At 35.1% G+C, this 67,118-nt stretch overlaps 4 protein-coding genes, 2 long non-coding RNA genes and 2 pseudogenes across 6 annotated transcripts; 4 read left to right on the top strand and 4 right to left on the bottom strand.

Annotated features, from left to right (window-relative positions):
* The first annotated feature begins 16,243 nt into the window (after nt 1-16,243).
* LOC144574316 (uncharacterized) lies at nt 16,244-16,667 on the top strand. The gene is made up of 3 exons (XR_013518184.1): nt 16,244-16,279; nt 16,361-16,490; nt 16,611-16,667. It is a non-coding gene; the product is annotated as an uncharacterized LOC144574316 (long non-coding RNA).
* A 9,108-nt stretch (nt 16,668-25,775) lies between these two features.
* LOC144573915 (pathogenesis-related protein 1 pseudogene) lies at nt 25,776-28,449 on the bottom strand (annotated as a pseudogene).
* A 3,462-nt stretch (nt 28,450-31,911) lies between these two features.
* On the top strand, nt 31,912-32,832 carry LOC144573914 (uncharacterized). Its single transcript, XM_078323694.1, has one exon. The coding sequence runs from the start codon at nt 31,912-31,914 to the stop codon at nt 32,830-32,832; it is 921 nt and encodes a 306-aa protein (XP_078179820.1).
* Nucleotides 32,833-32,925: 93 nt separating this feature from the next.
* Nucleotides 32,926-34,069, top strand: LOC144574427 (uncharacterized). The gene is made up of 3 exons (XM_078324396.1): nt 32,926-33,498; nt 33,578-33,968; nt 34,053-34,069. The coding sequence occupies exons 1-3, from the start codon at nt 33,073-33,075 to the stop codon at nt 34,067-34,069; spliced, it is 834 nt and encodes a 277-aa protein (XP_078180522.1). The 5' UTR covers nt 32,926-33,072.
* Nucleotides 34,070-34,687: 618 nt separating this feature from the next.
* On the bottom strand, nt 34,688-35,675 carry LOC144573822 (uncharacterized). Its single transcript, XM_078323577.1, has 4 exons — nt 35,557-35,675; nt 35,126-35,471; nt 34,909-35,062; nt 34,688-34,813 (listed from the first exon to the last, which is right to left on the bottom strand). The coding sequence occupies exons 1-3, from the start codon at nt 35,593-35,595 to the stop codon at nt 34,923-34,925; spliced, it is 525 nt and encodes a 174-aa protein (XP_078179703.1). The 5' UTR covers nt 35,596-35,675; the 3' UTR covers nt 34,688-34,813; nt 34,909-34,922.
* Nucleotides 35,614-37,281, bottom strand: LOC144573913 (serine/threonine-protein phosphatase 7 long form homolog). The gene is made up of 4 exons (XM_078323692.1): nt 37,207-37,281; nt 36,865-37,114; nt 36,165-36,773; nt 35,614-36,089 (listed from the first exon to the last, which is right to left on the bottom strand). Exons 1-4 carry the CDS (start codon nt 37,279-37,281, stop codon nt 35,614-35,616), a joined length of 1,410 nt encoding a protein of 469 aa, XP_078179818.1.
* A 4,173-nt stretch (nt 37,282-41,454) lies between these two features.
* Nucleotides 41,455-43,478, top strand: LOC144573781 (uncharacterized). The gene is made up of 2 exons (XR_013518083.1): nt 41,455-42,880; nt 43,049-43,478. It is a non-coding gene; the product is annotated as an uncharacterized LOC144573781 (long non-coding RNA).
* Nucleotides 43,479-46,131: 2,653 nt separating this feature from the next.
* LOC144573912 (pathogenesis-related protein 1 pseudogene) lies at nt 46,132-46,623 on the bottom strand (annotated as a pseudogene).
* Between the last annotated feature and the right edge of the window lie 20,495 nt (nt 46,624-67,118).

Raw genomic sequence — 67,118 nt, 5'->3', positions numbered from 1 at the left:
AATAGTGATTTGGAGAATTGAGTTAGTCTCGTCTTGTTGTCAGAGTATATATATAAGCTTATCCATGTCTTCTGGGTATTAGATGCTCTGTTTATTTGAAAAATTATATATATGATAGTTTTACTTTGAACAGATATTTATCCACGACTGAGTTCTATTAAGACTTGGTAATCGCTTGTATAGGTCAATACTTTGAACAGATATTTATCCACAAAATTTATTTAAAAATAAAAATGAAAATGAAAGTCAACCGTGCCGGCTAAATTGTGTGCGCCGCTGATTTGACATCACTCGGGTTAGAATTTGCAATCTCCATTAATAAAACTATTTTATTACTAGGAGGGTTCAAATGTCATTTTTTGAATATCCATCATATTTCTAATTTTTATACTTTAATAACTTAAAATTTAAAACTCAAAAATAAAAATAAAAACATTAATGTTAAGTTTGATCTATATCTTTTCCTCTATAAGCATAAAAGTTTACGACATTTCAACATTATTATTTTGATTTGTATCAAGAGCATGTAAAAATATATTAATATGGATAAATTTTAGACGTTTATTTTTCAACTTATATTTCATATAAAAACAAAATCAAAAAGTAATATAAAAAAAAAATTATGTACATATGGAGAAAATAATATATTTCACATCTAACGATTTTATTTTGACAAATAAGTTTTCAAAATATTATTATTTGAAAATTATATATATATATATATATATATATATATAGAGGTTGGCTAAGATCAAAGTGGTATATAGAGGTTGAAATTTTTGGAGTTATGCTCACCAAACTTTCTTGGTGAGCATGTCACACGCTAGCTTTACTCATATATATATATATATATATAGAGGTTGGCTAAGATCAAAGTGGTAGTTTCTGAGCTTTGGTGCTACCAATTCGTTTTTCAATTTTCAAAGTTCAAAACATTAATCTGAACCGTTCAAGTCAATCTCTATATTAAAATATGCTTGGAAACCAAATTTTATATTTTTTTTAAAAAATTTTACTATTTATTAAGCCACTTTGAAAATCGCTGATGTAACGGTGGCTTCTGATTTTACTATTTTGTTAAGTCACCGTTGGATCAGCGATTTTCAAAGTGGCTTAATAAATAGTAAAAAAATTCAGAAAAATGTAAAATTTGGTCTCCAAGCATATTTTAATATAGAGATTGACTTGAACGGTTCGGATCGACGTTTTGAACTTTGAAAATTGAAAAACGAATTGGTAGCACCAAAGCTCAGAAACTACCACTTTGATCTTAGCCAACCTCTATATATATGTATATATGTATATTTAATCCACAAACCATATTTTAATATTCCTCCGTTGTCAAATAACGAATCTTTTGAATTTGCGAAACAGATTAATTATATTATATTAAGTAAAAAGAATAAAATTAGAAAAGAGGAAAACATATTGGTTAATTATGTTAATACATCATACATATCTTTAACTTACTTCTCAAATAAGAATAAGAATGGAAAGTATTGAACGTAACACATTAATAAAATTGTTTTTCTTATTCCCCTAATTTCAATTTCAATTATGTATCAATCTTTCTTTATTTAAGTACTTTTAGCCTTCTAAATTAGCTTTGTCCTTGTGTAGCTATGCATTTAGATTTGCCAACTAATTGACAGTCTTAGCCCTCGGACCTCATTTAACAAAGCATCACGACACTATTGCTGGCCTCATGTAAATATCTTGAGCTGAGCGCATTTTATTTAATTAAAAAATTGAGAGTAGAAAGCACACGAGGTCTTCCCATTATTCGGGCGAATCTTGATTGGTTGATTTGATTTCGGATCGATCTCCTAAATTGACTCAAATTTTGAAAAAAAACAAAAAAAATTGGTGCCGTCTAATTTGCTCTGCCATGTATATTTTAATATACTTGGTACATTCCATCTTAACCGAATTAATCCCAATTATTATTGGAGGGGTAACTAGATCTGGAAGGCTAAACTAAAATCCTGTTTGGTTGATTTAGGATCACATATATATTGTTTGGGCATCTGGGAATTAGATAATGCATGTAATTCTTCTCCTCTTTTTTGGTGGTGCAAGTTCCTTGTATTTTTTTTTAGGGGATGCTATAAAAATTACGCTGATGACTTTTTAAGTTTTAAAAGTATTGAGGTCCTAATTAAGTTTGGTTTATGTTGGTCCGATGAAAAAAAAAGTTAATTAAATCCAATTAGAAATCCAGGAATAAAGCTAATTGAGAAAAGCAGACACTTTTCGGTATTCATATAATATATCGCATTTTTCTTTCTTTTTTTTAAAAAATTGCGTGGTAGGAGCTATGTATTTGCTTCTCAAATACTATAGAGTATTACCTTTACTTTACGGTTTGATATTAAATCTCAACTGGTTTGAGAATTAGGCTAGCGTTGGGGCAGTATTAATGAGTTTTGAGATTCATGCCAAGTTAAAAAAAACGGTCCAGATCTAATAATCGTAAAAGATTTTCTTATCAGGTAATGAAGAGGATGCGGCCATTTTTATTAATATCCTAAAAAAAAAACTTAATTTTAAAAATAACCTCGAATTTTTTTTTTTTTATTGATGCCCCAACCGCTCAAAGCCTGGGCGGGCCGAGCCCCAAGTGGAGCGCCAGAAATTTGGGCGGTTTGCTTTTTTTTTTTTTTTTTTTTTTGTTGTTGTAAACCGCTGCACTGTTGGGCGGTTTTTTTTTTTTTTTTATTTTTTATTTATTTTTTTTTATTTTTTAGAAATTTTAGTATTTTAATTTAAATAATTTTGTTAAGAAAAAATTATTTAGAGTGTATGCTAAAAAATAAAACATTTGACATATTTATGAAGTGATGTCGTAATTCTTTATAACTTTGATTTTTTTTTTGTGAACTTTGATTTTATTTGTCAATTAGATGTCACAAGTCTAAATATAACACTAAAAATATCAAATTTGACATTTGTTGGTAAATCAGCAAGTCTGGACTGATACAAGGACCAAACTACAAAAGTGATTGCACCAGCATGTAGAGCATTCAAAAATACACACGGTAGGCATTAAAAAACAGCAATTTTCAAACCATCTTAATAAATAGTAAAAAAATTCCAAAAAATGTAAAATTTGGTCTCCAAGTAGATTATAATATAGATTAAACATCTAACGGTTTGGATTTGTTGTTTTGACATCACACTGCTAAAAATAGCCCCGGCAGCACCTGGGCAGAACTGGTGCCAGCAGCAATTTAGCCACAGCCTACATATATAGAGTAAAGCTAGCGTGTGACATGCTCACCAAGAAAGTTTGGTGAGCATAACTCCAAAAGTATATCGGATCGACGTCAAATGTCAAATCCAAACCGTTGAAATTCATGTACTTCATGAGTGATGCACATACATGCAAATAGCTAATCCAAATAGCTAATCCAAATAGCTAATCCAAACTATTATATGTTTAATCTATATTAAAATGTGCTTGGAAACTAAATTTTACATTTTTTTGAATTTTTTTACTATTTATTAAGATGGTTTGAAAATTGTTGTTTTTTAATGCCTACCGTCGGACGAAAACTTAAATTGAATTTTTGAGGCTCCCAACGATATTTTTTTGAAATTCTAATGCTTCCGATACAATGATGCCCAGTGTACCACCTGGTCAAAACGGATCCGTCTCGTCCTTCCCTTTCCGAAAAGTGCTCATACGCGTAAATTCGAGTTTCTTAGCCAAAGTTATGGCTGTTTAAAGTTTTTTCGAAAATTAAACTTTGAAAATTCACAACTGGCTGTAGAAAAATCCAAATAAGTTGAAATTTATATCAATTCTGTGTATTTTTGAATGCTCTACATGTTGGTGCAATCACTTTTGTAGTTTGGTCCTTGTATCAGTCCAGACTTGCTGATTTACCAACAAAGGTCAAATTTGATATTTTTAGTGTTATATTTAGACTTGTGACATCTAATTGACAAATAAAATCAAAGTTCACAAAAAAAAAATCAAAGTTATAAAGAATTACGACATCACTTCATAAATATGTCAAATGTTTTATTTTTTAGCATACACTCTAAACAATTTTTTCTTAACAAAATTATTTAAATTAAAATACTAAAATTTCTATAAAAAAAAAAAAAAAAAAAAAAAAAAAAAAAAGCAAACCGCCCAAATTTCTGGCGCTCCACTTGGGGCTCGGCCCGCCCAGAATTTGGGCGCTCCACTTGGGGCTCGGCCCGCCCAGGCTTTGAGCGGTTGGGGCATCAATAAAAAAAAAAAATTCGAGGTTATTTTTAAAATTAAGTTTTTTTTTTAAGGATATTAATAAAAATGGCCGAAGAGGATGTGAATTCAGGAGCTACCAGCTATATTCATACAATTAAGCTCAGCATAATTTTTTGACACATAGTAGTAAAAGTCCACGGAAGCGGTTCATAAATCATAATCATTAATCAGTATCATTTATTTTTCTATTTCCTACATGACGTTCTTCCCTCAAAAATAAGTTGTCAATTGGCAACAATAATTTATCCAACTTAAATTAAAAGATGGAGACAACATGCATGTACAATGACAACATTTATTGTATCAAGCAACATCGTAGTTAATTGTAATTAATAATTTATCTTATCCAACTTAAATTAAAAGATGGACACAACATGCATATACAATTGCGGCCATTTTTATTAATACTCTAAAAAAAAGATTTTTTTTAAAACTGCCCTCATGTTTGACTTTTTTTTTTTAAATGCTCCGACCGTCAGGCCCATGGAGCCCACCCCTCCTAGCAGACCGCCCGGGCCAGGGGCAGTCCTCTTTTTTTTTCTTTCTTTTTTTATTAGAGAGAGATCTTAATATTTTGAATAAATAATTTTGTGAAGAAAATTGTTTAGAGTGTATACCAAAAAATAAAACATTTGATATATTTATGAAGTGATGTCGTAACTCTTTATAACTTTGACTTGGTTTGTCAGTTGGATATCACAAGTTTAAAGATAACACTAATTAAGGACTTGGCATCTGACAGCTTGTTGATCTTCTTCTCTTTATTTCTGATACTAAACAGTAGATTAGAGCTACTAAAATATATTAAAATCTCAAATTAGATCTCTGTACATGCACAATGCACCCTAGACTGACATCTGGTATGGTACCAAGTATAAACTCAGTAACTAAGCACTAAGCAAAGGCTATTGGTATAGTGCAATGCACTAAAAACATCAAATTTGACCTCTTCTGGTAAATCAGCAAGTCTGGACTAATACAGGGACCAAACTGCAAAATTGATTATACCAGCATATAGAGCATTCAAAAATACACAAAATTGATACAAATTTTAATTTATTTGGATTTTTCTACAATTAGTTATAAATTTCCAAAATTCGGATTTTGAAAAAACTTTAAACAGCCATAACTTTGGCTAGGATAGTCGGATTTGCGCGTATGACAACTTTTCGAAAAGGGGAGGACGAGACGAATCCGAATATCACTCGGGGGCCACCCCTGGGTATTCAAAACATCAAAATTTCAAAAAAACATCGTTTAGTGCCTCAAAAATTCAGTTTAAATTTTCCTTCAACGGTAGGCTACAACGATCGGTATTTTGTTTAGTCAATAGCCTAAGGGATTATTCAAGAATGATCCATATAATTATTTTTAAATGCATTTACTATTTATTGTATTCGTTTGACTATCTCCGAGCAAATGGTATATGTTGACAATAATCAAATAATCCAATTATTCTCTAAAAAATGGTATATTTTGACAATAAGCAAATGATATATGTTGACAAGAATCAAGTCCAAGTCCTTAGTGTTATCGTTAAACTTGTGATATCCAACTAACAAATCAAATAAGTTATAAAGAGTTACGACATCACTTCATAAATATATCAAATATCTTATTTTTTTGGCATACACTCTAAACAAGAAAAATTTTTCTTCACAAAATTATTTAAATCAAAATATTAAGATATATCTATAAAAAAAAAAAGGACCGCCCGGATCCCAGGCGGTCTGGTCCCTAGTGGATCGCCCCTGGTCCGGGCAGTCTCCTAGGAGGGGTGGGCCGCCTGTGGGCCTGGCGGTCGGGGCATTTTAAAAAAAAAAAAATATGATAACAGTTTTAAAAAATCCTTTTTTAAAGGTATTAATAAAAATGACCGGTACAATTGGCAATAATAATTTATCCAATTTCAGAAAGAAAAAAACAAATAAAAAAACGGAGACAATTGGAAACATTTATTGTATCAAGCAACATCGTAGTTAATTGTAATTAAATAGTAAATACATTTCATTAATACAACCATCAAATTATATATTTTGGTTTTATTAAATACTGAATAGGATTTGCACAACATGCATTGTATATATTGATTATTTACCGCTGGTCAATGCTCACCGTTAGGGATACAATACAAGTGATGCATAAAGATCAGTTTAATCTCGTATTTTATTTATTCTTCTTTCTTTTTATATTCTTCATTTCATCAATAAAAGCTAAGTTTTATTAACAATACAACAATGCAGCACGACACTATCCTTATTCCTTACATCATGTGATGAGGAATTTCATCATTTAATTGGTTGATTAAGTGATTGGATATGGTGGGCCTCATATGAAGCTTTTCTCTCTTTTTTCAGATGGGCCTATTGGACTTTCCAGTCCATTTGGAAAATGGAAAATGCTACGAGACCCACACTCATAGTTTTAATTGCATTAAGGTCCTAAATTTAGTTTTGACTAGTCCGAAGAAAATAATGAGAAAAGCAGAGACATTTCTGTGAAGAGAATTACTGTAAGATCGTTTTTACTTCTTAAAAGAAAAAAAATGAGAATTAGTTTTTGATTTAGTGACAAAAACAATGTCTCCGTGTAGAAGATCATAGGTGCAAAACCCAAAAAGAGAAATCTCTTTTAATATTAAGTAGTTGGATGACTTGACATCTAACCTTTACTAAATAAAAAGAAAAAAAATAAAGACCGGAAAACATAAAACACAAATCTCTCATCTTATAACAAAAATGTTTTAGGTATAGGTTGTATTTAATTTTAAGCACAAGTATTTTAATAAAAATTTGATTTGTGAGAGAATTAAGTTTTAGTGTAGTGCAGTGTTATCAGAACCGGATTAGATCGGTTGGTTGGACAAGAAAAAACCGGACCCGGACAACTGTCCGGTCTGATTCATTTGATGGACCGTTTATGCTAGTAAACCGGTCAAATCCGGTTCAACCGACCAGTTTTAATAAAACCGCTGAACCATTTAAGTTAAAAAAATTGAGTTTTTTGTAAATTGGATTTGTTCTTTCTTCCTATACGCTCTTTCCTTTTCTCTCGTGATTCCAATTCTTGCAATTTTTTACATCGGTGAAAATGCAAATCAAGCAAAATCATGTTGGGGTTTCGGGGTGCTGTAACCAAAACCCCTTATGCTTAAGGTGCGGAATGACCGTAGAACAAAAATTTCTACAGCCAACTTAAGCTCAGGATTAAACGGGGTATGTCAGGAAACTTTCCAAGGCGGTCCACCTTCAGTATTCCTTTGGCATCAAAACCCAATTTAATCATTTTACAGATCTACTCCATGATTGATTTCTAAAACTTTAATCTACTTACAAATTAAATAGATTAATATAACATATTTATACCTTGTTTCCAAATCACAGTTGGAATGCAGACTGAGCGAGTAGAGCCTCACCAGGGAAGGAATCGACTCGGAGCGGAGCATCAGACGTCTGATGCCTCTATCGGTTATCCACCAGGACTAACCAGAGAGCGGTTTGTTTCTTCTGCCAGAAATACCGTAAACCGCGGAATTCTGCAAAAACACTATTCACAGGGAAAAAGACGAAAACCCGTAAACACGAATTTTCGGTTGCTCAGTTTCATCAATATGCAAAACTGACATACCGCTAAATTCGGTAAAACACTATTCATCGATCCCGTAAATATACTCCACAACAACCCGCAAGATTATACGTCAAGTACGTATAACTTTCTTTTCTCAACCGAAACACTATTTGGGAGAGAAACCGAGAAAGAGAGAAAATACCGATCCGTTTCGACACGAAACCGGTATGAATGAATTAGTTAATTTCTCTCTACCCCTCCACCCCTATTTATAGTGTTTAGGGTCGGTTGCAAAAGACCAAAATGCCCTCCAAGTTCGGCCTATTTACAAGGTATGCCATTGACACCTCATCCTTTTATATGTGAAATGACCAAAATACCCCTTCCACACCCTTCCACACTCTTCTCCATGTTTCTACACATGCAAGGTGGCATAGGTGTGAAATGACCATTTTGTCCTTGTGGATAGGATTGATGACATGTCATCTGGATAGGATCAATGACATGTCATGCGGATAAGGACGAATCTGAAAAGACCCGAATGCCCTCGGCCCGAACACAAATAATATTCGTATAATTATTCTGAATAATTATATATATATTTTTCTTGCGGTTTGTTGTTTCGGTAATTTATACAACGTGTCCTGCACATTTATAAATTAACCGGTTAACTTTTATACAACGTGTCACACACGTTTATAAATTAACCAATGTTTTTGCTTGTTATTTTTACATAACATTTATAATTTAATTATAACACGTATAATTAATTATAACCATCTTACTATTGATCATAACCAATTTATAATCAATAACAATAAGATTCTCCGATTAACTCCTATATGGTGTGACCCAATAGGATCTGTGTTATGTTGGTAAATATAGTTAAAACTGTTTTAACTTCTATAATCATGGGTGGCATCTGGCAACACATCATGACCATCCAATTACACAGATGATGCTGTACTGTACAATATCACGATCCAGTAAACAATTTACTTGTGTCTGTTCTTCTGTCTCATAGCTATCAGATCAGTTTCAAGGTAGATGTGTGTCATCCTTGCTAACTGAATCTTTTCTTGATCAAATATAATTACTCTTGTAATTATACCGCTAGCAGATAATCTAACTCTATCAAGGGGCCCAGTGATGCTATAGCTCGTATAGAGATACGAGGGACAAATAGTATTCTTGGTAAACTATCACTTCCTCAGCTAAGCTATACATATGGAAAAGCTACCGTTATGACTGCTTTTTACGGACAGCGGTGGATAACAATCACACATACATATTTCTCAGTGGGAACGATAAATACCTCATACTGTAGAACGTGACACTGAATGAAAACATAAATGACACGAACACAATTCTATTTAATGTTTCATTCGGGGTCTGTCAAATACCATGTTCCTAGAACATGTATCTATGTGATTAAAATGACATCTCGTGTCAGGTGGTTTGTAAAACTTAACCATCTTTTAATCCACATACTAACCTTATCGCGGTAATTAGTGTTCCTGCTAATTATCTTGGTCAGTGACTTTTTAAGAGTATATATCATCTATATTATGGAGTTTCACAATTTCAGTCATGAACTCGAAATGATCCATAAATTCAATAATACTCAAGGCAACAAAATGATATATAAATAAACATTCAATTCATGAACAAAGCTTTATGATAATTTATCGTATTATTGACTTCTAGATTATTACAAACTAACAAATCAAAGTATTAAGGGATAGAATCACAAAATTACAGGAACTTCCCTTTAATGAGTACACTGTTTCTTTGTGGATTCCCCCCTTTGTCTTTGCCATCAAAGAGATTTCTGTTTCATCAGACTAGGAATGGCGGGATCGATTACTGCCTGGGTCACCTGAGCTCAGTTGATTGATAAGAAAATGTAAGTAGTTTCTATGAAGTATGGTTGTTACTCGTTTGAAATTGGCACTATTCTGAGGATCTAGCTATAAGCGAAGTACCTCCGGTTTAGTTTTCATTGTTTCAAGGTGTAAGTAATCTCACCAATCATTGATTTAAGTTTGTAAGTAATATATATATGGAACTCGAAATGTTAATATTAGACATGATATTATTGGATAAGTGAACTCTCTTAAAGTGTTCGATGAAATGTTCCAAGGTAAGATTTGAACTAAAAATGACACTATTGAACTCAACACATTATCTAGTTCTTGCACGAAACAGTTTTATATTATTGGATAGTATTAGAGTAGTAAAATCAAAATGAGGACAATGACAATGACCCTCGAATTTGAAATGAATTTAAAACTAGTGTGTAAAATCAAAATGGAATATATATGATTCACTTGTATCGAATTAATTAGTATGCTCGAAATTTCATAGATATCCAATAAGAAATATGATTATTTTTATATATAGTTCTAATATCTCGTAAATAAATACAAGTATTAATTTGAAAAACCGACAGTTAAACCAGTTGACCTATCGGTCCAATCAGTGAACCATTGATCCGAAGCTTTTCTAGATCAATGTCTGATCCGGTTTTGATAACATTGGTTTAGTACGGCTCTATACAGAGACTTGCTAGACTTTTAGTTGACCTTCAGTTGACTTACCTAGTTACCTTCATAGTCTCATAGAGGAATGAAATGCAAAAGAAGAAGAAAATAAACTCTTATAATCACCTCGCTAGAAAATGATCGATTATAGTCACTGTATGCGTCTTAATATTCAAAAAAATGTCCAAAAATATTTTGAATGCAATTTACTTATAGAAATATTTAAATTTAAAATTAGTGTTTTTCCGACCTATATTTTTTTCACGAAGAAGCATTCAATATTGCCTTTGTCACTATATCAAAGACTAATTCTCAAAATATAGATGACTTGTAGTTTTTATTTTCAGTTGCAGGAAGAGTATATATTTTGAACGCTATTATTGAAGAATTTAAACATGTGATTCACTTAAATTTGAATATATTTTATTCTTCATTTAACAAACTTATAGTCGTTAATTGTAAATTCAGCTTCTAATATAATTTTTAGAATATCTATAAATTTATTAAAAAAATTATTAAAATGATGGAATCTTTATGCTATGATATTTGTTAATATTATCAAGAGAAAGAATTTAATAGATAGTAGTACCGCTTGTCGCTACATAACTAGCATATGAAATAAAAAGTCTTCGAAGAATAAGCTCAATTTTCTTCTCTTCTAAGTTCTAACAATGTTAAATATTGAAATTGGTATGTGATTCAAGAGAAATTGGTTTTGATATTTTTGGACAAATTAAGTTTCTTTGGTGTTGGGTTATATAAAGTAGGCTCAAATTCACATCTGACGTCGTACAGCTTTATTATTTTGTATGGAAATAAATACATGAATAAAGAATAAATTTAAAGGCGGTAGGGTATTAATAAAGACTTTAAGTGGGCAGCTTCGTAATTCTTTGTGGCCTGCTGAAGCCACTTCTTTGTGCATTTTGGGCTTTCAGTAGATAATTCAATTATGGGTACCATTAACCATCCATAGCAACTAAACGGGCTTTAGAAAAATAATTTAAACAATTAAATTTTGACAAGAAAGCAACAGCCATACATTTTGTTTTGAAGCGTTGGATATTCATATTGGTTTCACCTTCTAGAATCTAGATTAGATGCCAGTTCTATACCAGTATATATCAAGGTTCTAAATAGCGATTATAGCGGCATAGTGGGGAGACAAAAAAAAAAAAACTATTGCGAATAGCGTAGCTATAGCGGAAGCTATCACATATAGCGATTTTCCCTTTTCAAACTTTATATTCTATATTTCTACTAATTATCAACATAATCAATATTAGAGAATTGATGTATCAACTAAATGACAACTAATCTAAGTCTATACTTTTTATTAATTACGCAAATAAGAAGGAAAAAAAATCTAAAAAGTAACAGTATTTAATAGTTTATACTTCATGGTATTACATATTATAATAGACAAAGAGCAATTAATTTTATAAGGTAAATGAAGTCAATATACATATTTAAACATTTTATAATTATAATAATAATCAAAATCAGCTTTCAATTGAAACGAACAATAATAATTTTACAAATGAATACTATAAAAAGAGTAATCAAAATGAAGAATTAGTATTTGAATATTTCTCGATATAAAATGATAGAATAAATCACAAATAAAAATAGAAGCATATAGTTTGGTTTAGTATACTTATCATAGAAGACCATGTAGCATTAGAAATAAGAATATAAGTACAGAAGTCCATATAAATTGCAAAAAAAAAAAAAAACATGTAGCATAGCGGTAGCTATAGCGGGTCTCATATAGCGGTAATAGCGGTCAGCTATTATAGCTATAGCGGTCGTAGCTGAGTTAGCGCAATTTTATGTCATAACTTAGCGTTTATGGTCCGAAAAAGCTATAACGTAGCTATTTAGAACCCTGGTATATATATACTCTGTTTTAATAAAGGTTATAAAAAAACTTCACAGGAACTTGCAAGATATCGATAAGCACCTCAGTGGATTTGTTTTATCAATCAATAAATTCCATCTATAATCTATTGTTGTCAGACTTTTTTCATAAACCATAATTAATAAAACGTTTTTTAGGGAACCAATATGATTGATTTTTTTTTTCAAAAACCATAAGGACCATGGGGTTACCACGGTCTCAAATATATATATATATATATTTTTTTTTTCAGACCGTGGGGTTTCCATGGTCTCAATTTTTTTTTTTATAAAACATAATTTTTTTTTAATTTTTTAATTTTTGTATTAAAATATTAGAAACCTTAAATATATTTCTTTGAAAATAGATGAAATACAATATAATTTGATTTATTAGAAATACTGCAATAAATAACCCGGATCAATATTTTTCAGGTCGGGTTTTTCGTGGCTGTAAGAAAAATTAATATATTTCTTTATGTGTTATTAGAAAAAAATAAAAATGCTTAGATTCTGAGTTATTGATCCCGGTTCAAAAGTCACTTCTAGGTAATCCAGAAAATATTATGATCTTTCTAGTAAATTTAATTTATGAAAAGTTGTATCTATTTTTGAAAAAAACAATAACTTTTAAGTTATTTAATAATTGTTATTCAAAAAGAATTCTCAAAATAGATATAACTTTTTATAAATTAAATGTCCTAGAAGGATCACAATATTTTCTGGATTACCTAGAAGTGACTTTTGAACCGGGATCAATAACTCAGAATCTAAGCATTTTTATTTTTTTCTAATAACACATAAAGAAATATATTAATTTTTCTTACAGCCGCGAAAAACCCGACCTGAAAAATATTGATCCGGGTTATTTATTGCAGTATTTCTAATAAATCAAATTATATTGTATTTCATCTATTTTCAAAGAAATATATTCAACATTTCTAATATTTTAATACAAAAATTAAAAAATTAAACAAATTTATGTTTTATAAAAAAAAAAAAAAAGAGATCGTGGGAACTTCACGGTCTGAAAAAAAATATGTTTTTAAAAAAAAAAAAAAAAACAATTTGAGACCGTGGGTTCCCACAGTCCTTATGGTTTTTGAAAAAAAAATCAATCATATTGGTTCCTAAAAAACGTTTTATTAATAATAGTTTATGAAAAAAATTCATTGTTGCATGTGTTGCACAATTTCCCGTGCCACTCACGCTGAATTATATATATAATTCCCTTTCCCTGAATGCAGATAATTAATAAATGGCCTTTGTGGTGTTGTCATACATGTAGCGGGTCGTTCTATTAGGGGCGATAGAACGACGAAGTGTTATTTTATATTTACTACATGGAAGAGTAGAACTTAATTGAGCGCCAAACACAAGAATTCTATTTGAGGTTCAAACATCGCATCGGGACCCAGCATTGTCGCACTTATTGGATCATTAATCCTTTGATTATGTGGTAATTAGTACGAATAAGGATCAGAGTATATTTGGTCTTTTGCCCCTTTAATATATCAGAATATATTTCAAAAGTTTCTTCATTCTCTTTTTTACCATACTTTTTTGTTAAAAGCACCTCCTAGACGCTAAAGTTTATTAGTTTATTACATAATTAATGTAGAAATAGAAAGTCAAATCCACAAAACTACATGTCAAATTAAGATAGTTTAGGTGATCTCAATATAAATTTTTCTGCTGCCAACTAATTATTGAAAGCAGCAAATGAACTTTATTTATGTTTTTTTTTAGTAAAAATGAGTGTCGTGCCCACATTTATATTGAACAAAAGGTTCTGTTACACAAGGGTGGTAACCACAAGAACTTTATTTATGTTAATTTGTTTTGAGTGCTAACTATGACTGCATAATGATTGTAAATATAATTTTTATGTAGTACATGATTTAGTAACTGAGTACGTAGACCTCTTGTCAGCAACTAAATTAACTGAAATTTGTGGCATTCACAGTAGTAAGACTGATTAAAAAAATAATTTTACAAAAAATGTTGGGATGATCTAGCAAAACTTTTCATATAATCATCAAGCAATAACATTAATTTCACTAATCCAGCTAGCTATATAACCATCATGCATCATGCAATACATTTTTTTCTTTTGTTTTTTCAAAAAGACAAGTGGGCCCATATCCTCTGATGGCTATATCATAAAGATTCTAATACAAGAAAGACAAGAGAAAGAGACCTAAATCAATTCTCACAAACCATATTTTAATATCCATCTTTCACCTTTTGAAACCAATAATACACCCTCTTGATGCCCCTTTTATCTCTTAATCTCCCCTAATTAAGCCTCCATTAACATCAGCTCAGACTTCTCCACCTCAAGAGCTACAATAGAAAGGAGCACAACAATCTAAACATAGGAACAGATCATGGGTAGAGCGCCTTGCTGTGACAAAGCTAATGTCAAGAAGGGACCCTGGTCACCTGAAGAGGACACAAAGCTCAAGTCGTACATAGAGCAACACGGTACAGCACTACAGCAGAAATACCCTTCTGCGACCGGCCAAATGGGTCGCAGATGGGTGAAGTGCCGGTCGCAGAAGGGGGGCGTCGGTCCCAGATGACTAAAATGGGTCGCAGATGACCCGGTCGCAGTTGCTCCGTCACTGATGACAACCCTGCTGACGTCATCGGTCTCTGAAGGGTATGGCGCCGGTCGCAGATGACCCCTTCAGCGACCGACTAGATCCGTCACGGATGCGACACGCTGACGTGGCTAAAGACCTATCAGAGACCGACTGAACAGTCACAGAAGTGTTCCAAATCGGTCGCAAAAGGTTATTTTTTTTTGTTATTTTTTTTCTTTTCCCAATTGATACGAAATGTACCAAACAAATTTAATATTAAACTCATTCTGCTCATATATTTTTTTTTAGCCCCCAATTAGTACAAAACGTAATTCACAAGCATTTAACATCAAATAACAATTCTCACAGAACATGAAACCTTTATAGTCACTGGAATAAATGGAACTAAAACCAACACATCAAATTTCAATTTGTTTTATTATGATTATTCCAACAAATGACATATTAAATAGCACTGGAATAAACATATTTTGAAGCATAACATTATATTATACAAACACAAATAAAATAAGGTGCCCAAAATTTTTTGTTTTCCCAAATTTCCCCTTTAAATTTGGAGAGCATACTAGAAGGCAATGTCGTAAAATGCAGTCTGCAAACTGCTTAAGAAGTATTACATAGAAGCATTCTGACAAGGTTTCAGTCAAAGGTAGAGGGATCAAACTTTTCTGACATAGGGGCTCCGGTTTCCAGTCAAATCTAGAAGGGAAGGTATGAAGGATAGTAATTGAGTCATCAAGTCTTCTTGGGAAAATCGACATATAATCTGAAAAATCATATAAAATTTTTTAATGAACAATGATGGCAGAGCATAGAAGTAAGAGCACTAACAATAACAGCTACTAGTTTGCCAGCAATTTGATCAAACTGTTATATTGTATTTTTGTTGGCCCTTATTTTTTTCATATTTTCCTTTGTTTTCATTTCATGACCAATTGAAGTAAGGTAAGCTAATTTAAGTTAAAAACAAGGTGTTTTAACATAAGAGAAATAAATACATCCAAGACATTAACAGCTTCTAAAATTGCTGTGGTTTATACAATATTGCATGAAATATCATGGAATGAAATAGAAATTTCTTATTTATAACATGTAGAGGTTACCTTAGCCAAGCTATTTGTGCAGACAATAAGAAGCTTCACATCCTCACATACCAATAATGGCCTTATAGCCTACAGTAATATAAAAGAAAATATAAAAAAATATATTAGAGATATTGAAAGATCTAAAAAACTAGAAAATAAAATAAAAAACTTGTCAAATTTTCATACCGCAAGACATCTCAATGGTTTTTTTAGAGGTTTTCTGCGACCGGCGACTGGATCGGTCCCAAAAAACGGTCACAGATAACTAGTTTTGCTGTAGTGCAGGTGGCAACTGGATCGCCTTGCCACAAAAGATAGGTACATGGCATTCTTTAATCTTACATCTTTCAAACTAAGATATAAGGTTCATGTTACATGATGAGTTGAATTAATTTGTAGGTCTTAAGAGATGTGGAAAGAGCTGCAGACTGAGGTGGTTGAATTACCTTAGGCCTAATATAAAGCATGGTGGTTTCTCAGAAGAAGAAGATCGTATCATATTAAGCTTATATGTTAGCATAGGAAGCAGGTACTATATATATATATAATCATCAAAACCGATCAAATTTAAGACCAATCACAAATTTTTCATTTCATTTAATAATTTAGATGAGTAAAGAATTATTGCATTATATATATATATATCTAGGTGGTCTATCATAGCAGCATAGTTGCCCGGAAGAACAGACAATGATATTAAGAACTGTTGGAATGACAAGTTGACACGTGTAGTTGGTGCCACATTTAATCTAGAGGACGAAATCAAGAAGGTGGATCCAGCCAAGGATTTCTTGAAGATAATTCAAGATATTATGCTGCCTTACAAGGATTTACCAAATATAGCTAGCTGAAGATTTATTTCCTAATTATATGCATATGATTTCTTTCCTGTATGCATGTGATCTCTTTCCTGATTATATGCGTGTGTGAGTGTATATAGGTTCAGCTATCTAATTTGAAATAATTCATTCAATTGTGTGAGTTGTAATAAGAAATTATGAAATAAAAAGAGTGTGTGTGTGTCTTGATCCGTGGAGTGCGCTATAGGCGATACCACGTTAAAATCTCTGTGTTCGCTTGAATCAATTGTCTGTGATGTTATAATTTTGTCATGGTATCAGAGCAACGATTCTAGGCCCAAACCTGTTATCTACCTTTGCTCCCTTTGCCGAAACCTCTAGCAGCATATTACATCCTTTGCTAAAACCTCTAGCAGTACACTAAATCCTTGTCATTGAGAATAATGGCAGAGACACCTCCTGAAAATTTTGGAAAACCTTCCAAGACCTCTGAAGTAGGAGAGGCTTCTAATACTGCTCTTCTCCTCGAAAAAATAACCCAACTCCTCCTCCAACAACAATCATCTCCTAGCACCACACCATCAACTGAAGGATCTGCACCATCGATTTCCGTGAAACTAGATGGTTCCAATTATGGGTTGTGGTCCCAGGTGGTCGAAATGCACCTCAAAGGAAGGGATAAATTGAGGCACATCACAGGGACCCCTGGTCAACCATTGCCGGCAGATCCCCTGTTCCGGAAATGGAGTATTGATGACTCAATTGTGAAGGGATGGCTAATTAACTCACTTGATTCGAGGCTAATAGGCAACTTCATCTGCTTTCCGACTGCAAAAGATGTGTGGGACGCCATAGCCACGACATTTTTCGACGGCAATGATGCATCTCTAGTGTATGACTTAAACAAGAGGGTTGCACGGCTCAAGCAAGAGGGTAGGCCGGTTGAAGAATATTACAGCAAGTTGCAAACTCTTTGGCGAGAAATTGACTTTCGACGCCCGAATCCAATGGAGCACACCAGCGACATAGAAAGGTTTAACTCTTATATCCAAGAAAATAGAGTATACATCTTTTTAGACGGCTTGATGATCGCCTCGACAACGTGCGAGCAGATGTGCTTCAGATGAATCCATTCCCTACTGTTGAGCAAGCCTTTGCACGGGTTCGAAGGGAGGAAATGCGCCAAGTAGTGATGATGAAGGGAGATGAAGTGGGAAACAATCCAATGGCCTTAGTGTCTCGTGGGTATAAGCCGTCTGAGGTAAATTTAACTTTTACTAAACCTAGACCAAACCAAGAAAGAACTCAAACAAAGTATGGTTGTACTCATTGTGGGGGTTCAAAACATACCAAAGAAAATTGTTTTAAGCTGATTGGTTACCCTAACTGGTGGAAAGACCAAAAAAATCGAAAACATGATAGTAGAAAGGGGCGTGCAACTGTAGTAAAGACAGGACCAGCAGAACCGAACCAGAAGGGGAGCAATCTCGGGTCTGATCAGCTGACCAAACTGACCCAAATCAGCTCGGGTCTGGCCAATGACTCGGGTCAAATCAATGGAGCAGCACATGCCACAACTACGGTGCCTTCGGACTGGTTAGTCTTGAGTTCTAATTCTAGGACAGCAGGTAAACAAGTTTCTCAAGGTAATATTTCAATTTTTGAAAATAACTGTGATGTCCAAAAGTTACAAAATTGGGTGATTGACTCGGGAGCAACCGATCACATGACCTTCTCAGAAAAAAACCTTGTAAACACTACTGAACCAAAGAAGAATGGAATTATGAATGCAAATGGTATATCTTACCCGGTGAAAGGAATGGGCGATGCACCTATTTCTTCATCATTAACTCTTAAAAATACCCTCCTTGTTCCATGTTTATCTACTAGACTGATATCGGTTGGTCAAATTACAGAAGAATTGAACTGTGTAGTCCTAATGTTTCCTGATTTTTGTATCTTTCAGGATATCCTGACGATGGAGACTATTGGGCGTGGTACTAAGCGGGAAAGATTGTATTACTTAGATAACTTGAAGATTGGTCATACATGCCTTGCAAGGAGTGAATCTGAGAGGTTGAAGGAAAAAGTGTGGTTATGGCTGTTGGGTTTTGTGGAACGGTTCAAACCCATTTAATTAGCTTAAGCTGCGGAAAGAGTAAAACAAAAATTTTTACATCTAACTTAAGCTACGGATTAAATGAATCAAGAAGATTCGTTTAATCCTATTTACAGATCTACTCCATAATTAATTTCCTAAAGCATTAAATCTATTTACAAATTAAATAGATTAATATAACAATTTATACCTTGATTCCAAATCTCAGTTGGAATGCAGACCGAGCGAGTAGAGCCTCACCAGGGATGGAATCGACTCGCAGTATCACACGTGTGATACCTCTATTGGTTATCCACCAGGACTAACCGGAGAGCGATTTACTTCTTCTGCCAGAAATACCGTAAACCGCGGAATTCTGCAGAAACACTATTCACCGAGAAAATAATGAAATAATTATATTTGTGTCCCGAAGTAACTCGGTTTTGCTTAAAAGCTAAACCGCAGGATTACACAAAATATATTATTTCCTAATCTCGAAATAACCGAAATCAAGGAAGAGAGAAAAACCGATTAACAAAGTAATCAGATTAACATGTGAATTAGCAAATTTTCTCTCTACCCTCACCCCTCTATTTATAGTGTTTTGAGGAGGTTCTCAAAAGACCAAAATACCCCTCAAAACAAATCTATTTACCAAAAGCCCTTGACACCTCATCCTTTAATATGTGAAAAGACCAAAATACCCCTTCCACACCCTTCCACACTCTTCTCCATGTTTCTACACCCCTAAGGTGTCATGCAAGGTGGCATAGGTGTGAAATGACCATTTTGCCCTTGGCCCATTAAGGCATGAATAGTAAAAGGCTTTGATTATTTTGGGCTTTTAAACCCATAATTCAAATCCATAATTAACAATTAAAATTCCAAATCATATATATATAATTGTCATGTACAATTATATTTCTTTTCGGTTATTGTTCGGTAACTTTTATACAACGTAACGTGTACGTTTATAAATTAACCGTTGTTTCTGCTTGTCATTCTAAATGACATTTATAATTTAATTATATCACGTATAATTAATTATAACCATCTTAATATTAATTATAATCAATTTATAATTAATCAGTAAGATTCTCCGAGTAGCTCCTATATGGTGTGACCCAATAGGATCTGTGTTATGTTGGTAAACAGAGTTAAAACTGTTTTAACTTCTGTTAGTCATGGGTGGCATCTGGCAACACATCATGACCATCCAATTACACAGATGATGCTGTACTATACAATATCACGATCCAGTAAACAATTTACTTGTGTCAGTTCTTCTGTCTCATAGCTATCAGATCAGTTTTAAGGTAGATATGTGTCATCCTTGTTAACTGTATCTTTTCTTGATCTTGAGTAGATTATCAAATATAATTACTCTTGTAATTATACCGCATGCAGATAATCTAACTCTATCAAGGGGCCCAGTGATGCTATAGCTCGTATAGAGATACGAGGGACAAATAGTATTCTTGGCAGACTATCACTTCCTCAGCTAAGTTATATATATGGAAATGCTACCGTTATGGCTGCTTTTTACGGACAGCGTTAGATAACACTCACTCATATATATTTCTTAGTGGGAACGATAAATACCTCATACTGTAGAACTTTGACACTGAATGAAAACATTAATGACACGAACACAATTCTATTTAATGTTTCATTCGGGGTCTGTCAAATACCATGTTCCTAGAACATGTATCTATGTGATTAAAATGACATCTCGTGTCAGGTGGTTTGTAAAACTTAACCATCTTTTAATCCACATACTAACCTTATAGCGGTAATTAGTGTTCCTGCTAATTACCTTGGTCAGTGACCTTTTAAGAGTATATATCATCTATATTATGGAGTTTCACAATTTCAGTCATGAACTCGAAATGATCCATAAATGCAATAATACTCAAGGCAACAAAATGATATATAAATAAACATTCAATTCATGAACAAAGCTTTATGATTAATTTATCGTATTATTGACTTCTAGATTATTACAAACTAACAATGGCATAGGAGACTAGGTCATCCTTCTTTTGGGTATATGAGAAAGCTATCCCCTACTTTATTTTCGGGTTTGAATAATGAAGAATTTGTTTGTGAAACTTGTATTAAGGCCAAGAGCCATCGTGCAACTTATCATGCTAGTTTGAATAAAAGTCTTTTCCCTTTTGATTTAGTTCATACTGATGTTTGGGGTCCTTCTCCAGTTGTATCCAAATCTGATTATCGATGGTTCATTCTTTTTATTGATGATTGTACCCGTATGACATGGCTTTACCTTCTTAAATCCAAAGATAAAGTACCCAAAGTTTTCCAATTTTTTTACAAGATGGTAAAAACACAATTTGAGAAAAGAAATAAAAGTGGTTAGAAGTGATAATGGTAGGGAATACATTAACCGAAATCTCCAAGATTTTTTTAAAGAAAAATGAATAGTGCATGAAACCTCGTGTGTAGGAACACCACAACAAAATGGAATTGCATAACAGAAAAATAGACATATCCTTGAAACCGCTAGATCACTTCTGTTTGAAAACCATGTACCACAAATTTTTTGGGATAATGCTGTGTCCACTACTGTGTATTTGATCAATCGTGCCCCTACAAAAACCAACGAATTCAAAACTCCGTTACAAAGGCTAGCTGATCATGTAAACATTCCTTCCATTGTAAACATGCCTCCAAAAATATTCGGGTGTGTGGTGTATGTTCATGTTCAAAAAAAAATTTCGTTCCAAAGTAGAACCCTGTGCAGAAAAGTGTGTATTCTTGGGTTTTGGGTCACACCAGAAAGGGTATAAGTGTTACAACCCGTCAACCCGGAAATTTTACACAACAATGGATGTAACATTTATTGAAAATGAACCTTATTTTAATAAACACCAAGTTCCTGTTCAGGGGGAGATGGAGAGTGAACCCGAACTGCTGTTTAGTAGTCTAGCCGGCCCAAATTTTGAAACAGAAAATTCTGGCCCGAATCAAGGTAAACCACCGAATCTTGAAATAGCTGGACCAAATTTTGACACTGAAAACCCTAGCCCGAATTTTGCAACAGAAAACCCTGACCCGTGTTTTGAAAACCCGAACTCAGCTGATCCAAATTCAGCAAACCCGACTGCCATAGCTGATCCGAACTCAGCCGATCCAAACTCAATAAACCCGACCCTAGAACAATCAGAGAAGGGCCTGAAGATGCTAAAAAATCAGGGATCAACTTCTGGATAGAATTGGATGTGAGTAATGGATGAGTAATACAATCCGAACCGCAACCACATGGCTCAGAGTCTCCCGGGGGTATCCATGAGGTAAGTTCACAAAACCCAACTTCTAGTATACAAACTATATTACCAACAAGAACCAATCGAGGTAAACCACCAAAACGGTACATTCTTGAAGATGGAACAAGCAAAGAAATAAACTACCCTATTGCAAATTATACAACAATTGATCAATTAGCTGAACCCTTGAGAAGTTTTGCACATCAAGTCTCATCCGAAGTTGTACCAGAAAGGGTAGAGGAAGCTATTAAAGATCCAAAATGGGTAAAAGCAATGGAAACTGAAATAGATGCACTAGAGAAGAACCAAACTTGGAAGGTAGTGGATTTACCCGAGGGGAAGAAGACTGTGGGGTGTAAATGGGTTTATTCTATAAAGTACAATGTGGAAGGAAAAGTTGAGAGATATAAAGCACGACTTGTTGCCAAAGGGTATACCCAGACTTATGGAATTGATTTCCAAGAAACTTTCTCACCTGTTGCAAAACTAAATACTGTGCGAGTTCTCTTATCTCTTGCAGCGAATTTTGATTGGCCACTACACCAATTTGATGTGAAGAACGCCTTTCTACATGGTGATCTAAAAGAAGAAATTTACATGGATCTTCCACCTGGGTACCAATGTTTTTAAACAAAGCGAAAGGTGTGTAAATTAGAGAGATCTTTGTATGGCCTGAAACAATCTCCAAGAGCTTGGTTTGGCAGGTTTTGTAACGCGATGAAGGGGTATGAGTACGACCAAAGCAACTCCGATCACACTTTGTTCTTCAAAAGGAATCGAGGTAAACTAACTGTACTAATTATATATATGGATGATGTGATTATTACAGGTAATTATCATGAGGAGATTGAACTACTAGAAACAAAATTGTCTAAAGAATTTGAAATGAAAAATTTGGGTGGTTTGAAATACTTCCTCGGAATTGAGGTAGCTCGAAGTAGCAAAGGTATTTTTCTCTCTCAAAGGAATTACATTCTTGACTTACTTGCTGAGGTTGGGATGCTAGAATGCAAACCAGCTGACACACCCATGATCCAAAATCACAAGTTGGGGTTGGACCCGAATCAGAGTCCAGCAAACAGAGAAAGATATCAAAGGTTAGTTGGAAAATTGATTTATTTATCTCATACCAGACCTGACATAGCATATGCAGTGAGTGTTGTTAGCCAATTCATGCACTCTCCGAGTGAAGAACACATGGAGGCAGTAATGAGAATTCTTAGGTACCTAAAAGGCGCTCTAGGAAGAGGGATAATGTTTGAGAGACATGGACATCTCGACATAGCTGGCTATACTGATGCTGACTAGGCAGGAAGTGTGAGTGATCGCAACTCAACGGCAGGTTACTTCACATTCGTGGGAGGAAACCTAGTTACTTGGAGGAGTAGGAAACAAAATGTGGTAACTTTGTCTAGTGCCGAAGCAGAGTTTAGGGGAATGGTTAAAGGTATTTGTGAGTTATTGTGGTTACGAAGACTTCTAACTGAACTCGGTTTTGAACCAACCAGTGAAATGCAATTGTTTTGTGACAACCAGGCTGCAATAGACATTTCCCATAACCCAGTACAGCATGACAGAACAAAGCACATTGAAATAGATAGGCACTTTATCCGAGAGAAAATAGACTCAAAGATTATTAAAATTCCATTTGTAAGATCAGGTGAGCAGTTGGCAAACATGCTAACGAAAGCTGTATCAAGCAAGGTGTTTAATGAGTCCCTTATCAAGCTAGGCATGGTTGATATCTACGTGCCAACTTGAGGGGGGATGTTGGAATGACAAGTTGACACGTGTAGTTGGTGCCACATTTAATCTAGAGGACGAAATCAAGAAGGTGGATCCAGCCAAGGATTTCTTGAAGATAATTCAAGATATTATGCTGCCTTACAAGGATTTACCAAATATAGCTAGCTGAAGATTTATTTCCTAATTATATGCATATGATTTCTTTCCTGTATGCATGTGATCTCTTTCCTGATTATATGCGTGTGTGAGTGTATATAGGTTCAGCTATCTAATCTGAAATAATTCATTCAATTGTGTGAGTTGTAATAAGAAATTATGAAATAAAAAGAGTGTGTGTGTGTCTTGATCCGTGGAGTGCGCTATAGGCGATACCACGTTAAAATCTCTGTGTTCGCTTGAATCAATTGTCTGTGATGTTATAATTTTGTCAAGAACTACTGGAATACAAGATTAAAGAAGAAGCTCTTTGGCAAACAGCGCAAAATGGGGGCACAAAAACAAGATCCAAACATAAAAGAAGAGAATCAAACCCTAGTCATGCCACCTGGCGATGTAAGTGTCGGCGCATATTGGCCTGAACCAGCAACTCCAGTGCAACATGTAGGTCATGAACAAAATGAGCAGATGGATCCGATAAAGAGACTACTATTCAAGCTAGGTGGAACAAACTATAAAACCACTACCGATCCGTTATTTAATCGAGTGCCTGTTCCGTGCATGCAATCTTCCCCAATTTTCGACGAATCTACTAGCTTGGTTTCTCCTCAAGTAGAGATGACATCACTAGGTGAAGGAGTAATGCATGGTCTTGATATATATTCCAAGGAGATTGAAGAGAGCTTTTGTTTCAATCAGATCAAGTTAGAAGGATTGGAGGGATTGATAGGAAATAACAGTATTGGCATGGAGACTAGTGAGTATATGATGAGGTGGGCATGTGACCAAATGAGTTATACTATAAACCCTATTTCTATGGGGATTCAAGGCTTTGATGAGCAATTTAACTTAAGTGGTATGTAGTAGTTAATCACAAGGCCTTAATTGGTGTGTACATGACATTTATGGACATGGTGAGATGTATATTTTGTTGCATTGGTAAGACCAGGATGAGTTTTTTTTTGGTTTAGGATATGCATGTTTATTTTGAAGTTTATTTCGAATGTTAATTTGTTGGTGGTGATTGTTTCTTTTTAATTACGTGCTACTTTAATTACTCTCTTGGAGGTATATATACTGATAAATTATGTTCATTTAAATTTATCATTACCAACTTAATGTGATTCTGTTTCTTCGCCAATTATTTAAGTTGCAAGCATATTTATTTGTTCGAGCTAGACTGACCAAAATTAAACTTCATACCTTAATTTCTTTGATTTCATTACATGTTGTTCAAGTCAGTCATATAGTACATTATTATTTCAGTGATGTTGGTTTATTGTATTTTATATTTTATAATATTGTCTTAACCAGTTATGTTAGAATTTTATTCGGTTACATATTTGGTAACCAAAAATTTTGTTCAGCTCAGTTACCCTTTTGTAAAAAAATGTAACCGGATAGAATTTTGGGTTACCACGGATAACAATTTTTTATGATTTTTATATTATCTTACTTATAGTTTTCATTTTATTAATACTATGTCTACCTTTTCTTCTTATTAACTAATACCAAATTATAATTGTAGGACCAAAGCAAAAGTGTTACTCCAAGGAGCAGATGTATGTAGGCATGGTGGTTTCAAAAAGAATTTTGTAATGCTAAATATGAATTTGTATAATTTTGTATAATGTAGTATACATGAATTATTTATACTGTTGTATAGTTTTGGAATTATGAGTTTAAAAGGTCTCTATTTAATGTTTTTCTGTTTTGGAATTCTGATTTTAAATGGCTAGCAAAACTGGAAGCTAGCCACACAAAAAAATAAAAAATAAGACAATTCTACACGGACATTTAACTAAAGTCTGTGTAGCTTGGTTATTTTGAGAGCAACACTGGCAAGCGTTTGTACACGGTTGTTTATGTAATAATATGTGTAGCTCTCTTCTAATCGCACACGGGTAAATATCCGTGTGTAAATATTCAGGGATTTCTACACCCTCGCATTCCACACGGCAGGAAATCCGTGTAGCTCTCTTGTTTATGTTCGTGTACAATAACTTATTATGTAGTAGTGCATATATATATATATATATAGGAGAATGGCTAAGCTCAAATCGTTTGTTCCTGGGCTCAGGAACAAACGATTGGGTTCTCCAATTTCCGAAGTTCAAATGGCCGATCCAAACCGTTAGATGTTTAATCTATATTAAAATGTGCTTGGAGACAAAATTTCATATTTTTTGGAATTTTTTTACTATTTATTAAGAGGGTTTGAAAGTTGCTGTTTTTATTAAAATTCTGCACCATAAAAAAACAGCAACTTTCAAACCCTCTTAATAAATAGTAAAAAAATTCCAAAAAAAATAAAATTTTGTCTCCAAGTACATTTTAATATAGATTAAACATCTAACGGTTTGGATCGACCGTTTGAACTTCGGAAATTGGAGAACCCAATCGTTTGTTCCTGAGCCCAGGAACAAACGATTTGAGCTTAGCCACTCTCTATATATAGTGGCTAATATGCATTCGGTTGCATATGGACCGAAGTGCTTACGGTCCAAATTTGATTTTTCAAAATCCAAACGGTCGATCTGAACCGTTCATCTTGTTCTCCATATTAATATGTGCTTGGAGACCAAATTTTATATTTTTCTGAATTTGTTTACTATTTATTAAGTATTTTACAAAATTGTTGATCCAACGGTAGCTGCTGATTTTACTGTTTTGTTAAGCTACCGTTGGATCAACAATTTTGTAAAATACTTAATAAATAGTAAAAAAATTCAGAAAAAATATAAAATTTGGTCTCCAAGCACATATTAATATGGAGAACAAGATGAACGGTTCAGATCGACCGTTTGGATTTTGAAAAATCAAATTTGGACCGTAAGCACTTCGGTCCATATGCAACCGAATGCATATTAGCCACTCTCTATATAGAGTAGAACTAGGGTGCTCTTAAGCTCACCAAAGTGTTTGGTGAGCTTGACTCTAAAACCCATCAAATCGATTTCAAATGACGAATCCGAACCGTTGAAACCCGCCTACCTTACGTGTGATGCGTTTACATGTGAAATTTTTAAACATTTGAATTAGTTTAGTATAAAGTCAATCGGTCAAAATTAGAAGGTTAATAAATTAATTTTAGTGCATTCATTTTTTGAACCATTTTTGACCGCTTGACTTTATACTAAATTAATTCGAATGTTTAAAAATTTCACATGTAAACGCATCACACGTAAGGTAGGCGGGTTTCAACGGTTCGGATTCGTCATTTGAAATCGATTTGATGGGTTTTAGAGTCAAGCTCACCAAACACTTTGGTGAGCTTAAGAGCACCCTAGTTCTACTCCTCTATATATATATATATAGAGAGAGAGAGAGAGAGAGAGATGGGCTATGGTGCATTGCAATGCATGAACCCTTTTATGCATTGCACTCTAAATCATTGATTTAAAGTCCAAACGACCAATCCGAACCGTTCATCTTGTTCTTCATATTAATATGTGCTTGGGGACCAAATTTTACATTTTTTGGAATTTTTTTACTATTTATTAAGCAATTTTGAAAGTCGCTGATCTGATGGTCCAGAAAATTTTACTGTTTTTTACTGTTCACAGCAAAACAGCAATTTTCAAAAATGCTTAATAAATAGTAAAAAAATTCCCAAAAATGTAAAATTTGGTCTCCAAGCACATTTCTATATGGATTAAACATCTAACGGTTCGGATCGGTCGTTTGGACTTTAAATCCATGATTATAGTGCAATGCATAAGGGGGTTCATGCATTGCAATGCACCATAGCCCATCTCTCTCTCTCTCTATATATATATATAGAGTGTGACTAATATGCATTCGGTAGCACTTCGGCCGAAGTGCTACCGATTTATTTTCCAATTTTTAAAGTCCAAATGATCGATCCAAACCGTTAGATGTCATCTCCATATTAAAATGTGCTTGGAGACCAAATTTTACATTTTTTTGAATTTTTTTACTATTTATTAAGCCACTTTGAAAATCGCTAATCCAACGGTAGCTTCTGATTTTTACCTGAAGCACAAGTATTGCTGCTATAGGTGTAGTACAAGTATAATGACCGCACATTTTGCCTGAAGCACAAGTATTGCTGCTATAGGTGTAGTATTGTTTCTCAGACACCCAAAGATTAACTGCATCTCTACCAGAATAATCCTTACCTTTGCCCCAGAAAATATTTTCACCATATGGTCCACCGGAATGAACAAGTTGACAATCCCCTTTTCTTTTATTGGCATAACTTTGCGCATATGTTTGCACTGTCTGGTCCCAAGTGACAGGGCCAACACCAACAGCAGAGCGTGCAGTGTTGTGGGCATTAACATAGTCTTGAGGAGTGTTTTGTGCTAAGCATGTGTTTGTTATGGCAAGAGCCACCACAAATGCAAAACCAAAGGCTACCACTTTGTTGCCTAACATTTTGTTGTATTGCAAAAGATAGTTTGTGTGTGTGTATGTTGCATGTATATAAGGTCCAATAAGGAGTTTAGATCATTTATAGACAGGGGCGGAAGGTAGTACATTGCAGGGGTGGCTAAGTAAATCCCATGGTTTTCAAAATTTATTATTATATATATATAATTTTTCTAATTTTTTTATTTTATATGTATTAGTCCCCTCTATGATAATACAAAAAAATTGAAGGACTTATATAGAAGAATAACATGTCTTTTGGATTTCCAACGTACCAAAACCATGTAAATAAATAAATAAAACCATCTTTGACTTGATTTTTTTTTTAAAATGAACCAATCAATGTTAATCTCCAACTGTCAAGAAGCGGTAAGTTCGAGTACGTGTTGGCCTGTTGGGCTTTTTTTTTCTTAAAAATTAATCCTTATGCGGAGGTTTATTGGAACTTCCGCAGTTTTAGACCTCCTAATTAATTATCCTCCCTTTTATTATTATTATTATTATTATTTATTTTGTTAATTATAACGACTTCTATTGGAAATGTTCATCAGTACTACTAATATCATGCTACCTCTGCCTCTTACATCACCATCACAACTCGTGTAGCAAGGGCCAGAAGAAGTCAAATCGGGTGAGAATTAATTGGAGTTTCATGTCTAAACGAGTACAGATCTACCATATATCGACTCTATATAGTATTTGCATGGCGGATTAGCTCCAATCTGAATCAATTTGGGTATATATACATAGCAGTTTGATCTAATTCTATTTAAATTTTACAGCAAATTGTACACATGGCAGAGATATGGAAAATATTGCCTTTGTCACTAGCTAAAAGACTGATTCTACATTTTATGTATTGTAAATGTGTCAAGTTCAATCAGACAAAATTAAAATAAGTACATTAAAAATAAAAATAAAAATAAAATTTGAAAAATGTTGACAAATAATTCCTCTTATAATTCGAAAAGATAATTATTTTTATTTTTATTTTATTTTTATATTATCCAACGGAATTACACAGGTTAATATTATTGAAAAAAAATGAACCGCCATAAATAGTAGCGGGTCAGTTAAAAAAAATAATCTGAGTCGCTATGAAGTGGTGGGTTAGTTAAAAAAAAATTGAACTGCTGTGAATCTTGATGTCCCTGTGAATATAACGGTAGTGCTTTTTGTTCCCACATTTTTCAAAAATAATATTACAGATTCACATTTATTTTTTTTTATTTTTTTTTGCAAAACCATTTTAAATAAATGTTACAGATAACAAAACCAAACGAGCTCGTCAAAGTCATTGCCGCTTGCAGTATTAATACTGACATCTTGACGATTGCAGTAGACCGTTAGATTACTCTTAATATTTTCTACAAGGCGTGCGTCTCTCGTTAGAGAATTTCCCATGTGAACTTTGACAATTGGCAACAATATTTTGTCCTACTACTAAAAGACAAAGTTGTAACACCACGTAATGGAAGTACTATATTAAGGTATGATGAAAATAATTTAGATATCTTTCTTTTTTACTTAATTAAATAGCTTAGTTAATAAGAATGTAAAATAGACACCTTGAATAGAATTGGTGTAGTCCGAAAAATTCAGCAGGATTAGAATAATAATTTATGCAAATATTTCGCAATGCTACATACTACGTAGTAAATATTGTCTTTTCTGACACATAATGTTTCGTTAAAATTTATCATGCTTATTAGAACATAGCACTATTAAGGATAAATAATAATATATATATACAATGTCAAATATGTTAACATAACGATTCGGCAGCCCAAGAATTTGAAGCGTGGGTTTCAGATTATTATAATATCTCTCCATAAACCACTTCCCAAAAATAATTAATTGGCAATGAACTCTTCAGATTCTTAAGTTATAATTATACACTGTTAATATATAATAAAACCCTAATCAGAAACTCGATTTTTTTTTTTTAAATAGAATTCGTGATAATTCCTTTAACCAAACAAGCCTTGCGCGGGCTAAAATTAGAAAAGTAGCCTCCACCGATCCCTAGGATCGGTGGAGCAAAAAAAACAAGTTCCACACCGGTCCCTAGGACCGGTGGAGTATGCCACTGCCTAATCACCATGCCACACGATCGGCTACAAAAAAAACTATCTCTACACCGTTCCCTAGGATCCGTGTAGCTCATTTCTGCAAAACAAACACTCTACACCGGTCCTAGGGACCGGTGGAGGTAAATTATGCACCGGTAAATTATGCCACCTGTAAATTAGTGTTGTATTTAAACTCTACACCGGTCCTAGGGACCGGTGGAGCTCATTTCTGCACCGTTTCCATGCATCGGTGTAGGATTTATGTTTTATTCACACCGAACCTTTCTTCTTCTGTCTTCTCTCTTCTTCACTTCCCAGACTTCCCAGACGCCATTTTTCTTCTTCTTTTTTTTTCTTTATTTCGTTTTTTTCAAATTCAATTGAGAAGTGCTCATATGAACAGATCACCACCACCATTGTACTCAGTATCATCTTCTGATTAGTGTTGTGAGTTTTTTTTTACTCATATGTTTATATTTAGTGTTGTAAAATTGAAAAAAAATATTTAAAGTTAATTTAGTGTTTGATTTTTGTAGTGGTCATATGAACAGATCGCCACCACCATTGTACTCAGTATCATCTTCTGATTATTATTGTGAGTTTTTTTTTACTCATATATTTATATTTAGTGTTGTAAAATTGAAAAAAAAATATTTGAAGTTAATTTAGTGTTTGATTTTTGTAGTGGTCATATGAACAGATCGCCACCACCATTGTACTCAGTATCATCTTTTGATTATTATTGTGAGTTTTTTTTACTCATATATTTATATTTAGTGTTGTAAAATTGAAAAAAAATATTTGAAGTTAATTTAGTGTTTGATTTTTTTACAGCAAAATGTCATTGCTATTGATCAATGTGTATTATGGTGGAAATCTCCAAAACACTTCAACAGGTATTGGTTATGACATAGGGGCTGCATTTACCTTTACCGTATCTGATTCTACCAGTTTTGCTATTATAAGACGGCAAATATACGTTGGACTTGAATTGCTTCCGAGTCGAGTCAAATTGACAATCAGGGTACGTATGAACACAGCACCGCCCGGATCGTACCATTTCTCACTATTTCGGATAGAAAATGAGGAAACTTGGGATGTCATTAAACAAACTGCAGCTCAAGTGGCTGGATTTAAGGTTATAGAATTGGTAGCTGAGGCGCACCAGGCTAGAAACCAAACCAGTTATGATCCGTGTCCAGATAGTTTGCCTGGAGGTAGTAACACACCGTCGGTTCAAACCGGCTTTGATCCTAACTCGGGCAGTGTACCTGTACCCACCTACACACCTCCGGTTCAGGCCGGTGACGACCTTTGTGAGCAATCAGATCAAGACACAGAATCTGATAGAAGTTCTTTTGATGATGATGATTCGGATGAAGAATGGAACGCAGATATGGACGAAGCGGAGGCTGAAATGAACGACCGAGAAATATTGAAGGATTGGCACAAGTCGATCCCATTTCTCAACCGAGGACCTAAGCATCCATGTTCTTCATTCAACGATGAATTGCCAATGCCATACGCGGATCGTGCATTTTTTGCGAACCCCCCCAGGTTAGATGAAAAATTTGCTGAAGGTCAAATGTTTGAATCCAAAGCCAAACTAATATCAGAACTTGCTGATTTTCACCTACCAAGAAACACAGAGTTAGATGTGCTAAACAGCAACAGAACTAAGTATAGAGTTAAATGTAAATCTTCTAAATGCAAATGGAAATTGTATGCAATTGAAGTACCAACAGGTGCATGGACAATTTCGACCAACCCGTTTATTCACACATGTTTTGGAAGTGCTGAAAGGTTGGATAGTCATCAAATGACTGCTAGAGTAATTGCTGATATTATTAAACCGGCTTTGAAAGATGATTTGGAGTTAAGCATTAAAATGGTCAAGCATCTGGTTAAAGTTAAATTTGGGACAGTAGTGCCCTCGTATAACAAGTTGTGGAGAGGTAGGGAACTTGCAATTGCAGACTTGTTTGGGAGTTGGGAGAAGTCTTACGAGGTGCTGCCATCGTTTTTGGGTGCCATCAAAGCGTCTAATCCAGGTACACAGTACCTAATAGAGCATGAACCATCAACCAAGTTTGATATCAATATTTTCAACCGGGTTACCTGGGCATTTGGGCCATGCATTGAAGCATGGCCTCATCTTCGACCCGTTATTAGTGTTGATGCCGGGTTCTTATCCGGAAGATACAAGGGTAAACTTTTTATGGCTTGTGCTTACGATGCAGATCAGCAAGTCTTGCCACTTGCATTTGCAATTTGTGAAAAAGAGTCTATAGAAAATTGGGGTTGGTTTATGAATTAGTTGCGTACCAATGTTGTTGGGCCAGGAAAAATATGTGTTATTTCGGACCAGCACCTTGGTATATGAGGGGTGTTTGAGTCTCCTAATCTGGGATGGTGTGAGGAAAAAGGTGAAGCTGTCCACCGATTGTGCTCACAGCATATTTGTGAAAATATTTGGAAAAGATACCCTAAAAAGTGGATCAAAACGGGATTCAAGAAATATGTTGCGAAGAAAAAAATCTGGAGATTTGAAGAGGGGATGGATAGGATTTTGCAAAGAGATGCAGCCGTACATGACTATATTATGAAATTTGGTAAACGGCTCCGCAACTCTGATGCAGAGCCTTTGGCTCTGCATAAGTGGGCACAAGTGCATGACGGATTCCTCAACCGATGGGGTATAATGACAAGTAATGGCTCTGAGGTACTAAACAGTGTATTTAGGATTGCCAGACAACTACCTGTGTGTGCAATTGTTGATAAGACATTTTACAAGTGCGTCGACTGGTTTGTAAATAGGCGGGAGGCCGCAATTGGATGGGAGGCAACTGGATTAGCTTTTTCGTTGAACATTACACTGCTTTTACATCGTCGTAATGAGAAAGCAAGGAAACATAATGTAAGACCGATGTATTATGGCCACAACAACTATGAAGTTATTGATACAAATGGACTTCTCGAGACAGTAAGTCAAAAATTTGATAACTTTAAATATTTATTTTCATGTAATACATTTGATGTAAAATTTTATTTTTAAATTGAAGGGTATTCGGGGCGAAGAAAAGTATGATGTTACCTTCCCTCCAGAAGGTATGCCTACATGTGTGTGTCGGAGACCTCAATTAACAGGAATCCCATGTAACCATGTTCTTGCAGTTTGTTTCGTGAGGAGGCTAAATCCAAACGACTATGTTAGCCCATATTACAGCTTACAAAATTATATAAAAACTTGGTCTGGTCATTTCAATGGATTTGGAAATAAACGAGATTGGCCAATGTGGAACGGGTCTATTATAAGGCCAGATCCAGATAAAGTAAATAAGGGTAGGAGAAAACACAAGCGAAGAATAATGACTATGGACAAAATGGAGGCCCCTGCCACGAGACGAAATGCTCGACAACATAATCAAGGGTCAAATACAGCAAGACATTCAGGTATAACAATTTAAAAATTCAAAGACAATTCGTATGCATTAATTACCATTTTATTTGAACTAAGTTGTACTCATCTTGTAACAGGTGCATCGACTCGATAAACTCGTTTTATTGTATTTGAACTAAGTTGTACTCATTTTATTGGAACTAAGTTGTACTCATTTTATTGTATCTTATTTAGACATTTTTATTGTATCAAGTTATGACATGCATTAATGTATCTTATTAAGTTGTATCACATTTTTATTACTTGTATCTGCTGGTATTGAGGCAGCAGCATTTTTCTGCACACCTGAACTTTATGCATGTATTCCCGCCAATTGGCTACACCAAATTTTGTGTTCTTTATATGAAAATTTCCCTTAATTCATGATCTATATGCATGTAAAACAGTTTTGTAAAACTCGGTCCAGAGCTATGTGAAATATGTGTTTTTGTACAGGAGAATCTGCTGGTATTGAGGCAGCAGCATTTTTCTGCACACCTGAACTTTAAAGATTAATTCCCGCCAATTGGCTACACCAAATTTTGTGTTCTTTATATGAAAATTTCCCTTAATTCATGATCTATATGCATGTAAAACAGTTTTGTAAAACTCGGTCCAGAGCTATGTGAAATATGTGTTTTTGTACAGGAGAATCTGCTGGTATTGAGGCAGCAGCAACAAACAAGCATAATTTGAGCAACATATTTAGTCATGCTACAAACATTCAAATAAGCATAATTTAAAGGATAATTAAAGTAAGTCTAATTAAAGTTACAATAGTCCATTAAACATAAATTTAAAGCCAATCTAACATTAACCTTACATTAATGGATCCAATCTAATTACTCTTCTGGTACCTCTGCAAAAAAAATTTAAAATGTATCATGCATTATGCAATAAATGATGGATCCAATCCAAAAATTAAAATGTATCATGTTTAATAGAGATACTTACTCAGTCAAAACATGTTAATTCCTTCGTCTGCGCACACGCGGTGGTCCAAGGGCACCAGTCCCGGGAGTGTACGGGTCAGTAGGCTGCCTTGTACGGTCTCCAACAGGTGGATCCCAGTAGGATGGAGCATAATCTGCTGTAAGATTTCCTGGATCTGCAGTGGAAGGAGCATAATTTGAAGTGGATGGAGCATAACCTGAAGTGGATGGAGCATAACCTGAAGTGGATGGTCCCATCATACTAAAGCCTCCCGCTAGTTCATCAATCATGAACTGAGAAATCTGTCCATGCTGTGTGCCGCTCATGAAGTTGTCCCACGTCGGGGGAGGCTCTGTAGCTGAAGGGATATGGTAATGCTGATCAGGGATATCATCATTCAAATTGATCATGTCCAGGTCCATAGGGATCCCAGCACTTTCGAGTATGCCTCGGAATATGTGAATCTGATCAATGTCCTCCATAATGGCACGGGCATGCTCGAGCATCAGCTTGCCATATGCCATTTGTCCCGGGATCTTCACCATATCTATTGCCTGCATAGTGAATTGTATCTCTCGAGAAATCTGCATAACACATTTTGAACTGTGACATATTGCACATTATTATTGAAAAATCTAATTTGATTGAAAAAATAAATAATGTACGAACCACACGAGAATGCCTATGACCATGAGGAACGTACGCCATTGTTGCAACATCTTCTGTTCACGGGGGAGGCTGACGTCGTAGAGCTTCCGGATTGTTATATGATAGATACACCGATCTCATACCACGCGCGTTGAACCAATGCATGTACATATGATGCCTCCCCATGTCATATGGTCTCCGCTCTCTAATTATTATTGCAGGCTTCTCGATGAACTCACTATGAGTAATCTTCCAACAACCATCCCTTGCTGCGTTGCCATCGTGATGCCACGCCTCTCTTAAATAACTGATCTCATCAAATGGTAGAGGAGGAGGAGGCGGGATCTCTTGGTACCTACCAAACTGGCGCATGACCCTATCCGCATGCTGATACTCTACCATCCAGAAATGGATCACGTAACCGCAGCTCATCCAATATCTCTTTTGTCCTCGAACATGTCTAGGTAACTGATCATAGTAATCAACGTATGGTCGCCAGTTAACTGTCTCATCAGCTAGTCTGTTGAAGCTATCTCTATATGTGGTTGTATCACCTGTCAAAAAAAATATAAATTTTAAAAAACAATTATAAATCTATCGGATTCATCTCGAATTATAAATCTTTATACCTAAGTGAGGGTTGCGTTTCCACAAATGTCGAGTGGTCCACTTCACACCGAAAGCATTTCTCGTATCCTCATCTGCACCACCGAAGGGAGGTGGCTCGTCCCGGGGATTAGGCCGACCAATAGTAAATCGAGTCCATGACCAAATCTGCAACAACAACATCGGACCCGCTATCGTGTCTACTCCTGCAAGGCAAGCACGCGACAACTCTCGATAGAGATGTGCGAGTACGGCACCTCCCCAATTGTATTCTCGTGGAGTCTCTAGATCATTAACGAATTGCAAGTACATCGCAGGGACTCCATCCGTACTAGAATCCGGAAACATAACTGACCCGAATAAATCCATACAAAAACCTCGGGTGTATTGCGCAACTCTCTCATGACTGTGCCACTCTTGTAAGGGTTCACTAAATTTGGCCCGCACCCATTTCAGTCTAATCGAATAAGCAGAGACGGACAATCGTTCTTTCGATGTGTTAGGATTATAAATCCTATATTTACATGGCATTGTCTCAATGAGGTTATCGTAAAAAAGAGCCGGATCAGCCCCTAGATCATACTCTAAATATGGGTTCCAATCAGTATCGCTGGTGCCAGTAATCGGGTCACCTACAAATTAAAAAAATTATATAATCAACAATTCACCTTAAAAAAATAGTTATTTAAATTAACCGATAAACAACTTTAATTAGTTAATTACCCTTAATCGGTAAGCCCCATAGACATGCAACATCCTCCAACGTCACTGTCATCTCACCGACAGGTAGATGAAATGTATTGGTCTCCGGCCTCCACCTCTCAACCAAAGAACTAATCAAATGCGGATCAATCTTGCAATCATTAAGACGAGCAATTTGATACAACCCTAATCTCTTCAGAGCATCATCCATTAGACTGTTGTAAGCAATATTAGTCTGATGTGAATTTACCTGGTTCAATGAAGAGGAAGGCTACCAAAAAGAAATAAAACATTATAAACTCTTCAAATACTTCATATAATATTTATTTGCAACAAATAATTAATAGATATAATCAAAATTACCATATCACGAACTTTCCATGCTCTGTGGTTCTGTGGTGCTAATTTCAACAGCTCCGGATAATTCACATTATCCATTGACTCTGTTAGAAAATTTGATAAACAATATTTTTGCAACTAATGAGATTCATCACACATAATTATATAAACAAACATTTTTTCAAGCATATGGCTACAATAATCAAAATTTATGTAAACAACATATCATCTAATTTTGATTTTAATAATAAACTTCATGAATATTACTAATTTTACACATTTATAATTTTATCTAATTTTAAACTTCATGATGACTCACACATTTATCTAATTTTACACAAATTATAATACATATTACTAAAAAGTTACATTATACTACATGAACACTTAATTACACAAATTTATAATACATACACTAAATTACACTAAATTAACATCAAATAAACTCTAAATTAACACTACATTACCACTACATTACACTAAATTATCAACAAATCAACTTTAAATTAACTCTACATTACCAACAAATTACTAAATATACTCCAAATCAACACTAAATTACATCAAATATACTACATTTCACAAAAGAGAAACTTAATTAAATTCAATTAGTTATTCATTAAATTTGGCTAAAATAAGGCTAAATATACTAAAACACTACAATTTAACATGACATTTCACAAAAACAATCTAAATATAATAAACAAACTAAACTAATTTAGTTATTTATTTAAATTCGGCTAAAATAAAAAATAAAAAAGAGCAATATTTACCTTATCAAAATTGTAGATCTGAAGAGTTTTCCAATCTCTTAAACAATTTCAAAATTTTGAAACAATTGGATTGAGAAATAGTGGAATATATTGAGAGGATAAAAAAAAAAAAAAAAGAAGAAGAAAGAGTTCATGAAGTTTGCTGGAAGGAAGAAGAGGAAGGGAGAAGGGCTGCGTCGGGGCGAAAATAGCAGAAAGGGTCTCCACCGGTCCCCAGGATCCGTGCAGCACTATGTTGGATCTTCTGTGGCGTTGGCTCTACCGGGTGCAAAACAGAGTAAAAAAATGCTCCACCGGTCCCTAGGACCGGTGTGGGATGGCAATTTTTAGCTACACCGATCCTAGGGATCGGTGGAGGCTATTTTACGAAAAAAAAATTTCGCTGGGCTGGTTCTGTTTAATTATTTGATACAAATTCTATTTAAAAAAAAAAATCCAGAAACTCTATGGCCGCCAGTTTCTTCACAGAAGCTATAAACAAGTAAAAAGAGATCTCTACATTTTTTTTCTATTTTTATTCCCCTTTCCTTCATAACTTCCACAAGAGACCCAAGCTGTTCAAATTAAGGTATTTTCAATCTTTTATTTAGTGCTTAGTACGTAGATTCAATAGTTTCGTATAATTGTTTATGTAATAAAGTTTTCTCAAACTATATAGTTTCTAATACCCTCTATGAAGATGTTGTTTTGGGGGTGCCAATCGGTATGCATTTGTAAAATACCATATGAAAATGTGCACTTAGACTATATATATAAGCAACATCCTAATTTTATGAGGGGTGCCTGGCCCCCCCTTTCATCCCCTTGGTTCCGCCCCTGTTGTTGTGTATTATAATTTTTTTATTACCTTTAAGAACTTCTTAATTATTCGATTTTAGTGATATAGTTGATCCCAATTAAATTATTTTGTAGATTTAAGTTTTATCTATCTGAAAATTATTTATTTGATAAAATCACTAGATCATGGAATCAGTAATGGTTTCGATTGTTAGGAAATTATGGAATTTCAAAAATCATATTGTTAAATAATAATCAAATATTTCTTAGACTTTTATTTTGTCTGATTATCATTCTTTCGGAATCAGAAAGAAGAGGTTATTTTATACTATCTATCTATATATATATATATATATATATATATATAGAGTTAGGCTGGGGTGCTATGGATAGCATAGAGGCCTCTATGCTACGGCTCAATATTCGAGTTTTCAAAATCCAAACGGTCGATCCGAACCGTTCATCTTATTCTCCAAATTAATATCTGCTTGGAGACCAAATTTTACATTTTTCTGAATTGTTTTACTATTTATTAAGCCACTTTGAAAATCGCTAATCCAACGGTTTTACTGTTTTGTGCGGCCACCGTTGGATCAACAATTTTGTAAAATACTTAATAAATAGTAAAAAAATTCAGAAAAATGTAAAATTTGGTCTCCAAGCAGATATTAATATGGAGAATAAGATGAACGGTTCGGATCGACCATTTGGATTTTGAAAACTCGAATATTGAGCCGTAGCATAGAGGCCTCTATGCTATCCATAGCACCCCAGCCTAACTCATATATATATATATAAATATATATATGTCATCGTTTATGTAGTTTTGATATGGAGTATTTTAATTAAATGGATTTATACTGTGAAGTTTGATAACAGGGATTATTAACTGATTATACTTATCCATTTGAGTAACATCAATTATTTTATTAAATGGTAATTTTTCACCGATAACCCTAAAGTAATTTTATTGCAAAATGGTCCCTTCTAAAAACTTATAAATAAATTAATCTTATTACTGATGGAAACAGATATAGGTATATATTTCTGTTTGGTATCTAACGAATGATATTTAGACAAAAATATACAATTTCATTATTTGTCAGATCGTATAGTAAAAAAAAAAAAATTTCTGTTTAAATATTATGAATAATATACAGATCTGATGCTTAACAAAAATTAGTTTAGCAATAGACTAGTTAAAATAGAAACATGTATAAATATTAATTTAGAAACCGTGTTATATGGTCTAGGTCCAAATCCTAAAGTAAGAAGTAACGTAGAGGCAGGAGTGAACTATCCCGCGACAACAGGTACGGGTTTCCTGGACATTGTCAAATTGTTACTTATCATTTTGTTTGCATTTATTTATTTATGGAATTATGCATGTTGAATCGAACGATCCTTTTGGTTTTGTTTAGAATACTAGGATAAGATTATTCGATTGATCAACGGATTTTTAAGATGTGTAGTGTAGAGTATGATATTTGTGTGATTAAACGAAATAAACGTGGAAAGTAACGGATAAGTTAAAGGAAAGGAGCCAATATGCGTTGAACGCATGTTGGAATGTATACATTGGGTCTAGTGTCCGACTGGACCCCTCGTTAACGTGGCATTAGTTGGACTTTCTGTCACGGGTCAATATCTTGCGGTGGTTCGAGTCCCCGTTGAGTGAGACAGTTGAACTAGTGGTGGTTCGAGTCCCCCTAGTGAGACGCCAATAGCTGGGGTGGTTCGAGTCCCCTTGGTGAGGCAAAGAAGATCTAGCGGTGGTTCGAGTCCCTGTCTAGTGGCACAGCTAAGATCTAGTGGGGTTTGAGTCTCCCTGGTGAGGCAGTTAAAAACATGAAAGATAACTAAAGAAGTGTATGTATGCTTTTGTGTGTGTGAGTATGTGTGTTTTAAATATGCATTAATAATATAGCATGTGAGGATATAATTTTAATATCCTTTTTGTGTTAATAAGTGAATTTGACAAACTCCGGGACTGGAACTGAATCCCGTACTGAGAGACTGTTCGATCTCTCACCCGTTCCACTTTTATGTGGGTTCCAGGAAATGATGAAGTCGACGAGTAGCACGATTAGAAGGGATGCAGATCAGGAAGTCAACGAGCAGACGACTCAAATATCTTTTTATTTTCTTTTTAATTAAACTTTAATTCTCTCTTTGAAAGTGGATACATTGATTGACATGGCAATTATCGATTTGTTTGCCATGTTTGTCTTGAACTCATGTTAAATATATGTTATGTGCTTGATCTAATGGTTGTGTTAAAAGACTTTGATTGATTTAAGACAAGTTGCATGAGATATTATTGATAATGTATGTGATGTGTACACGCCTTACGTGTAAATACGTGGCGGGTTGTCTCGGGGTGTGACAAAAGTAGACAATTGACAACAATTTTTATCCAGTAACTTGCAAATATTGCATGGTTAATTTGGAAAAAAATTTATATTTTAGTTAATTTCGTTTTGATTCTTGTGTCATATCTCTCCTCTATATTATGCATCTTAAATTGAATTGGATGACAGAAAGTCGTGTAGCTGATATTTATTGATCTCAATTCGGATTGAATCTGAACCCTACAGTTAAATAATATTTCTTCCTTTGATTAAATGCATCATTTATATGTGTAGAAGTCTAAATTCAGTTAAAATTGAATCCGCTACATGTATTGTGACACATATTATCACGCGAAATTGTTGCCCCTGCGATCAGCCCCCGTTGATGTCTCGCCTCTACCCTAAATCGTGGTCGGAAGAAGCCCCTGCGCCAACATCCTGCGCCTTCCTCTCCTTGCAGCACTCGGTCGAGCGAGTTCAAATCCGGTAGCGACGGGCCAGTCTTAGAGGCCGTCCCGCCTTTGTTCCTCAAGCAAACCCTAGGTCAAGGATCAGGACGCGCTGGCCGAGGAGATCCGTCCCGGCGAACTCAACCAGCCCATGCGTGTCCCTGAGGTATTGATCCGAACTAATTCTCAATTTTTACATAAAAATGAGAGAACTGTCAGTGCATTGGTTCGGTTTGTTCAAGTCATTTTGTTTAATTCAGGAGATCTGTGTGTGGGTAACTGTTTTCGTGAGTGATTGTATTAATTTCATTTCCTGTACTTTATATGTGCTGAGTCAGTAATGTGTGTGCATTTTTCACTATAACATCTAATTTGTGATATTTACTTAGAATTGGGAAATTTTACTGGAACTAGAGAATTAGTGGTAATTAGATGGAGTTCTTCAATGTTATGCCTAATATTTAGGTCATTCAATCTGATCTACTTGTATCTGACATTAACTGGCAAACTCAGATCAAGTAATAATTGCATATGAACTTGTCTCTTTTGTTGGTTATGTTTCTTACATCATGCGAATTAATCAGTACACCTCAAGTTTTAATATGTAAATAAGAACAATAATATTACACAACTTCCATGTGCTCCTGATAGCTGAGGAAAGTACTGTGTAACTGTGTGAGTATCATTGTTAAATGGATCACTGAAATATACCTTATTTGTGTAGCATAATAAGGCACTTCTGCGTATGAGATGAAAAAAAAAAATACATTACAACTAAAATGGCTAGCTGGATAGAAAGGTTTATTGAATAGAAAAGGAACCCTGTAGTTTCATGCTATTCTTTTTCTTTTTATTTTTTTACGGGGTTGGAAATGCCTATTACAACACAAGGAACCCTTCTTCCGAAGCTTCCCGTATCTCACCTTGTGTAAGTTATCCCCACTTTACTACTTACCTTTAGTGACAATGAAATTATTTTCATTTTGGTTCTGTGCTGTCCTCATTATATATCATTGCTTACTGAGCACCTTGTGCGCAAATTACTAGCTGCCCAATGGTTATTTACTCATTTTTGAATTCATTTCTATCTCACACTCTTTCTTTGGTATCTCAAGATATTGACATGATTGTTGATTTTTTTTTTTTTTTTTTTCTATTGGTGCTGTGAAAGGGCCATTCTGAGATATAGTCCTCAGAAGCGAAGGATGCAGCAGCTGTCATTTATCATCGGTTAAAACTTGGTTGTAAGCTAAGTGAAGTCATAAATAACAAACAGGATGCAGTTGCATTATTTGAGTTCTTCAAAGATGAAGGCTACATACTAACTCAAAATTATGGGAAATTCTGTGTAAGTTTCCCTTCTGTCGATAATTTTTCTCTTCAATATTTTATGTCTTTTCAAGTGTTGTGTTCCTAAATAATGAATATATGCTATGTTACTTTATTAGAATAAACTATGAAATAGTAAACCTTTCTATAAATTGTATAAAGAAATAAATGATTGAATTGCATGTAGATAATTCTGGAGGAGAAGTGCTTGACAGAAGACATGCTGAATTCGGTGTTTCAGGTGAATTACATGTGCTGTCTGGAAAGAAACACGGGTTTTGAACAGAGGCTGGCAGCAGAGGAATGTGCTCCAGGTGGCATATTGTATATGTCACTGGATTACATCAGCAGGGATCTAATGCATGCAAAGAGTGATGCTGAGCAAACCGGGTGGGATACCCATGCTCTCATTGCCAGGCCGTTACCCAACAGAATCTGTTCCCCTCTCTGATGAGTCTCATTCTCATTTGTAATGATTTCTTTCATTTTCCTTTTTTGTTTTTTTTTCTTTTATTAATGGATTGAGGAAAGTCCTGACAACCGGAGTTCAAGCAATGGCTTCTTGTCAGATTACTGGTTTTCTTATGTTTGAAACTATGCTATTGTTTTTGGTGTAATCTTCTGTGAATGTGAAATATGATATCTATTGCCATTCTCTAATTTCTTGTGAAAGCATTGGGCGCCTAAAGGCTATACAGAGTCATTTTTCTAAGTTATAATGATGTTTCCTTTTGAAAACATACATGATAATTGCTTTATCAGTGTATTATGGATATCTGTCTTTATTCTTTATGAGTAACGTTGTCTCTTTCGCATGCATGGGAGTAGGGGTGATGTTTTTGGGCCTTATAGGCGTGCACATGAATTGCTCTTCCATGTAGAGGTATCATAGATATACCAACTCATTTTTTGGTATGATATTAAAAATACAAAATTATCACATCATCAAATCAAATTATTACTAGAGATGACAGTTCAATGTAATTAAAAATTCAAAATCATATAAATTCTCTTCGGGGATCATGTTTCTCAATTTTTAATAAATTATTATTTTTATTGGAATGATTTTTTTTAATAAAAATATGTTTTTTTTTTCTTATAATATGTCCTGTTGCATTGCACGGGCACGATACTAGTATATATATATAGAGTAAGGCTTGGGTGCTATGGATAGCATAGAAGGCTACGTTGCTACGGCTCAATATTTGAGTTTTCAAAATCCTAACGGTCGATCCGAACCGTTCATCTTGTTCTCCATATTAATATGCGTTTGGAGACCAAATTTTATATTTTTTGGAAATTTTTTACTATTTGTTTAGCTAGGTAGAAAATCACTTGATCTAAAAAATTTTGCACCATTCAGATATTTGATTTTCTACCTATCTAAAAAAATGGTAAAAAATTTCCAAAAAATGAAAAATTTGGTCTCCAAATACATATTAATATGGAGAACAAGATGAACGGTTCGGATTGACTGTTAGGATTTTGAAAACTCGAATATTGAGTCGTAGCACCGTAGCCCTCTATGCTATCCGTAGCACCCAAGCCTTACTATATATATATATAGAGAGAGAGAGATGAGCTACGGTGAGTTGCGAAGTAAAACGCATTTCTACTTCACGCCGTATTTTCATTTTGAAAGTCCAAACGACCGATCCGAACCGTTAGATATGATCTCCATATGGAAATGTGCTTGGAGACCAAATTTTACATTTTTTTGAATTTTTTTACTATTTATTAAGCAATTTTGAGAACTGTTGTTTTGCTGTGAACAGTAAAAAACAGTAAAAATTTCTGGACCACCGGATCAACGATTTTCAAAATTGCTTAATAAATAGTAAAAAAATTCCAAAAAATGTAAAATTTGGTCTCCAAGCACATTTCAATATAGAGAACATGTTGAGCGGTTCGGATCAGTCGTTTGAATTTTCAAATCGCAAAATATGAGTGTGAAGTAAGATAGTCGCTTTACTTCGCAACTCACCGTAGCCCATCTCTCTCTCTATATATATATATATATATATATATATATATATAGGAATTGCTTCATATATACTAGAGTCCACTTACTGAATTAATTCCAGAGTGCTATTTTGACTTTTGAGTACTCATATTGCACCATTTAGATTAGAGAGAAATCCATCTCCCATTATTTCAGATATATTCTTATTTGATACTTTTTTTCAGCTGCTAAATGATCGTGCATGACTTTCCTCTTAAATTTGTCTTTATCATCACTACTATTTTCTTGCTTACCTCTCGTCTTCTTTCTATCTCTCTTTATAAATCTAAAAAATAAATTGGAAAAGAATCTGTCAAATTTCAGATAATCATCAAAGACACAAATAACACCACACTTCCTCAAACTGCGCGCCCTTCTTTTCTTTTATATCATTCAATTATTTTTCTTACGTAGTTATCTCTATACACAGAGAGGATTTATATTAAAAGGCTATGTGGATTTTACTAATGGCCGAATTAGTCCAGATTCCGATCGGATGTTTCAGATCTAAACAAAAATATTATGTTAACTCTAAGGACATGGATTCAACTTTTTTGGTCCTTTCTTTTTTTTCAGACGGGCTTAAAAAGAGTTCTGATTTTAAGTTGGGACTTCATATTTTTTACTTTGGATTTTCTGAAACTGCTAATCTGGGCCTAGGCTGCACGGTAATTTCGAACACATTTTTAAAAATAGTTAATTTAATTTTTAAATTAGTTTAAGAAAGCTACCGTTTTATTTTTATTTTTTATTATTTCTTGTATTAGCTAGGGATATGTTTATTCAATGTTTCGATTTCTTAATTTATGAAAGAATGACGAAATCGAAATATTATTGCAGTTTCTTCTAGTTCGTCAAAAGATCATGAAATCATATATACTTGTTATTTAAAAATTGCAAAAGAAAAAAAATAACGAACCAACATGTTTGAAAATTGGAATTTATTTATTAACACCTTGTACGGGAAGAATTGGGGAATAAACTGTACGGTGAGTTGCTAGGCCTGCAGTTTACTTAGCTTTGCCATAAATGATCTCATTAATATATTGCCAAATCTTTAATATTGCCAAATACAAAGCACAATTTTATTTCATTCAACATATATCACGAAGCAAATCAACAATCCAAGAACACTTCAAATCCAATCCATATAATTAACACGATAGGGATAAACGGCCCTTATTTGTTATATAATTAATATGATACAATTAATAAGCCATGTACTATGGATGTATTGTATCAATTGGGCCGTGACTACTTGAACCCTTTTAGTAAGGGCGCTGACCATTATTGCCCCGTGGAGAATAATTGCATATGATGAAAATACCAGCGTTGTTATTACACACCACCTTGGCGCATCCTATTTTAGTGGACCTACGCCAAACAACCTGAGTATAATGACGGCACACTTTGCCTGAAGCACAAGTATTGCTTCTATAGGTGTAGTATTTTTTCTCAGACACCCAAAAATTAACTGCATCTTTAGCAGAATAATCCTTACCGTTGCCCCTGAAAAGATTTTCACCATATGGTCCACCGGAATGAACAAGTTGACAATCGCGTTTTCTTTTATTGGCATAACTTTGCGCATATGCTTGCACTCTCTGGTCCCATGTGACAGGGCCAACACCAACGGCAGAGCGTGCAGTGTTGTGGGCATTAACATAGTCTCGAGGAGTGTTTTGTGCTAAGCATGTGTTTGTTATGGCAAGAGCCACCACAAATGCAAAACCAAAGGCTACCACTTTGTTGCCTAACATTTTGTTGTATTGCAAAAGATAGTTTGTGTGTGTGTATGTTGCATGTAAGGTCCAATAAGGAGTTTAGATCATTTATAGAGGAACAAAAAAAAAATGCTGTAGTCAAGACGCAACCTTATGTGACTCATGCCGCATCAGCATCTGACGTGTAATCAAGGGAGTCCAAATGAATAGTCATGCTGTGGCAACTTATGTTGCGGGTTGCTTTTTCCCTATGAAATAACATAGTAGTGACAAGATTCAGGTATAATATATTCGTGTTTAATTCGCGTATTAAATGTTTTTTTGACGTTTCTGACCTGAACTCTGAATAAAACGCAAAAAAATGTATAAAACATTTTATTCGCGAATAAAACGCGTATAAAACGCGAAACAAGCCATTTTTTTTGTAGAGTAACGAAACTAAATTTAAATGAAAATATATATCTCGGAAAAATAAGTCTTATGAAAATAAATGAAAATTTAAAGTAACGAAACTAGAAATTCAAATAGTGATTTGGAGAATTGAGGTCCGTAGTCTCGTCTTGTTGTCAAAGTCTAAAATTTCATCAATATCCATGTCTTGTTTTCTGCTTTTCCAAGCTTAATTATCCTTTCCAAATATTTCGAGCCCGCAAATTAAGAATAATTTATATAGTGGACTTTGACGATGTTCTTTTAATTTGAAAAATTATGTGATAGTTTTACTTTGAACAATTATTTAATTATCAACTGAGTTGTTTAATTTGGTAACTGGTTATATATAAATGGGAAACCATAATAACCATGCCAGTATCTCTGCAACTTGATGAAAATCGATCATTCATAAAAATGAACCAATCAATGTTAATCTCCAACTGTAAAGAAGCGGTCAGTTCATGTCCGCAGTTTTAGACCTCCTAATTAATTATCCTCCCTTTTAAGATTATTATTATCATTAATATTATTATTATTATTATTATTATTATTTATTTGGTTATAACGACTTCAATTTGAACTGTTCATCAGTACGTACTACTAATGTCATGCCACCTCTTCCTCTTACATCACTATCACAACTCGTGTAGCAAGGGCCAGAATTTCATCAATATCTTTATTACTTCTAGCGTTATATAATTATGCAGCCACTAATCATCGCCATCTAGTGAATTATCTGCATCCCAATAAAAGCTAATGTTGGATTTGCGTTTGATATTCAATCACATGATTACACTACTACAAAAAAAACTCATTTTATATCGGTTAGAATCGCATTGCGCCATCGGGGTCCGATCCGATGCATATCGCCCCGATAGGAAATTCACAGACATAGGCCATTGGCGGAAACCGATGGCGTTAAGCACCAACGCCATCTGTTGAGAGATTAGGGACTGATGGGAGTAATAGTTTTCCGGTCGTGAAGCCGTTTAATGTAGAACACCATAGGATCTACTTTGTAATGAACTGATGGCGAACCTACATGCGCGCGGTTGTTCGAACCGATGGCAGATGTCACTTACGCCATCTGTTACTAACTAATTTTGAGCCGTTGGTAATTTATGACAATTTTTTTTTTAATTATGCTTTTATATATATATAGAGAGAGAGAGAGAGATGGGCTATGGTGCATTGCAATGCATGGGCACCCTTGTGCATTGGACTATAAATCACCGATTCAAAGTCCAAATGACTGATCCAAACAGTTCATCTGGTTCTCCATATTAATATGTGATTGGAGACCAAATTTTACATTTTTCGGAATTTTTTTACTATTTATTAAGCCACTTTGAAAATCGCCGATCCGGTGGTCCATAAATTTTTACTGTTCACCCAAATTTTCAGATTTTTAAAGTGACTTAAAAAATAGTAAAATTTGCTATATAGAGTCACTACTAGAGTTCTGCAAAGACCTTGAAACGGAGTGTAGTATTAGGGTTGTATATATCATATTCTCTTGCCATATAGAGACACTACTATAGTCTCTCAAACACCTTCAATTGGAGTGTACTATTAGGGTTGCAATTGCCCTATTATCTTGCCATTTGGATACAGAACTCGAGTGTTGTGAACACGTTCAATTGGAGTGTTCTATTAGGATTATAAATGCCCCCATTATCTTGCCATTTGGAGACACTACTTGAGTGCTCTGAACACCTTCAATTGGAGTGTTATATTAGGGTTGTAAATATCCTATTATCTTGCTATTTTGAGATACTACTCAAATGTCCCAAACACCATTAATTGGAGTGTTGTATTAGGGTTGTAAATGCCCTTTTACCTTTCCATATAGAGACATTACTAGAGTGCTCCAAACACCTTCAATTGGTGTGTTGTATTGCGGTTGTAGATGTCTTATCATCTTGGTATATTGAGTCACTACAAGAGTGCTCCAAACACCTTCAATTGGAGTGTTGTATTACGGTACCAAATGCCATATTATCTTGCTATATAGAGTCACAACAAGAGTGATCTGAACACCTTCAATTGGAGTGTTGTATTAGGGTTGCAATTGCCCTATTATCTTGTCATTTGGAGACAGAACTCGAGTGCTCTGAACACGTTCAATTGGAGTGTTCTATTAGGGTTATAAATGCCCCCATTATCTTGCCATTTGGAGACACCACTCGAATGCTCCGAACACCTTCAATTGGAGTGTTGTATTAGGGTTGTAAATATCATTTTATCTTGCTATTTTGAGATACTACTCGAATGCCCCACACACCATTGATTGGAGTGCTGTATTAGGGCTGTAAATGCTTATCTTTCCATATAGAAACATTACTCAAGTGCTCAAAACACCTTCAATTGGATTGTTGTATTGTGGTGTAGATGTCTTATAATCTTGGTATATCGAGTCACTACTTGGGTGCTCCAAACACCATCAATTGGAGTGTTGTATTTAGGTTGTAAACGCCCTATTATCTTGTCATTTGGAAACACTACCCGAGTGCTCCAAACACCTTCAATTGGAGTGTTGTATTAGAGTTGTAAATGCCCTATTATCTTGCTAAATAGAGTCACTACTAGAGTGCTCCAAACACCTTCAATTGGAGTGCTGTATTACGGTTGTAGATGCCTTATTATCTTGGTATATAGAGTCACTATTAGAGTCCTCCAAACACCTTCAATTAGAGTGTTGTATTACGTTACCAAATGCCTTATTATCTTGCTATATAGAGTCACAACTAGAGTGCTCTAAACACCATCAATTGGAGTGTTGTATTTGGCTTGTAAATGCCCAATTATCATGCTATATAGAGTCCCTACTAGAGTGCTCAAAACACCTTCAATTGGAGTCTTGTATTCTAGTACCAAATGTATTATTATCTTGCTATATAGAGTGACAACTAAAGTGCTCCAAACACCTTCAATTGGGGTGTTGTATTAGGGTTGTAAATGCCCTATTATCTTGCCATTAGGGTGTAAATGCCCTATTATCCTATTATCTTGCCAAATAGAGACATTACTAGAGTGCTCCAAACACCTTCAATTAGAGTATTGGTTTACGGTTTTAGATGCCTTGTTATCCATGTATATAGAGTCACTACTAGAGTGCTCCAAACACCTTCAATTGGAATGTTGTATTTGGTTTGTAAATGCCCTATTATCTTTCCATATAGAGACATTACTAGAGTGCTCAAAACACCTTCAATTGGAGTGTTGTATTATGGTTGCAAATGCCTCCTTATCTTGTTATATAGAGACACTACTAGAGTCTCTCAAACACCTTCAATTGGAGGGTTGTATTGGGGTTGCAATTGCCCTATTATCTTGCCATTTTGAGATAGAACTCGAGTGCTCTGAACACCATCAATTGGAGTGTTATATTAGGGTTAGACATGCCCTATTGTCTTGCCATTTGGAGACACTACTCGAGTGCTCCAAACACCATCAATTGGAGTCTTGTATTAGGGTTGTAAATGCCCTATTATCATGCCATATAGAGACATTACTAGAGTTCTCCAAACACCTCCAATTGGAGTGTTGTATTGTGGTTGTAGATGTCTCACAATCTTGGTATATAGAGTCACAATTAGAGTGTTCCAAACACCTTCAATTGGAGTGTTGTATTTGAGTTGTAAATGCCCTATTCTCTTTCCATATAAAGAGATTACTAGAGTGCTCAAAACACCTTCAATTGTTGTGTTGTATTACGGTTGTAGATGTCTTATCATATTGGTATATAGAGTCACTACTAGAGTGCTCCAAATACTTTCAATTGGAATGTTGTATTTGGGTTGTAAATGCCCTATTATCTTTCCATATAGAAACATTACTAGAGTTCTCAAAACACCTTCAATTGGAGTGTTGTATTACGATTGCAAAATCCTCATTATCTTGCTATATAGAGTCACTACTAGAGTTCTGCAAACAGCTTCAATTGGAGTGTTGTATTAGGGTTGCAAATGCCTCATTATCTTGCCATATAGAGACACTACTAGAGTCTCTCAAACACCTTCAATTGGAGGGTTATATTGGGGTTGCAATTGCCCTATTATCTTGCCATTTTGAGATAGAACTCGAGTGCTCTGAACACCTACAATTGGAGTGTTGTATTAGGGTTATAAATGCCCTATTATCTTGCCATTTGGAGACACTACTCAATTGCTCCAAACACCATCAATTGGAGTGTTGTATTAGGGTTATAAATACCCTATTATCTTGCCATATAGAGACTACTAGAGTGCTCATAACACCTTCAATTGGAGTGTTGTATGAGAGTTGTAAATGCCCTATTATCATGCCAAATAGAGACATTACTAGAGCCAAACACCTCCAATTGGAGTGTTGTATTGCGGTTGTAGATGTCTCACAATGTTGGTATATAGAGTCACAATTAGAGTGCTCCAAACACCTTCAATTGGAGTGTTGTATTTGGGTTGTAAATGTCATATTCTCTTTCCATATAAAGACATTACTAGAGTGCTCAAAACACCTTCAATTGGGGTGTTGTATTACGGTTGTAGATGTCTTATCATATTGGTATATAGAGTCACTACCAGAGTGCTCCAAACACCTTCAATTGGAGTGTCATATTTGGCTTGTAAATGCCCAATTAACTTTCTATATAGTCCCTACTAGAGTGCTCCAAACACCTTCCATTGGGGTGTTGTATTAGGGTTGTAAATGACATATTATCTTGACATTTGGAAACACTACTCGAGTTCTCCAAACATCATCAATTGGAGTGTTATATTGGGGTGAAAATGCCCTACTATCCTGCCATATAGAGACACTACGAGAGTGCTCATAACACCTTCAATTGGACTGTTGTATGTGGGTTGTAAATGCTTCTATTATCTTGCCAAATAGAGACATTACTAGAGTGATGTAACTACCTTCAATTAGAGTGTTATATTACCGTTGTAGATGCCTTGTTATCTTGGTATATAGAGTCACTATTAGAGTGCTCCAAACACCTTCAATTGGAATGTTGTATTACGGTTTATCTTTCCATATAGAGACATTACTAGAGTGCTCAAAACACCTTCAATTGGACTGTTGTATTACGGTTGCAAAAGCCTCATTATCTTGCTATATAGAGTCACTACTAGAGTTCTGCCAACACCTTGAATTGGAGTGTTGTATTAGGAATGTAAATATCCTATTATCTTGCCATATAGAGACACTACTGGAGTCCCTCAAACACCTTCAATTGGAGTGTTGTATTAGGGTTGCAATTGCCCTATTATCTTGCCATTTGGAGACAGAACTCGAGTGCTCTGAACACCTTCAATTGGAGTGTTGTATTAGGGTAATAAATGCCCTATTATATTGCCATTTTGACATACTACTCAAGTGCTCTGAACACCGTCAATTGGGGTGTGGTATTAGGGTTGTAAATGCCCTATTATCTTGCTATTTTGAGACACTACTCGACTGCCCCGAGCACCTTTAATTGGAGTGCTCCAAACACATTCAATTGGAGTGTTGTATTACGGTACCAAATGCCTTATTATCTTGCTATATAGAGTCACAACTAGAGTGCTCCAAACACCTTCAATTGGAATGTTGTATTTGGGTAGTAAATGCCCTATTATCTTTCCATATAGAAACATTACTATAGTGCTCAAAACACCTTCAATTTGAGTGGTGTATTACGGTTGCAAAAGCCTCATTATCTTGCTATATAGAGTCACTACTAGAGTTCTGCAAACACCTTGAATTGGAGTGTTGTATTAAGGATGTAAATATCCTATTATCTTACCATATAGAGACACTACTAGAGTCTCTCAAACACCTTCAATTGGAGGTTTGTATTGGGGTTGCAATTGCCCTATTATCTTGCCATTTCGAGACAGAACTCGAGTGCTCTGAACACCTTCAATTGGAGTGTTGTATTAGGGTTATAAATGCCCTATTATCTTGCCATTTGGAGACACTACTCGATTGCTCCAAACGCCATCAATTGCAGTGTTGTATTAGGGTTGTAAATGCCCTATTATCTTGCCATATAGAGACACTACTAGAGTGCTCATAACACCTTCAATTGGAGTGTTGTATGAGTGTTGTAAATGCCCTATTATCATGCCATATAGAGACATTACTAGACTGCTCCAAACACCTCCAATTGGAGTGTTGTATTGCGATTGTAGATGTCTCACAATCTTGGTATATAGAGTCACAATTAGAGTGCTCCAAACACCTTCAATTGGAGTGTTGTATTTGGGTTGTAAATGCCCTATTCTCTTTCCATATAAAGACATTACTACAGTGCCCAAAACACCTTCAATTGGGGTGTTGTATTACGGTTGTAGATGTCTTATCATATTGGTATATAGAGTTACTACTAGAGTGATTCAACACCTTCAATTGGAGTGTTGTATTTGGCTTGTAAATGCCCAATTATCTTGCTATATAGGGTCCCTACTACAGTGCTCCAAACACCTTCAATTGGAGTATTGTCTTATAGTGCCAAATGTATTATTATCTTGCTATATAGAGTCACAACTAGAGTACTCCAAACACCTTCAATTGGGGTGTTGTATTAAGGTTGTAAATACCCTATTATCTTGCCATTTGGAAACACAACTCGAGTTCTCCAAACACAATTAATTGGAGTGTTGTATTAGGGTGGAAATGCCCTATTATCCTACTATATAGAGACACTACTCGAGTGCACTGAACACCTTCAATTGAGGTGTTGTATTAGGGTTGTTAATGAGCTATTATCTTGCTATTTTGAGACACTACTCGACTGCCCCGGACACTATTAATTAAAGTGTTGTATTAGGGTTATAAATGCCCTTTTATCTTTCCATATAGAGATATTATTAGAGTGCTCAAAATACCTTCAATTAGAGTGTTGTATTGTGGTTGTAGATGTCTTATAATCTTGGTATATAGAGTCACTACTAGGGTGCTCCAATCACCTTAAATTGGAGTGTTGTATTTAGGTTGTAAATACCCTATTATCTTGTCATTTGGAGACACTACTCGAGTGCTCCAAACACCTTCAATTGGAGTGTTGTATAAGGGTTGTAAATGCCCTATTATCTTGCTATATTGAGTCACTACTAGAGTGCTCCAAACACCTTCAATTGGAGTGCTGTATTACGGTTGTATATGCCTTATTATCTTGGTATATAGAGTCACTAGTAGAGTGCTCCAAACACTTTCAATTAGAATGTTGTTTTTGGGTTATAAATGCTCAATTATCTTTCTATATAGAGACATTACTAGAGTGCTCAAAACACCTTCAATTGGAGTGTTTTTATTATGGTTGCAAATGCCTCATTATCTTGTTATATAGAGTCACTACTAGAGTTTTGCAAACACCTTGAATTGGAGTGTTGTATTAGAGTTGTAAATATCCTATTATCTTACATATAGAGACACAACTAGACTCCACCGAACATGTTCAATTGGAGTGTTGTACTTGGGTTGCAATTGCCCTATTATATTGCCATTTGAAGACACTAGTCGAGTGCTTTGAACACCTTCAATTGGAGTCTTGTATTAGGGTTGTAAATGCCCAATTATCTTGTTATATAGAGACATTACTAGAGTGCTCAAAACACCTTCAATTGGGATGTTGTATTACTGTTGCAAATACCTCATTATCTTGCTATATAGAGTCACTACTGGAGTTCTGTAAACACCTTGAAATTGAGTGTTTGTATTAGGGTTGTATATGTCCTATTATCTTACCGTATAGAGACACTACTAGAGACCCTCAAACAACTTCAATTGGAGTGTAGTTTTGGGGTTACAATTGCCCTATTTTCTTGCCATTTGGAGACAGAACTCGAGTGCTCTTAGCACCTTCAATTGGAGTGTTCTATTAGGGTTATAAATGCCCTATTATCTTGTCATTTGGAGACACTACTCAAGTGCTCTGAACACCTTCAATTGGGGTGTTGTATTAGGTTTGTAAGTACCCTATTATCTTGCTATTTTGGGACACTACTCGACTGCCCCGAACACTATTAATTGGAGTATTGTATTATGGTTATAAATGCCCTATTATCTTTCCATTTGGAGACACTACTTGAGTGCTCTGAACACCTTCAATTGGGGTGTTGTATTGGCGTTGTAAATGCCCTATTATCTTGTAATTTTGAGACACTACTCGACTGCCCGAAAACCATTGATTGGAGTGCTCCAAACAACTTCATTTCGAGTGTTGTATTACGGTACCAAATTCCTTATTACCTTGCTAAATAGAGTCACAACTAGAGTGCTCCAAACACCTTCAATTGGAGTCTTGTATTATGGTACCATACGTATTATTATCTTGCTATATAGAGTCACAACTAGAGTGCTCCACACAACTTCAATTCGGGTGTTGTATTAGGGTTGTAAATGGCCTATTATCTTGCCATTTGGAAACACTACTCGAGTGCTCCAAACACCATCAGTTGGAATTTGTATTAGGGTGTAAATGCCCTATTATCCTGTCATATAAAGACACTACTAGAGTACTCATAACACCTTCAATTAGAGTGTTGTATTTGGGTTATAAATGCCCTATTATCTTTCTATATAGAGACATTACTATAGTGCTCACAACACCTTCAATTGGAGTGTTGTATTATGGTAGCAAATGCCTCATTATCTTGTTATATAGAGACACTACTAGAGTCTCTCAAACACCTTCAATTGGAGGGTTGTATAGGGGTTGCAATTGCCCTATTATCTTGCCATTTTGAGATAGAACTCGAGTGCTCTGAACACCTTCAATTGTAGTGTTGTATTAGGGTTATACATTCCCTATTGTCTTGCCATTTGGAGACACTACTCGAGTGCTCCAAACACCTTCAATTGGAATGCTGTATTAGGGTTGTAAATGCCCTATTATCTTGCCATACACTACTAGAGTGCTCATAGCACCTTCAGTTGGAGTGTTGTATTGCGGTTGTAGATGTCTCACAATTTTGGTATATAGAGTCACAATTAGAGTGCTCCAAACACATTCAATTGGAGTGTTGTATTTGGGTTGTAAATGCCCTATTCTCTTTCCATCTAAAGACATTACTAGAGTGCTCAAAACACCTTCAATTGGAGTGTTATATTAGGGTTGTAAATGCCCTATTAACTTGCTATCTGGAGAAACTACTCGAGTGCTGCAAACACCTTGAATTGGTCTATTGCATTAGGGTAGTAAATGCCTTATTATCTTGCCATCTAGAGACACCACTAGATTGCTCCAAACACCTTCCATTGGAGTGTTGTATTTGGGTTGTCAATGCCCTATTATGATGTCTCCGAACACCTTTAACTGGATTGTTATATTAGGGTTGTAAATACCCAATTATCATGACATCTGGAGACACTACTAGTGTGCTCCAAACACCTTCAATTGTAGTGTTGTATTAGGATTGTAAATTCCCTATTATCTAGCCATCTGGAGACACCACTCGAGTGCACCAAACAACTTGAATTGGAGTGTTGTATTAGGGTCGTAAATGCACTATTATGTTGCCATATAGAGACACCACTAGAGTGCTCGAAACACCTTCAATTGGGGTGTTGTATTAAGGTTGTAAATGCCCTATTATCTTGCCATATAAAGACATTAATAGAGTGCTCCAAACACCTTCAACTAGAGTGTTGTATTACGGTTCCAAATGCCTTATTATCTTGCTATATAGAGTTACAACTCAAGTGCTCCAAACACATTCAATTGGAGTGTTGTATTAGAGTTGTAAAAGCCCTATTATCTTGCTATATATAGTCACTACTAGAGTGCTCGAAACACATTCAATTGGAGTGTTGTATTAGGGTTGTAAATGCCCTATTATCTTGCAATTTCAAGACACTACTGGAGAGTGCTCCAAACACCTTCAATTGGATTGTTATATTAAGGCTATAAATGTCCTATTATCTTGCCATATAGAGACACTACAAGAGTCCTCGAAACACCTTCAATTTTAGTGTTGTATTAGGGTTGCAAATGCCCTATTATCTTACCATCTAGAGACACTACTCGAGTGCACTGAACACCTTAAATTGGAGTGTTCTATTAGGGTTATAAATGCCCTATTATATTGCCATTTGGAGACACTACTCGTGTGCTCTGAACACCTTCAATTCGAGTGTTTTATTGGGGTTGTAAATGCCCTATTATCTTGCCATCTGGAGACACTACTAGAGTCCTCCAAATACCTTCAATTGCAGTGTTGTATTAGGGTTACAAATGCCCTAATATCTTGCCATATGGAGACACCAATCGAATGCTCAAAACACAATCAATTAGAGTGCTCCAAACACCTTTAATTGGAGTGTTGTATTTGGTTTGTAAATGCTCTATTATCATGCCATATAGAGTCACACTAGAGTGCTCCAAACACCTTGAATTCGAGTGTTGTCTTAGGGTTGTAAGCGCCCTATTATCTTGCCATATAAAGACACTACTATTGTGCTCCAAACAGCTAGAATTGGAGTTGTTTTTGGGTTGTAAATGCCCTATTATCATGTCATTTTGAGACACTACTCGAGTGCTCCAAACACCTTCAATTGGTGTGCTGTATTAGGGTTGTAAATGTCCTATTATAGAGTCACACTAGAGTGCTCCAAACACCTTGAATTCGAGTGTTGTCTTAGAGTTGTAAGCGCCCTATTATCTTGCCATATAAAGACACTACTATTGTGCTCCAAACAGCTAGAATTGGAGTTGTTTTTGGGTTGTAAATGCCCTATTGTCATTTTGAGACACTACTCGAGTGCTCCAAACACCTTCAATTGGTGTGCTGTATTAGGGTTGTAAATGTCCTATTATCTTGCTATATAGAGTCACTACTAGAGTGATCCCAACACCTTAAATTGGAGTTTTGCATTATGGTTGTAAATGTCAAATTATCACTCCATATAGAAACACTACTAGTGTCCTTCATATTCCTTCAATTGGAGTGTTGTATTAGGGTTGCAAATGCCCTATTATCTTGCCATTTGGAGACACTACTCTAAAGCTCCAAACACCTTCAACTGGAGTGTTGTATTAGTGTTGTAAATGCCCTATTATCTTGCCATATGGAGATATTACTAGAGTGCTCCAAACTCCTTCAATTGGAGTGTTGTATTTGGGTTGTAAATGCCCTATTATTAATAGAGTGCTCCAAACACATTCAATTGGAGTGTTGTATTAGGGTTGTAAATGCCCTATTATCTGGAGAAACTACTGGAGTGCTGCAAACACCTTGAATTGGTCTATTGTATTAGGGTAGTAAATGCTTTATTATCTTGCCATCTAGAGACACCACTAGAGTGCTCCAAACACCTTCCATTGGAGTGTTGTATTAGGGTTGTCAATGCCCTATTATGAAGTCATATAGAGACACTGCTAGAGTTCTCCGAACACCTTCAACTGGAGTGTTATATTAGTTATGTAAATACCCAATTATCATGACATCTGGAGACACTACTAGGATGCTCCAAACACCATCAATTGTAGTGTTGTATTAGGAATGTAACTGCCCTATTATCTTGCCAACTGGAGACACCACTAGAGTGCACCAAACAACTTCAATTGGAGTGTTGTATTAGGGTCGTAAATGCACTATTATGTTGCCATATAGAGACACCACTAGAGTGCTCAAAACACCTTCAATTGGGGTGTTTTATTAAGGTGGTAAATGCCCTATTATCTTGCCATATAAAAACATTAATAGAGTGCTCCAAACACCTTCAATTAGAGTGTTGTAGGTTGCAAATGCCTTATTATCTTGCTATATAGAGTCACTACTCAAGTGCTCCAAACACTACTAGACTGTTCCAAACACCATCAATTGGAGTGTTGTATTAGGGTTGTAAATGCCCTATTATCTTGCAATTTCAAGACACTACTGGAGTGCTCCAAACACCTTCAATTGGATTATTGTATTAAGGCTATAAATGTCCTATTATCTTGCCATATAGAGACACTACAAGAGTCCTCGAAACACCTTCAATTTTAGTGTGTATTAGGGTTGCAAATGCCCTATTATCTTGCCATCTAGAGACACTAATCGAGTGCACTGAACACCTTCAATTGGAGTATTCTATTAGGGTTATAAATGTCATATTATATTGCCATTTGGAGACACTACTCGTGTGCTCTGAACACCTTCAATTGGAGTGTTTTATTAGGGTTGTAAATGCCCTATTATCTTGCCATCTGGAGACACTACTAGAGTCCTCCAAATACCTTCAATTGCAGTGTTGTATTAGAGTTGCAAATGCCCTAATATCTTGCCATATGAAGACACTAATCGAATGCTCAAAACACAATCAATTAGAGTGCTCCAAACACCTTCAATTATCATGCCATATAGAGACACTACTAGAGTGCTCAAAACACCTTTAATTGGAGTGTTGTATTAGGTTTCTAAATGCTCTATTATCATGCCATATAGAGACACTACTAGAGTGCTCCAAACACCTTCAATTGGAGTGTTGTATTTGGGTTGTAAATGCCCTATTATCTTGTCATATAGAGACAATACTAGAGTGCTCCAAACAGCTTCAATTTGACTATTGTATTACAGTTGCAAATGCCTTTTTATCTTGCTATATAGAGTCACACTAGAGTGCTCCAAACACCTTGAATTGAAGTGTTGTATTACGGTTGTAAATGCCCTATTATCTTGCCATATAAAAACACTACAATAGTGCTCCAAACACCTAGAATTGGAGTGTTGTATTTGGGTTGTAAATGCCCTATTATCTTGTCATTTGGAGACACTACTCGAGTGCTCCAAACACCTTCAATTGGTGTGTTGTAATAGGGTTGTAAATGTCATATTATCTTGCTATATAGAGTCACTACTAGAGTACTCCTAACACCTTAAATTGGAGTTTTGTATTATAGTTGTAAATGTCATATTATCTCGCCATATAGAAACACTCGTAGAGTCGTCCATACACCTTCAATAGGAGTGTTGTGTTAGGGATGTCAATTCCCTATTATCTTGCCATATAGAGATATTACTAGAGTGCTCCAAACACCTTCAATTTAAGTGTTGTATTACGGTTGCAGATGCCCTATTATCTTGGTATATAGTGTCACTACTAGAGTGCTCCAAACACCTTCAATTGGAGTATTATATTTGGGTCGTAAATGCCCTATTATCTTTCCAGATATAGATAACTAAAGTGCTCAAAACACCTTCAATTGATGTGTTGCATTACGGTTGCAATTGCCTTATTATCTTGCTATATATAGTCACTACTAAAGTGCTCCAAACACCTTCATTTGGAGTTTTGTATTTCGGTTGTAAATGTTCTATTATATCGCCATATAGAGACACTGCGGGAGTCCTCCAAATACCTTCAATTGGAGTGTTTTATTAGAGTTGCAAATGCCCTATTATCTTGTCATTTGGAGACACTACTCGAGTGCTCCAAACACCTTCAATTGGAGTGTTGTATTAGGGTTGTAAATGTTCTACTATATCGCCATATAGAGACACTACGGGAGTCCTCCAAACACCTTCAATTGGAGTGTTTTATTAGAGTTGCAAATGCCCTATTATCTTGTCATTTGGAGACACTACTCGAGTGCTCCAAACACCTTCAATTGGAGTGTTGTATTAGGGTTGTAAATGCCCTATTATCTTGCTATATAGAATTACTAGAGTGCTCCAAACACCTTCAAGTGGAGTGTTGTATTACGGTTCCAAATGCGTTATTATCTTGCTATATAGAGTCACAACTAGAGTGCTCCAAACACCTTCAATTGGCGTGTTATATTACGGTTTTAAATGCCCTATTATCTTGTCATTTGGAAACACTACTCGAGTGCTCCAAACAGCATCAATTGGAGTGTTGTATTAGGGTTGTAAATGCCCTATTATCTTGCCATATAGAGACACTACTAGAGTGCTAATAACACCTACAATTGGACTGTTTTACGAGAGTTGTAAATGCCCTCTTCTCTTGGCATATAGAGACCTTACTAGAGTGCTCCAAACACCTTCAATTGGACTGTTATATTGCGGATGTAGATGTCTTATAATCTTGGTATATAGAATCACTACTAGAGTGCTCCAAACAACTTTAATTAGAGTGTTGTATTTGGGTTGTAAATGCCCTTTTATCTTGTCATTGGGAGGCACTACTCGAGCGCTCCAAACACCTTCAATTGGAGTGTTGTATTAGGGTTGTAAATGCCCTATTATCTTGCTATATAGAGTCACAACTAGAGTACTCCTAACACCTTAAATTAGAGTTTTGTATTATGGTTGTAAATGTCATATTATCTCCCCATATAGAAACACTAGTAGAGTCGTCCATACACCTTCAATTGGAGTGTTGTATTAGGGTTGCAAATGCCCTATTATCTTGTCATTTGGAGACACTACTCTAAAGCACCAAATACCTTCAATTTGAGTGTTGTATTAGGGTTGTAAATGCTCTATTATCGTGCCATATAGACACACTACTAGAGTGCTTTAAATACCTTCACTTTTAGTGTTGTATAAGGATTGTAAATGCCCTATTATCTTTCTCCTAACACCTTCAATTGGAGTGGTGTATTACGGTTGCAAATGTCTTATAATCTTACTATATAGAGAGTACTCCAAAATACCTTAAATTGGAGTTTTGTATTACGGTTGTAAATGTCATATTATCTCACCATATAGAAACACTACTAGAGTCCTCCATACACCTTCAATTGGAGTGTTGTATTAGGGTCGCAAATACCCTATTATCTTGCCATTTTGAGACACTACTCTAGAGCTCCAAACACCTTCAATTGGAGTGTTGTATTAGGGTTGTACATGCCCTATTATCATGCCATACAGAGACACTACTAGAGTGCTCCAAACACCTTCAATTGGAGTGTTTTATAAGGATTGCAAATGCCCTATTATCTTGCCATATAGAGACAATACTGGAGTGCTCCAAACACCTTTAATTGGGGTGGTGTATTACGGTTGCAAATGCCTTATTATCTTACTATATATAGTCACTACTAGAGTACTCCAAACACCTTAAATTGGAGTTTTGTATTACGGTTGTAAATGTCATATTATCTCGCCATATAGAAACACTACTAGAGTCCTCCATACACTTTCAATTGGAATGTTGTATTAGGGTTGCAAATGCCATATTATCTTGCCATTTGGAGACACTACTCTAGAGCTCCAAACTCCTTCAATTGGTGTGTTGTATTTGAATTGTAAATGCCCTATTATCTTACCCTATAAAGACAATACTTGAGTGCTATAAACAGCTTCAATTGGAGTGTTGTATTAGGGTTGTAAATGTCATATTATCTTGCTATATAGAGTCACTACTAGAGTGCTCCAAACACCTTCAATTGAAGTGTTGTATTATGGTACCAAATGCCTTATTATCTTTCCGTATAGAGATATTACTAGAGTGCTCCGAAAACCTTCAATTGGAGTGTTGTATTACGGTTGTAGATGCCTTATTCTCTTGCTATATAGAGTCACTACTAGCGTGCTCCAACCACCTTCAATTGGAGTGTTGTATTTGGGTAGTAAATGCCCTATTATCATGCCATATAGAGACATTACTAGATTGCTCCAAACACCTTCAATTGGTGTGTTGTATTACGGTTGTAAATGACTTATTATCTTGCAATATAGAGTTACAACTAGAGTGCTACAAACACCTTGAATTGGAGTGTTGTATTTGTAAATGCCCTATTATCTTGCCATATAAAGACACTACTAGACTGTTCCAAACACCATCAATTGGAGTGTTGTATTAGGGTTGTAAATGCCCTATTGTCTTGCAATATATAGACACTACTAGAGTGCTCATAACACCTTCAATTGGAGTGTTGTAGGGATGTAAATGCCATATTATCTTGCCATATAGAGACATTACTAGAGTGCTCCAAACACCTTCGATTGGACTGTTGTATTGCGGTTGTAGATGTCTTATAATCTTTGTATATGGAGTCACTACTAGAGTGCTCCAAACACCTTCAATTAGAATGTTGTATTTGGGTTGTAAATGCCCTATTATCTTGTCATTTGGAAACACTACTCGAGTGCTCCAAACACTTTCAATTCGAGTGTTGTATTAGGGTGGTAAATGCTCTATTATCTTGCTATATAGAGTCACTACTAGAGTGCTCCAAACACCTTCAATTGGAGTGTTGTATTACGGTACCAAATGCCTTATTATCTTGCTATATAGAGTCACAACTAGAGTGCTCCAAACACCTTTAATTGGGGTGTTGTATTAGGGTTATAAATGCCCTATTATCTTGCCATTTGGAGACACTACTCGAGTGCTCCAAACACCATCAATTGGAGTGTTGTATTTGGGTGTAAATGCCCTATTATCTTGCCATATAGAGATACTACTAGAGTGCTCATAACACCTTCAATTGAAGTGTTGTATTACGGTTGTAGATGTTATTATCTTGGTATATAGAGTCACTATTAGAGTGCTCCAAACACCTTCAATTGGAGTGTTTTATTTGGGTTGTAAATGCCCTATTATTTTTCTATATAAAGACATTACTAGAGTGCTCAAAACACCTTCAATTGGAGTGTTGTATTACGGTTGCAAATGCCTCATTACCTTGCTATATAGAGTCACTGCTAGAGTTCTGCAAACACCTTGAATTGGAGTGTTGTATTAGGGATGGAAATATCCGATTATCTTGCCATATAGAGATACTACTATAGTCCACCAAACACCTTCAATTGGAGTGTTGTATTGGAGTTGCAATTGCCCTATTATCTTGCCATTTGGAGACAGAACTCGAGTGCTCTGAACACCTTCGATTGGAGTGTTGTAATAGGGTTATAAATGCCCTATTATCTTGACATTTGGAGACACTACTCGAGAGCTCTAAACACCTTTAATTGGGGTGTTGTATTAGGGTTGTAAATGCCCTATTATCTTGCTATTTGGAGACTCTACTCTAGTGCCCCAAACACCATTAATTAGAGTGTTGTATTAGGGTTGTAAATGCCCTATTATCTTACTATATTGAATCACTACTAGAGAGCTCCAAACACCTTCAATTGGAGTGTTGTATTATGGTATCAAATGCCTTATTATCTTGCTATATAAACTCACAACTAGAGTGCTCCAATCACCTTCAATTGGGATGTTGTATTAGGGTTGTAAATACCCTATTATCTTGCCATTTGGAGACACTACTCGAGTGCTTCAAACACCATCAATTGGAGTATTGTATTAGGTTTGTAAATGCCCTATTATCTTCCCATATAGAGACATTACTAGAGTGCTCATAACACCTTCAATTGGAGTGTTGTATGAGGGTTGTAAATGCTCTCTTATCTTGCCATATAGAGACACTACTAGAGTGCTCATAAGTCATAACACCTTCAATTGGAGTGTTGTATTGCGATTGTAAATGTCTTATAATCTTGGAATATAGAGTCACTACTAGAATGCTCCAAACATCTTCAATTGGAGTGTTGTATTTGGGTTGTAAATGCCCTATTATCTTGATATATGAGTCACTACTAGAGTGCTCCAAACAAAAAAATAGTTGGTCTGGAGATCTTATTTGTCAATTATGTGATTGTGATGAAAGTTCTAATTATCTATCTTTAGATATTTTTATGCTCAATAGGTGTGGATGTGGATGGGAGCTTGTCAGAACTATTAACCTAGGCATTTATTGATAATGTCATCTAATTTGCTTACTCTCTACCGAAAACTTATAGACTTGCATTTCTCATTGTCATTTGTGTAGTTATTTGGAATATTTGGAAACATTGAAATTATTTTTGTTTTAATAATACCAGAGTATATACTGCCAGAAACATTATCTTACAGATCTTGTCTTTGATTTCTTACTAGATAGGTGCTATCAAGGTAGAAATACAAGATGCAATCCAAGAATGGTTCACCCATTCCTGTGCAGGTGGTGGGGATAGGTGACAATTTGATGCTGGACTGGGTCATTGGAGCTGATGATGAAGAATGAAGTCCTAATTCTTTACCAAACTCGTTTTGTTATTACCATTATTTTGAGATTTAGACATTGCTTATCCCCGGCAACGGCGCCAAAAACTTGTTACACCAAAAAGGTATAGTACTAAGTTTTAGTACAACAACTTGCCATTTGGAGACACTACTCGAAGGTGTTATGATTGCAAGTATACAATCCTAAATACACTTTTGGTTCAGATTGCAAGTATACAATCCTATCGCGTAGTATATTATCGGGTATCGATCCACAAAGAGTATGGTTAAAAGCTAAGTTTTGTACTTTGTCAATTAATTTCAGAAAATAAAATAAAATAAAGTACAATAAAGTAAATGGGGAGTTTTGTTCTAATTAATCCTAAGTTTGGGTTCAATACCCGAAAAAGGAATTAAAAACAAAAAAAACAAATAAAATAAATGTTGATTTGCTTTCTTGTTGAGGAGATATAGGGGTATTCGGTCTACAATCCCATGATTAATTCCATCTATTCGGTATTTGTTTAAGTTCATGTGTGATTTGATGAGGTTTCTAACATAATATGTTATTAAGGGTCACTTTCGTGAAATTAATAACGTATCTAAGTAATTCGGACTTCACGATTAGGTCCTTCATCCTAGCTACCTAGACCATAAGCTCTTGTTAGTCTCTCATCTCCTCAAATATTGGTACTTCACAATTAAGTCCATCATACCAATACCCGATTTGATTTGATATGTCCTAATTAGGGTTTGGCTTCACGGTTAGGTCCTTCACCAAGTTCTTAATCTTAATTTCTGTAGTTCCAGCTCAGATTACAAATTGGTTAGATTCTAATCCAAACCTAAGGTATTTACATTCATAATTTGGTACTATCCTATTGATCCTAGTCAATTTTGGTTCTTTCGAATCCAAAACGGGATAACTACAATTCAAGTACTAATTATGTAATTAACACAAATGATAAATCACAGAAATTAACATCAAATCCCATAAAAACAATCATCACAAAAACAAATATCCAAATAAAATGAAATTAAACAAGTTCATGCATTGACCTAGACCCCTAGAGAGAGATCTACTCCCTCTTTGAGAGATCCATTACAAAAATTGGCAAAAATAAGAAGAAATGAAATAAAGAAATGATTACACCCTTTCTTGGATCAAAATCCTCAATCTTGCCGACTTCTTGCTCGAATCTCCTTCTTCTCCCTCCTAGAAAAGCTTTCCTTGGCTGCAGAATTTTACGCTAAGTGTGTGTTTTTCCTTGAAAATGGACCAAGGGGTGAGAGAGAGAGATGAGACTTGTGTTGTGTTTTGAATGGAAATGAACCCCCTCTTTTATAGCTAAGGGCTATGCCCAATTAAGAGGCTATGAAGTGGAGTTAGTGGGTGTTATATTTGGATTGTTTCCCAAGTTGCTTTGTCCACATTTGGTTGTCAAAACACGTCCTTGGTGCGCTAAAAATATAAATCGTGTTGAAAATGCGTATTTCTGGCTGTCTGCGGGTCCAGGAGGACGCTCCGAATCCAAGTTTCTTTTTTTAGATTCTCAGGTTGTAGATCTTCTCGTTAGCTTTCCAAAAAGTGGTCATAAGCCCAAAACGGAGTTACGAGTTAAAAGTTATGGCTATTTTAAGTTCAGGCTCCAGTTATGCGTTCTGCTACAGTGCGTCCGCACTGGGCTCGGTTTTTCTGTGCGTCCAGATTTCGGCTGCATCGAAATCCGTGTGTCCGCACGGATTTTGATGAATAGCTTATTATACATTTTTAAAATTGGCACGCGTCCAGAAATCCATCTAAGTACTTAGTGCGGCCATATCGCAAACCGTGCGTTCGCACTGAGCATTTTTCTTTATTTTTCTTCATTTTCTGCAAATTAAAACCAAACAAACGCAGTAACTTGATCCTAGGTGTATTCTATTCACTTTATTTTCAAAATACAAGATATTTTCTGTTATTTTATAATAAAAACTAGATCGAATATGTATATAATTTAGATCTATCACTATCAAAGTAGAAATACAAGATGCAATCCAAGAATGGTTCACCCATTCCTGTGCAGGTGGTGGATCCAGATGACAATTTGATGCTGGACTGGGTCATTGGAGCTGATGATGAAGAATGAAGTCCTAATTCTTTACCAAACTCGTTTTGTTATTACCATTATTTTGAGATTTAAACATTGCTT

Source organism: Carex rostrata, chromosome 22 (genome assembly GCF_964058835.1).
Source record: "Carex rostrata chromosome 22, lpCarRost1.2, whole genome shotgun sequence".
In the NCBI taxonomy this organism is placed as follows: Eukaryota; Viridiplantae; Streptophyta; class Magnoliopsida; order Poales; family Cyperaceae; genus Carex; species Carex rostrata.
Note: the sequence above shows the minus strand (reverse complement) of the source record. Positions and strands in the feature narration are given on the sequence as shown.

What these genes read in the sequence shown, in the direction of transcription:
- LOC144573914 (XM_078323694.1), top strand. Translation starts at nt 31,912, where the DNA reads ATGGACGAAGCGGAGGCTGAAATGAACGACCGAGAAATATTGAAGGAT.
- LOC144574427 (XM_078324396.1), top strand. Translation starts at nt 33,073, where the DNA reads ATGGATAGGATTTTGCAAAGAGATGCAGCCGTACATGACTATATTATG. An exon ending in CAAATGGACTTCTCGAGACA is followed by an intron (nt 33,499 to 33,577) that starts GTAAGTCAAAAA and finishes TTTAAATTGAAG; the next exon opens with GGTATTCGGGGCGAAGAAAA.
- LOC144573822 (XM_078323577.1), bottom strand. Translation starts at nt 35,595, where the DNA reads ATGGCGTACGTTCCTCATGGTCATAGGCATTCTCGTGTG. An exon ending in GTCATAGGCATTCTCGTGTG is followed by an intron (nt 35,472 to 35,556) that starts GTTCGTACATTA and finishes TGTGTTATGCAG; the next exon opens with ATTTCTCGAGAGATACAATT. An exon ending in GATGGGACCATCCACTTCAG is followed by an intron (nt 35,063 to 35,125) that starts GTTATGCTCCAT and finishes CTTCCACTGCAG; the next exon opens with ATCCAGGAAATCTTACAGCA.
- LOC144573913 (XM_078323692.1), bottom strand. Translation starts at nt 37,281, where the DNA reads ATGGATAATGTGAATTATCCGGAGCTGTTGAAATTAGCACCACAGAAC. An exon ending in ATGGGGCTTACCGATTAAGG is followed by an intron (nt 36,774 to 36,864) that starts GTAATTAACTAA and finishes TTTAATTTGTAG; the next exon opens with GTGACCCGATTACTGGCACC. An exon ending in GAAACGCAACCCTCACTTAG is followed by an intron (nt 36,090 to 36,164) that starts GTATAAAGATTT and finishes TTTTTTTGACAG; the next exon opens with GTGATACAACCACATATAGA.